Raw genomic sequence first — 72,089 nt, forward strand, 5'->3', positions numbered from 1 at the left:
ATGTTCTCGTGGAAAGAAGAGATGATGCCCAAGAGGTCAGGAGGGCAGCCTATGTTCCATCGCAGTTTGAAGCGGCCGTCTCTGCTGACAAGATCAAAGGCCTTAGTGATGTTAATAAAAATGTGTGAGGCTCTGTGGTGCAATGGATAGCGTGTTGGACTTCTAATTAATGATTAAAAAGATATTCAAAGTTTGTGGGTTTAAGTCCCACCAGAGTCAGATTTTGGACCAGAAACAGAGGAGCACAACGGAACAACAAATGAAGAAATGCGCCAAAAGCACAGACTCGGAGACAGAGCGAGAGAGAGAGGAGCAGAGCAGGGGAAAAAATCGAGGAGTGACATCACAATGGAGAGTGAGAGCAGGGAAACAGAGAGCCGCTGGGGTGAGGAGACAGGATTTGGTTCTTTCTTCGGTGCAGTGGAAGGAGCTGTTTGGTGAGGATCTGGTAAGCTGTGACATCACAGGCAAGCAGGTAGTTGATTGGTTTGGAAGAACCGACCGACTTGATGCGAATCTGGTAAGTGATTAAGGTCCATTTTAGTCCTAACGTTTAAAATAGTAAACAAACTAGTGGTAAGTTTAATAAAATATACAGTAAAATGAATAATTGAATAAAATATTTAAGTAGTTAATTGAAACACATTAAGGATGACAGGACAGGTGATGTGTCACAGCTGCAGCAAATGGGAGCTCCTGGATGCCAGTGTGATCCAGGGCAAACACGTCTGCAGTAAGTGTTTGCAGCTCAAAGAGGGAGAAAAAAGGAATGTAGTGGTAGTAGGGGACAGTATAGTAAGGTGGATTGACTCTGTTCTCTGCAGCAAAGAGCAAGAGTCCAGACGGCTGTGTTGCCTGCCGGTGCCAGGATTCAGGACATCTGCTCAGGGCTGGAGTGAAACATACAATGGGAGGGGGAGTATCCAGTCGTCGTGGTCCATGTCGGTACCAAGGACATAGGCAGGACAAGGATAGAGGTTCTGCAAAGTCAGTATGAGGAACTAGGCAGCAAATTAAGAAGCAGAACCTCAAAGTTAATCATCTCTGGATTATTACCTGAGCCATGTGCAAATTGGCATAGGACAAATAAGATTAGAGAAAGTAATGTGCGGCTGAAAGACTGGTGTGGTAGTAGTGGGTTCTGGTTCGTGGGGCATTGGCACCAGTACTGGGGAAAGTGGTGGCTGTACCGTTGGGACGGTCTACACCTGAACCATGCTGGTGCCGGTGTTCTAGCGAGCCAAATAACTAGAGAAGTAGAGACGGTTTTAAACTGAATAGTGGGGGCAAGGGATCAAATTTGGGAAGATATGGTGAATCAAGGAGGAGAGACAAGGCAAGAGAGAAAGGTATAAATATGGGAAATGATAAAGAGACCGAGACAGGAAGGGACAGAATGTACAAATCTAAGAGTAAATCGACAGATAAGGCTAGAGGTGACAAAAATAATAAAAGGACAAAACTAAATGCTCTGTATCTGAATGCATGGAGCATTCGAAACAAAACAGATGAACTGAGAGCACAAATAGAATAAATAAGTACGATCTGATAGTCATTACAGAGACATGGCTGCAGGGCGACATAGATTGGGATGTGAATATTGGAGGTGACATGGCATTTTGGAAGGACAGGAAGCTTGGAAAAGGTGGCGGGGTAGCTCTGTTAATTAATGATGTTATTAGCGTAATAGAGAGGGATGACCTAAGTTCAGGAGATCACGATGTAGAAGCAGTTTGGGTACAAATGAGAAATCATAAAGGCAAGAAGTCACTTGTGGGAGTGGTGTACAGGCCACCTAACATTACCCACACTGTCGGATGGGATATAAAGGAAGAAATAATGGCAGCTTGTCAGAAAGGTACTGTGATAATTATGGGGGATTTTAATCTACATATAGACTGGAAAATTCAGATGGGCAGAGGTAGCCTAGATGAGGAGTACATAGAATGTTTTGGGGATAATTTCTTGGAACAATACATTCTGGAGCCAACCAGAGAGCAGGCTCTACTAGACCTGGCATTGTGCAACGAGATAGGATTAATTAATGACCTCATAGTTAAGGTGCCCCTAGGTAGTAGCGATTATAATATGATTGAATTTTACATTCAGTTTGAGGGAGAGGAGAGTGGGTCCCAGACTAGTATTTTAAATTTAAATAAGGGCAATTATAAGGTCATGAAAGCAGATCTAGCTAAAGTGAACTGGCAAATTAGGTTAAGGGATAAGTCAATAGAGATGCAGTGGCAGACATTTAAGGGGATATTTCAGAATACACAGAATAGATACATTTCAACGAGAAAGAAAAGTTCCAAAGGTGGGACTCACCATCCATGGTTCACGAAAACAGTTAAAGATACTATCAAACTTAAAGAAAAAGCCTATAATTGTGCAAAGGTGGGAGGCAGGTCAGAAGATTGGACAGAATATAAAAAAACAGCAAAGAATTACTAAAAGATTGATAAGGAAGGTAAAATTAGAGTATGAGAGAAAGCTCGCAAGGAATTTCAAGTCAACTGGTAAGAATTTCGATCGATATTTTAAAAAGAAAAGAGTTAACAAAGCGACTGTTGGTCCTATAGAAAGTGTGTCTGGGGAATTAATAATGGATAATTAAGAGATGGCAGATGAATTGAACAGATACTTTGCATCGGTCTTCACTATTGAGGATACAAATAACATCCCAGTATTAGCCGTATATCAGGAAATTGAAGGGATGGTGGAACTCAAGAAAATTACAATCACCAGGGAAGTGGTACTAAACAAATTGTTGGAGCTGCGGGTTGACAAGTCGCCAGGTCCTGAATTGGCTAGTGAGAAAGTTGATGCGCTGGTTTTAATATTCCAAAATTCCCTAGATTCGGGAAGGTTCCGTTAGATTGGAAAAGAGTGAATGTAACTCATTTATTCAAAAAGGGAGGGAGACAGAAAGCAGGAAACGACAGGCCAGTTAGCTTAACATTTGTCTTAGGGAAAATGTTTGGAGCTATTACAGAGGATGTTATAGCAGGGCATTTAGAAAAAATTAAGGTAATCAGGCAGAGTCAACATGGTTTTTTGAAAGGGAAATCATGTTTAACCAATTTATTGGAGTTCTTTGAGGGAGTTACATGTGCTGTGGATAAAGGGGAACCAGTGGATGTATTGTATTTCGATTTCCAGAAGGATAAGGTGCCATATCAAAGGTTATTGCAGAAAATAAATGCTCATGGTGTCGGGGGTAACATATTGGCATGGATAGAAGATTGGCTAGCTGACAGGAAACAGAGAGTCAGCATAAATGGGTCATTTTCTGGTTGGCAAGAAGTAACGAGTGGGGTGCCACAGGGATCTGTGCTGGGGCCTCAACTTTTTACAATTTACATAAATGACTTAGATGAAGGGACCGAAGGTATTGTTGCTAAATTTGCTGATCACAAAGATAGGTAGGAAAGTAGGTTGTGAAGAGGACATAAGGGGGCTACAAAGGGATATAGATAGGTTAAGTGATTGGGCAAAGACCTGGCAAATGGAGTATAATGTGGGAAAGTCGGAAATTGTCCACTATGGCAGGAAGAATAAAAAAGCATATTATCTAAATGGTGAGAGATTGCAGAGATCTGAGATGCAGAGGGATCTGGGTGTCCGAGGGCATGAATTGCAAAAGGTTAGTATGCAGGTCCAGCATGTAATTAGGAAAGCTAATAGAATGTTATCATTTATCACCATGGGAATTGAATACAATAGTAGGGAGGTTATGCTTCAGCTATACAGGACATTGGTGAGACCTCTTCTGCAGTACTGAGTACTGTACTGGTCTCCTTATTTGCGGAAGGATGGAAATGCATTGGAGGTAGTACAGAGAAAGTTTACGAGACTAATACATGGAATGGGTGGGCTGTCTTACGAGGAAAGATTGGACAAGCTAGGCTAGTCTCCGCCAGAGTTTAGAAGAGAAAGAGGCGACATGATTTGTTATTTAATTTATTAATTAACAAATTAGCTATCCTCCAGTCTTCCGGTACCTCACCCGTGGCTAACGATGATACAAAAATCTCTGCCAGCGCCCCAGCAATCTCCTCCCTTGCTTCCCATAGCATCCCAGGATACATCTGATCAGGCCCTGGGGATTTATCCACCTTAATGCGCTTCAAAACCTCCAACACCTCCTCCTTTGTAATGTTGATATGCTGCAGGATATCGCTGTTCCCTCCCTTGAACTCACTAGCTTCCATGACCTTCTCCACGGTAAATACAGACGAGAAATATTCATTTAAGACCTCGCCCATTTCGCGTGGCTTCACACATAGATTGCCACACTGATCCTTAAGGGGACCTACTCTCTCCCCAGCTACCCTTTTACTCTTAATACACTTATAGAATCTTTTAGGATTCTCCTTTATCTTATCTGCCAGGGAAATCTCATGGCCCCTTTTCGCCCTCCTAATTTCCTTCTTAAGTATACTCCTATATCCCCTATACTTCTCGAGGGACTCGCTCGATCCCAGCTGCCTATACCTGACGTATGCCTCCTTCTTTGTCCTGACCAGACCCTCAATATCCCTCGTCAACCAAGGTTCCCTAAACTTGCCAGCCTTGCCCTTCCATCTAACAGGAACATGCTGGCCCTGAACTCTTCCTATCTCACTTTGAAAAGTCTCCCACTTGCCAGACGTCCCTTTACCTGTAAACAGCCTCTCCCATTCAACTTTTGAGAGTTCCTGTCTGATGCCATAGAAATTAGCCTTCCCCCAATTTAGGACTTCAACCTGAGGACCAGTCCTATTCTTTTTCATAACTATCTTGAAGCTAATAGAGTTATGGTCACTGGTCCCAAAGTGCTCCCCCACTGCCATATCAACCACCTGCCCATTCTCATTTCCTAAGAGGAGATCGAGTGCAGCCCCTTCTCTAGTCGGGCCATCCACGTACTGCTTCAGAAAACTATCCTGGACTCACTTAACAAATTCTTCCCCATCTGATCCCTTAGCACTAAGGCAGTCCCAGTCAATATTGGGAAAGTTAAAATCACCTACTATTACAACCCTATAATTCCTATACCTATCTGTGATTTCCCTACATATATGCTCCTCCACTTCCCTCTGACTATTGGGGGGCCGATAGTATAATCCCATCAAAGGGATCACCCTTTTATTATTTCTAAGTTCTACCAGTATGGCCTCACTGGACATTCACCCCGGGATATCCTCTCTAAGTACTGCCGTGATGTCCTCCCTAATCAATAGTGCAACTCCCCCTCCTCTCTTACCTCCACCTCTGTCACGCTGGAAGGATCGGTACCGCGGAACATTGAGCTGCCAGTCCTGCCCATCCCTCAACCACGTTTCCGTAATAGCTACAATACCACAATCCCATGTACCGATCCATGCTCTGAGTTCATCTGCCTTACCTGTAAGGATACTTGCATTAAAGTAAATGCAGTTTAGCCCACCAGACCTTCCACGCTCCCTGTCCTGCCCCTGCCTGGCCTGCCTACTGGACTGGCTTGCTTTAACCTCTCCATTTGCCTCAACTATCTCATCGGAGAGACTACTACTTTGGGTCCCACCCCCGCTGCAAGACTAGTTTAAACCCTCCAGTGTATTACTATAAAATCTCCCTACAAGGATATTGGTCCCCTTCCAGTTCAGATGCAACCCGTCCATCTTGTGCAGGTCACCTCTGCACCAGAAGAGATCCCAATGATCCAAGTACCTGAAGCCCTCCCGCCTTCGCCAGTCTTCAGCAACGCATTCATTTGCCTAATCCTCCTATTCATACCCGCACTAGCACGTGTCACAAGGAGTAATCCTGAGATTACAACCCTCGAGGTCCTGCTCTTTAACCTTCTGCCTAACTCCCTATATTCACTTTGCAGGACCTCATCTCTCTTCCTGCCTATGTCGTTCGTACCAACATGGACCACGATCTCTGGCTGCACACCCTCCCCTTTCAGAATTTCCGGCAGATGCTCCGAAACATCCTTGACCCTAGTATTAGGGAGGCAACATACCATCCTGGAGTCTCGTTTGCGGCCACAGAAACGCCTATCTGCACCCCTTATGATAGATTCCCCTATCACAATAGCTCTTCCACCCCTTTTCCTCCCCTGCTGTGCGGCAGAACCCTTTGTGGTGCCACGGACCGTGCTGTTGCTCTTTTCCCCTGGGAGGTCATCCCCCCAACAGTAACCAAAGCGGTGTATCTGTTTGAGAGGGGGATGGCCACAGGGGACTCATGCACTACCTGCCTGCTCCTACTATTCCATCTGGTGGTCACCCATCCCTTTTCTGCCTGTGCATCCATTACCTGCGGTGCGACCACCTCACTAAACATGCTATCCATGACGCCCTCAGCTTCGTGGACGCTCCACAGTGAAACCACCCGCAGTTCCAGCTCCATAATGCGAGTAGCCAGTAGCTGCAGCTGGATACACTTCCTGCACACATGGTCGTCATGGAGACTGGGAGGGTTCCTGAATCCCCACATAGCGCAGGAGGAGCATATCACGGGACTGAGTTCTCCTGCCATGACTTACCCTTAGATTAATTAGTTACTCCCTTAATTAAAAAAATGCTAATGACACTCGGGGCCTTGTTCTACCCACTACAATCTAAAGTCCTTCATAAGTTACATTGAATAAAAAAAACACTTTAGTAGTACTCATCTTATCAGCAGAGGTTTTGTTTTCAACTAAAAAACTTTGCCCTTTTCTTTATGATATTTAAATACACTAACAGCAGTGCCTCACCAACCAATCACCTTGCAGCTCTCCTCTGACATCACAGTTGGCTTCTTTTTTTTTCAAAACTCCAGCACACTGGAAGAGCTCCACTCCACTCCTGGAAGGTAAGAGACTGGGCCTCGATCCTCGGATTGGATTTATAGGCTCCGCTCTCAACGTTCTCCTCATATCGGTCCATATAGGTCTGCTCCGCTCCGCTCCTCTCCGCTCCCGGAAGGTAATTCACCAGCTTTTGCAGAAAAGTAGGTCTGAAGCTGTTGCAGTACCTGTTAGAAAGATAGTCTAAGCTATTCTGAAGTCATCTTCCAATGTCATCTACATGGAAGCAGGATTTTAAAGGATAAGATGTAGTTTTTAAAAGTCACTTCAATCTTGCTCAAGAGTCTTTACAAAGAAGCCAAGTAAATCTTGATAAAAAGTCATATACATTTAGAGATCTTTTAAAAGCACTTCAATCTTGTTAATAAAAAGTCAGATGTAAATTTAAGAACTCTGATCAGGCCATGCTAAAAAGTTACATACAATTAAGAAATAAAATACAACATTTAAAATCTCTGAACTCCTTTCTGAAAGTTGACCACTGCTGCTGCCGGTGTCTTCCTGGAAGAATGGAGCTGTTGTGTCAACAGAAAAGTCCTTCCCGAGCAGGCCCTGAGCCTGTTGGTACCGGCTCTCATCCAACCCAGGTAAAAATCAGGGTACATTGTGGGCAATGAGCCCAAATTGCTGAACTACAGGTCCCTGTCACTTTAAAGAGTTGGCTGGTGCGATTATGATCAGAGGCTCCTTCTAAGCACATTTCTCACCACCACAACTTCCAGATGCTGGTGTTAGTGTGTGCATGTACTGGCAGTTGGAGTGCTGTTCAGACCCTCAATAGCAGTGAAAGTCTCAGAGTTCACCGCTATTGGGGCTGTAAAATCCAGGCCAATATCTCACAGTCCTGTTAGATTTGCTCTCCCCCTGTACAAAATCAAACTCCACACATTGTCTTTCACTCACTCCTGTTTCCAGCCCTGATGGTGCAGAAATCCCCTCTCAAAGGTACACAATCCAGTTGATTTCTGATCAAATACCTCCTTCCTCATTCAATAGAGGAAACAGAGACATGACCAGGAGTCAGGTGCAAGAAAGTTTCACCAACAGAGCAAAGACAGGCACCAACAAAAGTCACACCTACTTTCCAAATCATTTCATTGGAATATTCTTTCACTTGTTTTGTCGGAAGACTGCAATAAATCTGAAAATGAGCACCATGAGGTTTGTGTTCACTCGTCACATTTTTGCAACACTTAAAATCCAACTTTTAGATGCAAACAAGTTTACATAAAATGTCAAAGGGAATTTATTTTGAAAAACATCCATTGCATCTTTGTCACTGGTCTGGAGTAACACAGAATTCTTTCCAATTATCTTCCGTTTGCTGATAAACATTGAACTCGTGGCCTGTTCTCGTTAATGGTCACGAGCAGCAAAAACAGACAGAGCAAGTCTGACCGCCCAGAGATGTGGAAAAGGCTTCAGTTTGGGACATATGCAGCAAATCAAATGTTCTCCCGGCCCCGAAAGATTCAAAAACTGGGGAAAAGGACACAAGGAGATAGAGAATAAGCTAAAGCTGACAATGTAAATATTTCCCATCCTTGATATCTCTCTATTCCAATCCAACCTTCAGAGTTGGGGAAATAATTTCAGTGTAAATTGTGCAGCTCAAGAGTCAAAACCAAAGGGCGATGCAGAATAAAGGAGAACTGCCAAAACCCCAGATTGAATCAGGGATCTTCAGTCTAACACACTCCCAACTGAGCTATTTCAGTCTCACAGGCTTGGGATGATAAGTGGCAAGTAACATTCGCACCACACAAGTGCCAGGCAATGACCATCTCCAACAAGAGAGAATCTAACTATCTCCCCTTGACATTCAATAGCATTACAATCACTGAATCCCCCACCATCAACATCATGGAGGTTACCATGGGTAGCCATACAAATAATGTGACTACAAGAGCAGGTCAGAGGCTTGGAATCCTGAGGTGAGTAATTACAGTGCAGCTGTTGGCTCCACCCCAGGGGCTGAATTTGTTCTGTAAACCATGAAGCAGCTTCCTCTCAAATCCCAGGTTTATCAATAAATCCTCTTACAAAAGCCCCAAAGTGTGATATATTCCTCTCACTCATCCATGACTCCTGACTCCCCAAAGCCTGTCCACCATCTGCAATTCACAAGTCAAGAGTGTGATGGAATACTCTCCACTTGCCTGGATGGGTGCAATTCCAACTCAAGAATCTCAACACCGTCCACGACAAAGCAGCCCACTTGACTGGGACCCCATCTACAAACATTCACTCCCTCCACCATCGGCACACAGTGGCAGCAGTGTGTACCGTCTGCAAGATGCACTGCAGCAATGCACCAAGGCTCATTCGACAGCACCTTCCAAACCCAGCGACCTTTACCACCGAGAAGGGCAAGGGCAGCAAATGCACGGGATACCACCACCTGCAAGTTCCCCTCCAAGCCACACACCATCCTGACTTGGAACTATATCGCCGTTCCTTCACTGTCGCTGGGTCAAAATCCTGGAACTCCCTTCCTCACAGCACTGTGGGTGTACCTACCCCACATGGACTGCAGCGGTTCAAGAAGGTAGTTCACCACCACCTTCTCATGGGCAATTAGGGATGGGCAATAAATGCTGGCCGAGCCAGCGATGCCCACATCGCATGAATGAATGAATAAAAAAGTGAAGTATCCCTTGTGTCATTGTTTTGGTAGAAAATATAACCCTGGTGGAATTGCCCCTCAAAATCACACCTCACTTCATAGAACATCGAAAATGGAGAAAATTTATGGCACAGAATGAGACCATTTAGCAATCGTGTCTGTGCCAGCTGAAAAAGAGTGATCCAGCCCAATCCCACTTTCCAGGTCTTGGGAATGGGATCTGAACAGATCTCAGAGCTCACATTATGTGAATGTTCTGTTGAAGTGTTGATGAGCTGATATACCAGGGGAGATTCACACTGTTAGACACAGTGTGAAATTCATTCAAGTATTTATAAAACATTACAACATGTGAGTAATATTCCCCATTGATTTCTCAGCACTGATGGATTGTGAAGTGGGAGACAGCCAGAAGTCCCAGTGATCCACACTGACCCTGAGCTGAGAATGAAATGAGACCAAATTCAATCTTCAGCAGTGAGATGCTGCAGAGAGGTAAGAGTCCTGAATCAAGGAGAGACTTTCTCATACTGCTGTTAAATCTCATTTCAAACACTCCTTGGACTCTTTGCCGAGGATTTCAGAGCTGGATAACGCCTATAAAATCGGCCTAAAAAGGAAATAGAAAACACCCACCGTGGGCTCAAACTCAAAAACTTGAGATTCAGAGTTTCATGCTTTCATCGACTGAGCTCACCAGGCCTGAGACAGTGTCCCCGTCCTGTCTGTTATTGGACGGTGCAGCTGTTGGCTCCACCCCAGGGGCTGAATTTGTTCTGTAAACCATGAACCAGCTTCCTCTCAAATCCCAGGTTTATCAGTAAATCCTCTTACAAAAGCGCCAAAGTGTGATGTATTCCTCTCACTCATCCAGAATAAAAGTTACATCTTTTGCTCTTTTTACCTTCCAAACATTGACTTCTATTTTACTCAGCATTTATTTCTCTCTCCTTTTTATGTTGTGCATTTCCTAATAAACATTTCATTTCAATTATTTATGAGGGATGAAATGAACAGAAAAGATTTTCTGCAATGGTACCGGGGTGCGGGACAGAGTGAGTGGTTCGGATCTGGAATACACTGCCTGAGAGTGTGCTGGAGGCAGATTCAATCGTGGCTTTCAAAAGGGAATTGGATAAACACCTGAATAGAGAAAATTTGCAGGGCTACAATGAAAGGGCAGAGGAGTGGAATTAGCTGATCTGCTCTTGCAAAGAGCTGTCATGGACATGATGGACTGAATGGTCTCCTTCTGTACTGTAACCATTTGATTCCTTGATTCTAACTCTGTCAAAGTTGTTCTGAACTTGCTCTGCTCCAAGGAGAACAACCCCAGCTTTTCCAGTGTCTGCACATAACTGAAGTTATGAGGAACCATGGGGAACCCACTGTAAACCTTCCTCCAGACAGAAATACAACTGTTCACCACCACACTGTGACCCAGCTGTTCACATGATTTGGATGTGGGGACCAAATGTAGTATTTCCAAGTTTGCAGATGACACAAAACTAGGTGGGAATGTGTGTTGTGAGGAAGATGCAAAGCGGCTTCAAGGGAATTTGGACAGACTTAGTGAGTGGACAAGAAAGTGGCACATGAAATATAATGTGTAAAAATGTGAGGTTATCCACTTTGGTAGGAGAAACAGATGTGCAGATTATTTGTTAAATGGTAAGAGTGTGAATGTACAAAGGGGCCTGGGTGTCCTTGTCAATAAGTGACTGAAAGCTAACATGCAGGTGCAGCAAGCAATTAGGAAGGCTAATGATATGTTAGCCTCTATCACAAGAGGATTTGAGTACAGGAGTAGTGAAGTCTTGCTTCATTTAACCTTGGTTGGTCTGCAGTTTGAAATACTGTGTGCAGTTTTGTTCCCCTTACCTTAGGAAGGATATCATTGCCATCGAGGGAGTGCAACGAAGGTTCACCAGACCTGTTCCCGGGATGGCGGGACTGTCAAATGAAGAGAGATTGGGGAAACTGGGCCTGTATTCTCTAGAGTTTTGAAGAATGAGAGGTGATCTCATTGAAACTTACAAAATATTTAAAGGGATAGACAGGTAGATGAAGCTAAGATGTTTCCCCCGGTTGAGGAGTCTCGAACCAGGGGACACAATTTCAACGTAAGGGGAAAGCCACTTAGGACAGCGATGAGGAGAAATTTCTTTACTCAGTGGGTTGTGAATCTTTGGAATTCTCTACCTCAGAGGGCTGTGGAAGCTCAGTCATTGAGTATGTTTAAAGCAGAGATTGACAGATTTCTAAATACAAATGACATAGGGGAGATGGAGATAGTGTGGGAAAAAGGCATTGAAGTGGATGATCAATCATCATCATATTGAATGGCAGGGTGGGCTCGACGGGCTGAATGGCCTACTCCTGCTCCTTTGTTCCGATCAGTCTGCAAACTTCATATGCATGCTGTCATTGTCCCTTTTATTCCATGGGCTTCAGTTTTACTGGCAGTCTAGTATGTGACATCATCAAGAAGGTTTTCAATAAGTTAAATAAGGAGAAATTGTTTCCAGTGGCAAAAGGGTCAGTAACCAGAGGATGTATTTATCAGGTGATTGAGAAAAGAACCAGAGGCGAAATGAGGAATGATTTTTTATACAGTGATGTGTTGTGATCTGGAATGCACTGTCTGATCAGGACTTGAAAGCAGATTCAGTCGTAACTTTGAAAAGCAATTGGGATAAATACTGGAAGGAAAAATGTACAGATTACAGGAGACAGCACTGACACAATGGACCAAATGGTCTCCTTCTTTGGGTATCATTCTATGGTTTTATGAACATAATGTTGATACAATTCGCTGAGCTGGAAGGGAAGTGAACCCAGATTCCGGGTATTCTAAACACCAGACCCAAACCAAATGAACAAGCCCGTTGTTTAATCTCTGTTTTTCACACCAGCTTCTCCTCGTTCTTTCTGTGTTTCCTGCCTGGTCTGTTCCTCTGACCTTCATTCCTGACACTCTATTGATAATGGCCAACTCACTGCGCCTCTCACTCACACCGTCACTCCACCCCTTCACCCACTTCCAAACCTCTCTGTTCAACAGTACCTCACATCGGCTCCTCTGCTCCATTAATATAACAGGAAAACATTTTCAAACAGACATTTCCAGACAGTGAACGTTCCAGTAAGACAAGGTAAAGAGCAGATTCATTCACTTTAAACACAGAGAGAGCAGCTCTCCCTCTTCAGTCTAAGGAGCAGATGTGGTTTCACTCCCATTAGTCTTAGAGACATGGGCCAGAATTTTAAGGGACCGTCGGAGACGGGAATGGAGGCTGGGGAGGGGGAGGGGGGTGTATAAAATAGGGATGGAAGACGTTGGACCGGATTTTTCTGTCAGCGGCTGACATGGAGGGCAGACTTCGCACATCCACTCGGCAAGAAGGCATTTCAAGTATTTATGAGGCCAATTGTCAGCAATTTTATTCACTGGATCCAATTGAACTAATAGCACACGGGAGCCACGGGGCTTCAGTGCCTCGCCTGGTTATAGGAGGTGACTGGGAGGTGGGAGCTGAGTGTTGGCTTCACTGGGAAGCTATCGGGTGAGGCAGCAAAACTTGGCAGCAAGGGTGGAGGGGGAAAGGGCATCAGGAAACACTGTCAGGAGTGGGGGCCAATGTGACAGCTCTGCAGCGGGAACAACACCAGAGTGCCATTGGGGCAGTGCCACTTCATTGAGGATGACAAGTGAGGTAAATGTGGCTGGGTGTTGTTTACTGTGAAGGCCTTGCACTCAAGGAGGGGCAACCTGTCATGGGCCTCATTCGAGGCTCTCATTGGATTCGAGGCTCCCATTGAGGAGGAGGAGGAGGAGTAGAGAGGAAGGGAGGGAGGCACAGGCACCAGCAGGGGCACCACAGCAGCATGGGGGCCCACAGGAATGCCAGCCTCGAACAGGAGGCTGGAGAAGGAGGCAGAGGAACACGTCAGCCGAGGTTCAACTACCTGCAGATGTCCGAGTGACAGTGTCTCCGCAGACTGCACCTCTCCACGGAGGTCGTCACTGATCTCTCTGCCATGATGCAGCTGTGCCCCCTGCGACTTGGTGGGCACTTGATGCCAGTGTCATTGAAGGTCACCGTGCCACTGAACTTCTTCACCACCAGATCATTGCGGGGATCCACTGGAGATATGTGTGGAATCTCACAGTCTGTAGTGAATCAGTGCATCAAGGAGGTCACCAATGTCCTGTTCAGGAGGGCCGGTGACTATGTGCACATTGATCCAAAATCAAGCTGAGAGAGCTATAGGATTCGGGGCCATCGCTGGATTCCACCAGGTGTAGGGTGTCATTGACTGCACCCATGTGACCATCAAGGCTCCTGCAGACCAGCCAGCAGCCTTCAACAGGAAGGGCTTCCACTTGCTCAGTGTGCAATTGGTCTGCGACCACTGCAAATGGATCCCATAGGTGTGTGCACAAATCCCGGGAAGCAGCCACAATGCCTGCATACCAAGGCACTCCCAGGTGCCAGAACCTTTCCGCGGTCCCATCCGCTTTCAGAGATGGATCCTTGGAGACAAGGGCTACCCACTGAGGACGTGACTACTGACGTCTGTGAGGAACCCACGCACGGATGCAGAGGAGAGGTACAACACCTGCTGCGGGTCAACACGAGCGACCATCAAGGAGGCCATTGGTCTCCTGAAGATGAGATTCAGGTGCCTAGATCGATCCAGTGGAGCCCTTCAGTATGTCCCGGCGAGGGTCTCGCATATCGTGGTGGTTTGCTGTGCACAGCACAATCTGGCATTACAGAGCAGCGAGGTGCTGACTAGTGAGGATATCGTGGAGTGTGATGTCTCCTCTGATGATGAGGATGTGGAGGAGGATGCTGCCCAAGCAGTGCCAGATGAAGAACCTCAGGCACATGTAGGAAAGGGGCCATGAGATACACTCAAGGGAGACATGAGACACCCTTATACATTCAAGTTTCCTTTGAGCCTTACCACCTTCTGGAACCACAGCAAAAAAGTCTTAGCTTTAAGCAGCCCTGTTGTCGCCTCCTTCCTTCTGCACTGCAGTGTCCAGGTACACATCGCACAGTGACAAGGCCGAAGCTTTGTGAACTCAGGGCTTGGTCCCTCACTTCCAGCCCCTTGGGAGGAAGGGTTTAAATGAAGTCCCAAAGGGCATCAACAATGGGAAGGAGACATAGTGAGAGAACATCATTTCTTTCTTCCGTGTGACACCAAACACAACCCTATCCATCTGGAATGTACATTCACCCGTAAACCCCTCAGTGAATCTAGTTGCTCTTCTTAAATCTTTTCCGGGTGCTCCTACGTGGTGCTCCCCCTGCTCTGTCAGCTGAGGTGGAGACAGGCTGCTGACCTTGCTGCCCCATGGCTTGGGATGACATTGGTGGCCGTCCTCTTGCTGCCTGAGGAACCTGGAGGGCCCCGGCACACTGAGGGCCTCCTGCACAGGTACAGGGACCCCCCTCTGTCATCGAGGATGATGGAGGCAGGCACTGGCATCACTTGTGTCACTGGCAGAGGGGCTTTGGAGCTACTGTCCACACCAGGAGCACCCTGAGAGGAGACCCCAGATGTAGCAGCCAGCTGCTCCTCCCCCTTATAAGACACACTTGTAACTCCCTGCTGACCTGAGAGGGAAGTGGACCTGGTGAAGAGTTCAGGTGCCTCGTCCCCCCTCTCGCCTTGTCACCGCTGGATGGAGCTCATGGACAAAGCGATGGAGTGCAGGTCTGCGGACATCTCCGGCAGCCACTGATTGGTCGGCTGGATCTGGCTCTCCATCAGAGTCACCAATCTCTCAAGGAAGGAAGCCAGACACACCCCCATCAGAGACAGTACAGCATGCAAGGCCTGGATGGACTCCTCCATCATCCGAACTTGGGTACACATAACCTCTGGCAACTCTGCCAGATGTTGCCTGACCTCTTGCTGCAGCTGCAGCATTTCCCGTGTTGCTGGTGACACCAGAGGCACGTCATCAGCCTGGGACTCAGCATGGGCCTGGCCTCCCACAGACTTCCAACTGCCAGTGGCCTCGGCTGTCACAGCCTCCGTCAGCTGCCCGGGCCTGTCTGTGACGTGCTCACCAGCTTGTGTGCCCAAATCTAACAGCAAGTGGATACCCACCGATTGAGGGTTTCTGTGCTGGTGGAGGGTGCAGGGGAATGAGGTGATGGTGCACCATCTGAGGCTCCCTCCTCCTCCTCAGAGGTGTCTGGCTGTCCCACAGTCTCTCCAGCTCTTCGCTCTTGTCGTTCATCCTAGCCTGCATGTGAAAACAGGGACATTGAAGGGTTAGGGTCTGCCCATCGTGACATTCCAACCACCCCTACTGTGCAGCTCCATTGATGCAGTGGTGAACAGATGAGCAGTGTGGCTCCTATGCAGCGGATGCTCCCTTGTGCCCCAGGAGATGTTCACTCACTCTCTTAGGTCGGTGTCCCTGTCTCTCCATCAGCTATGGAGCAGCTGCTTTGCTGCCCGGCCTGTTCCATGGCCTCCTCCTCCATCGGGATGAGGACATGGAGATAAGGCATCCACTGCCAGTCTTGACATGCTCTTTCCGATTGTGGGCTGTCTTCTCCTGCAGCCACTATGATCAACAAAGTTAGTCTCCCAGCGGGGACAAGCCCAATGTCTCTGATGGTGATAGTCCAGCAGTCCATGATGTGGACACACATATTCCTCCTGCATGTGGCCCCTCTCGAGGGACTGTGTGAGTTTATACAATGACTGACGTGCACCTCCCACCGAGATGCAGCCAAGCCTCAGGCAGCATGTCCTGCTGCCCTTCCCCAATACACATGACTGGGTGGTCACTCCCTTTCCACCAAACACTCCCTCTCACTCTGCCATGCGCAATGTCCAAAGAGTCCAAAGTGTTTTGAGTTTGCGTCTGAGCAGCCCGGATCCGGTCATTGACCCACTTCGTGCACTGGATCCATGTCTTGGGGATGACCCCACGGCTGCTGACTTCACCTTCTATCTCAAAGCAGCTTTGCTTGTTCAGGTGGACAGGTCTCCACCTCCCATCCCTGGGGAAGAGGATCTTCCACCTATCTGTTGTCACCTGGAGGCGAACCTGCAGGAAGGCATCACCAAACCATTGGACCATGGTCACTGCAGGCTCGCATTCAGCTCCTTACCTATCAGGCAGCAGAGACAGCAGAACGGGTCCTGGGGCATCAGTGACAGCAGAACGGGTCCTGGGCAGCAGATTCAGCAGAACTGGTCCTGGGGCAGCAGAGGCAGCAGAACAGGTCCTGGGGCAGCAGATGCAGCAGAACTGGTCCTGGGGCAGCAGATGCAGCAGAACAGGTCCTGGGGCAGCAGATGCAGCAGATCTGGTCCTGGGGCAGCAGAGGCAGCAGAACAGGTCCTGGGGCAGCAGAGGCAGCAGAACAGGTCCTGGGGCAGCAGATGCAGCAGAACAGGTCCTGGGGCAGCGGAGGCAGCTGAACAGGTCCTGGGGCAGCAGATGCAGCAGAACGGGTCCTGGAGCAGCAGATGCAGCAGAACGGGTCCTGGAGTAGCAGAGGCAGCAGAACGGATCCTGGGGCAGCAGAACGGGTCCTGGAGCAGCAGAGGCAGCAGAACGGGTCCTGGGGCAGCAGAACGGGTCCTGGGGCATCAGAGGCAGCAGAACGGGTCCTGGGGCAGCAGAGGCAGCAGAACGGATCCTGGGGCAGCAGAACGGGTCCTGGGGCAGCAGAGGCAACAGAACGGGTCCTGGGGCAGCAGAGGCAGCAGAACGGATCCTGGGGCAGCAGAGGCAGCAGAACGGGTCCTGGGGCAGCAGAACGGATCCTGGGGCAGCAGAGGCAGCAGAACGGATCCTGGGGCAGCAGAGGCAGCAGAACGGGTCTTGGGGCAGCAGAACGGGTCCTGGGACAGCAGAACGGGACCTGGGGCAGCAGAGGCAGCAGAACGGGTTCTGGGACAGCAGAGGCAGCAGAACGGGACCTGGGGCAGCAGAGGGCTCTCAGGAAGACACTCCTTTAAACCAGGCAGCAGTGAATGCAGGGCTGGCAGCCCTTTAAATATGGTGCCAGCACCTGCCGTTGTCTCAGCTGTCGGTGCCATCGGTGCCTCGTTCCCTACCTCTGGTCCTTGTTTACATGGGCCCCATGTCTCCCCTTCATTAATTGGTCGGCTGCTCCGTGATCGGGGTCGGTCGGCCACATTTCACTCGTGTGGTGACGACACCCATTTCCGGTGCCTCTGCCGAGAGCCGCACCGTTAGTTTAAAATTCAGCCCATGGGGTCAGGAGTGGAAAATCTCCCCTCTGATTCTCTCTACTTAAAATGAAGGAGACACCAAATTAAAACTGATGAAACCAGGGATTGTATCCTGGTTCTTCAATCTAGTGTTCTCCCAACTGAGCTATTCCATCCTCACTGTGAACTCATCTTCATTGGAGACAAATATAACTCCAGGCGGAATTTCCCCACCCGTTCATTCCTCACTTCAGGGGAATGGGACCCGACCAGATCGCGGAACTCAGATTATGTTAATGTTCTGCTCTTGATATCTTCATATTATCTTGCGTTTGAGCCACTTTTAATCAGGTTCACGGACAAATTCTTCCATCATCCCTTCTCCCACATTCTCTCTCTCTCATTCATTCTTCATTCCTCACAATCCAGAAAGGGTTAGGAATCAGAGCTCACCCCCAAACCCTCTGCACACAGACCTCTGTCTGTTACCCTGTTTGATCCAAGAGACCAGTCAATAAATTACACTCTTTATAAACACAGAAAGCTGCCTCAGACTTTTGGACAGAGATAAATACACTGAAGTCTTTTGAAAAAAGTTCATCTCACGGGTTGTTACTGAGCCCACAGAGCAGGGCGAGCCCAGGCTCCAGCCCGTGCCCCAGCCTGTGCTGTGTTAGCTGATGCCACCTGGTGTGATACTAAGCCACACGGAGCAGGAAATGGCCTGGTTGTATTCATGGCCTGTGTTGTGTTAACTGATCCCACTCAGTGTGGTAGGATCCACACAGAACAGAATGGGCCCAGGCTCCTTCCTCAGCCTGAGGGATGATAGTTCTTCTCACACGTTGTTGTCCAGAGCCCCACACAGAACAGGGAAATCTCAGGCTCCATCCCCGGCCTGTGGTATTTTACTTCATCGCACCTGGTATGGTACGGAGTCCCCAGAGCAGGAAAGATCCAGCTGCCATCTCCGGCCTGTGCTGAATTAGCTGATCTGACCTGGTTGGCACTGAACCGCAATCAGGGGAGGATGGGCAGAGGCTCCATGGCCTGTGGTGTGTTAGTTATTCTCATTTGGTGAGGTACTGAGCACCATATAGAGCAGGATGGGCCTGTGCTCAGTGAGCTGATCTCACCTTGTGTGGTCCTGAGACCCACACACAAAGCAGGACAGGCCTAGGCCTCATCCCCGGCCTGTGTTCAATTAGCAGATCTCAGCCAAAAGATTTTGATAAGGTTCCACACAAGAGGCTTCTCTATAAGATTAAAGTCAATGGTATCAGTGGTAATATGTTGATCTGGATTGGGAACTGACTGGCAGACGTAGGCAGAAAGTAGTTACAGATGGATCTGGATCTGTTTGGAGACCAGTTACCAGTGGTGTCCCACAGGAATCGGTGTTGGGACTGTTGCTCTTTACTATTTTTATTAATGATCTGGATGTAGGTGTAGGGGGCACCATCTGTAAATTTACAGATGATTTGAAGATCTGTGCGAGTGTTTAGACTGCAGACGATACTCGACTGTTTCAGGCTGATCTTAATGTGTTGGGAGATTGGGTTCATGACTGGTAAATGATGTTTAATTTGGGTAAGTGCAGTGTTATTCATGTGGACAGGGCGAATGCTCAACATTCATACACCCTTCAGGGAAAAACATTAAAGTAGGTGGAAAAAAGAAAATAATTTTGAGCAGAGATCTGGATGTTCTAGTGCACAGATCTCGAAAGGTACAGCAGCAATGCTGTGAAGTGATGGTTGGAGCAAATAGAGGGTTGGGCTGCATTCAGAGGACAATTGAGAAGAAAATGAGGCATATTCTTTCATGGGATGTGAGCGACACTGACAAGTCCAGAATTTGTTACCCATCCCTAATTGTCCTTGACAAGGTGGCGGTGAGCGCCCTTCTTGAATTGCTGCACTCCATGTGGTGTAGGTACACCCACAGTGCTGTTAGGAAGGGAGATCCAGAATTTTGACCCAGCATCAGTGAATGAACAGCGATATATTTGCAGATCAGATGGTGTGTGACTTGGAGGGGAGCTTGCACATGGTGGTGTTTGCATGTATCTGCAGCCCTCGTCCTTCAAGGTGGTGGAGGTCTTCGGTTTGGAAGGTGCTGTCTGCGGAGCCTTGGTGAGTTGCAGCAGTGCATCTGGTAGATGGTACACACTACTGCCACTGTGCGTCAGTGATGAAGGGAGTGAATGTTTAAGGTGGTGAATGGGGTGACAATCAAGGTGGCTGCTTTGTCCTGAACAGCGTCGAGTTTCTAGAGTATTGTTGGTGCTGCACTCATCCTGGTTTGTGCCTTGCAGATGGTTGTCAAGTTTTGGAGAGTCAAAAATCACAAAATTATTGCAGTGCAGAAGGAGGCCATTCGGCCCATTGTGTCTGCATAGAATCATAGAACATAGAAAGTTTACAGCACAGGCAGGCCAAAAAACGAGCCACCCAGCTGAATCCCATTGTCCAGCATTTGGACCGTAGCCCTGCAGGTTCAGGTACTTGAGGTGCACATCCAGACTCCTTTTAAATGAGTTGAGGGTTTCTGCCTCAGCTACCCTTACAGGCAGTGAGTTCCAGACTCCCACAGCCCTCTGGGTGAAAGAACCTTTCCTCATCTCCCCTCTAATTGTTCAACACATCACTTTAAATCTATGCCCCCTAGTCACTGACCTCCCTACTAAGGTAAATAGACCCTTCCCATCCATTCTATCCAGACCCCTCACAATTTTGTACATTTCAATCAAATCTCCCCTCAGCCTCTTCTATTCCAAGGAGAACAACCCCAGTCTATCCAATCTTTCCTCATAGCTGCATTTTTCCAGTCCTGGCAACATCCTCGTAAATCTCCTCTGTAACCTCTCTAGTGCAATTACATCCTTTCTGGAATGAGGTGACCAGAACTGCACACAGAACTCAAGTTGTGGCCTAACTAATGATTGATACAGTTCCAGCATAACCTCCCTGCTCTTATGTTCTATACATCGGCTAATAAAGGAAAGGATTCCATAAGCCTTCTCAACCAACTTATCAACCTGTCCTGCTACTTTCAGGGATTTGTGGACATTCACTTCAAGGTCCCTCACTCCCTCTACACCTCTCAGCATTCACCCATTAATTGTGTATTCCTTTGCTGTGTTTGACCTCACCAAAGGCATCACCTCACACTTCTCCAAGTTGAATTCCATTTGCCACTTTTCTGCCCACCTGACCAGTCCATTTCTCCAGCTCTCCTAATGAGCATTTCACCACGTGCCTTGAGCTGAGTTACTCATCACAGAATTCCCACTATCTGATTTACTCTTGTAGCCAGAGTATGTATATGAATGGTCCAGTTAAGCTTTTGTCAATGGTAACCCCCAGGATGTTGATGGTGGGGGGATTCAGCGATGGTAATGCTGTTGATCGTCAAAGGGAGATGGTTACATTCTCTCTTGTTGTAGATGGTCAATGCCTGGTACTTATGTGGTGTGAATGTTACTTGCCACTTAGCAGCCCAAGTCTGAATGTTGTCCAGGTCTTGCTGCTTCTGGACACGGACTCCTTCAGTATCTGAGATGTCCCGAATTTGTCCTTTTATGAAACCTTGGTCAGGACTCACTTGGAATATTGTATCCAGTCTTGGTCTCCTCACATGATGGGTGATATTGAGGCTTTGGAAAGTGTACAGAGGAGAGACATTCGACGAATTCCCAGTATAAGACATCTTGGTTATCAAGTTAGACTAAAAGAGTTGGGAAACACACCTTAGAGAAACCTTGACTGAGGGGTGATCCGATTGAGGTTCATAAATAATGAAAGGTCCAATTTAGCATGGGAGAGGAGTCATAACTTTATATTGTAAAAGGCCAGATGGCACCCGGATCACATTAAATTTCATTTTCAGTGGTGGGTTAATGTACTAGGATGGCCGAGTGGTTAAGGCGTTGGACTTAAGATCCAATAGACATGTATCTGCGTGGGTTGAAACCCCACTCCTGGTATCTGTGCTGACAAAATGTTACTTATTCTTTACCTGACTTTTGCCTTGCACCATCATCTCTTCTGTCATTTAATCACTCTTGCCTTCCAACTGATCACAGCTTCCTATTATTTGATCTGCCCCAGCACCGTTCCTTGGCTCTGCGCTTGCTTATAAACTGGTAAATCTTTAACTTAATCTCCTCTGTACCCTGACAATGACCTTCTCATCCTTCCTGTATTGTGGTTCCTCACAGGATCCGCTGCCTCTCCGACTCCCCTCCAGGTAACTGAAGGCCCTGAGCCTTGGTCTCGCTTTATACGCTAGCTGGTAGTTGATTCCTTGCAGGTCTGCCACCGCTCAGGAGAAGCTCAAGACCCAAATCAAGCAAAGTATCAAGAGGAATGTGAACAAAGGCTCCCTGGTGCAGAGCAAGGGACAGGGCGCCTCCGGCTCCTTCAAAATCAGCAAGAAGGAAAACCCAGGGAAAGGTGGGAAAGAAGGTGAAGAAACCAGTAGCCAAGAAATCTTTAGTGAAGAAACCAGCAGACAAGAAATCTTCAGTGAAGAAACCAGCAGACAAGAAATCTTTAGTGAAGAAACCAGCAGACAAGAAAGTGACAACAAAGAAAGTAACAGCCAAGAAAACGAGCAGCAAGGCGGCGGCAACGCCAAATAAGGCGGTGAAGAAAGCAGTGCTTCAGAAAAAGTCTCCTGCGAAGAAGGTCAAAAAAGGCAAGAGTGCGGCGGGCGGAAAGGCGCTGAAGAAAGTGCAGACATGGAAGAGCAAGGTCAAGCCGAAAGCAGCGAAGTCTCAGAAAGCAGGGTCTGGAAAGAAGTGAAAGCGCGGGAAACTTGTAAACATCTGAACACAAAGGCTCTTCTCAGAGCCACCCACATCTCTCAGGAAAGAGCTGATCCCCTGATCAAATGATCCCTGTCCCGGCCCCGCCTGCAGATTCCACATGGAAATGATTTGGAGTAAATCCAGGATCCCTGGTGACTCCCCTCCACCCAGCCCTTTCCCCATTCTCTGTAATAAAACAGAGGGATATCCGGCCCTCACTCTAACTGGGGATGTGTTCGGTGCAGTCTCAGTTCACAAATTCAGGGGGAGAGTCTGTAAGACAGGAACACTGGCGGAGAAACCCCACCTCACAACTCAAACCCCAACACATGAGTTTCTCCAATTCAGCTGGAGTCGGGTGACAACAGGAGCTGGGATAGGCTGTGATCGGGAATGTTAGGAATGGATTTGTTCAGGGAGGAATGTACCTGGAATCTCCGAAAATAATAGTTCCTTATTTCCCCAGATGACACATTCTGCAGTGAGAGTGAAAAGTCTCTTCACTGCTTCACATTTACTAATTGTTTGGTTCTAGATGAATAATGAGTCAGAGAGGATCTGAAGCTTCTCTCACACCAGCCCTTGAATGACTCAGTGTGAAGTGTCCAATGTGTGAAGCTACTGCCAGGGTTTGTCAATCTGAACAGTTTCAGCTCAGTTACTGGGGGCCTGGAATCCCCACAGTTTGACTCTGTCTCTGATTGGTCACCCGCTTCTCAATCCAATTCTTAACCAATAGGAGAATCACATATAAGTAAATAGAAGTTCTCATTGGCTTAGATTTTCCAATTGGAAAAAGCCCGGCAATTCCAGAGCAGGAAGGAATTGAAGTGATGGAAAATTTCAATTTTCAGGCAACAATTTTAAAACCTCTCATTTTATGTTCTGTTTTACTGTATTTACCGTCACAAAATCCTGACGCAATTTTAGGAATCGTTTTCATTTGTCAATCTGTTAACTGGAAGCGGCGGGAGGAAGGTCCAGTTCAGCAATTTAAAACGGGACAAATATCAGCTTCCTCTCTGTAAAAGGAACAAATTAGCGACTAACCGCTTCTCACAGGCTTCTCGGGGACTGACAGAAACGAGCGGTTTCTGATCTTTTCTCCTGAAAGAGGCGGATAATGCTGAAGGGAGCAATGAACTGCCCTTCACTTTCTGGCTGCTAATACACCCCTGATTTTAAACAGTTCAAACAGCGACTGATGCTTCTGCCGGAAAATGAGCAGTTTCACCAACATGATCCAGGTCCATCATGGCCAAAGACATCCAGCTGGCCCGCCGCATCCGCGGGGAACGCACCTAAAACCCAGTTTCAGTAACAAGTGTAACAAGGGCTCTTTTCAGAGCCACCAAATCAGCAAAGGAAAGAGCTGCCATCTCTGTTCATCATCAAACCCATTAGATTGGAGGGGCGGCCACATGGTTTCTGTTTTGTCACATCACTTTCCCGAAAGGCCTGTCGGACTGAGAGCTGATCTGGAATTTAGAAAGCAGCATTACCGGAGACTCATTGCTGCTCAGCACAATCTCAACCCCGCTCCTGCGATCCGTTAGCTGGCATTTGGGGAAAAGAAATGGATCCCAGTTTTATTTGGAAGGCATTAATGGAGCCGGGTCCGTTCACATGAGGGTTATTTACAAACATTACCCAATGAGTTCACTAATATTTGAATCCATTGGAGATTAGTACACAGGATATGTAAGGCAGCTCGGTCACTCTGACTGAAACCGCCAGTTCCCCGGGGTTGCAGACCCTGACACTGCGGGGAGAGAATCCCCGACTCTATCCCGCCACCGGGGGAAACAGACAGCTCTGTGTCAGGAGAATAGGGAGGGCCGGGGAGAAGGCACATATTAAAGCGCTGCAATGGACTCAGCTCCTGTGTGTGCACAACTCTCACTGATTCCGTCCTCTGGGAACAGTGCGGTCGAAACAGATCAGGTTAGGAGAGAAACACAGCCCGAGAATGGTCTCTTCCTTCCTGCATTTACTCTCTTCTGGGAGCAGATTCTCATTGAGAAGCGGCACTCAGATCACCAGAGAGAAAAAAAAACACACAATTCAAACTGTCCAAATAAAAAACAGAGAATTAACCCGGACACTTCCATTATTAAATTAATTCATCAGCTCCGAACCAGTTCCCGTTAATGTACCGGGATAATCTCGGGATTTATCAAATCGAAGGCAGCGGGATTTATTAAATTGTTGATTCTGACACCCTGCAGTTCAGTTCTTCACTTAACGAGAGGGGGAGATGTGTGAGCAGAGCAACAGAGCGAAATCCACAGAGGGAACTGAAAACACACCTGGACAGATGTGAAACAGGTCAATCCACTGTTACAATAACTCCATCTCTGACTCCCTCCTGACAGTAACCAGTCCTTTCACAGAGACTGTGGGTGGCTCTGAAAAGAGCCTTTGGTTTATTAGATGACATTTTGGCCGCTTTACTTTTTCTGGGAGCTCTTGAATGCTGGTTTTCTTGCGCAGCAGTACGGCCTGTATATTAGGCAGCACCCCGCCGTGAGCGATAATCACCCCTCCCAGCAGCTTGTTGAGCTCCTCGTCGTTGCGGACGGCCAGCTGCAGGCGTCTGGGAATGATGCGGGTCTTCTTGTTGTCCCGGGCCGCGTTACCGGCCAGCTCGAGGATTTCAGCGGTCAGATACTCGAGCACAGCAGCCAGATAGACCGGGGCTCCGGCACCCACACGCTCAGCATAGTTACCCTTTCTCAGGAGCCTGTGAATACGGCCCACCGGGAACTGCAGTCCAGCCCGGGAGGAGTGAGACTTGGCCTTGACCCGAGCTTTCCCGCTGGTCTTTCCTCTTCCAGACATTTCCACAATCTCACAAATACTTTCACAAAGAATGAATCATTTCCTTAGCATTGATAGCACATCGCAAGCAGTCAGGATGGCTGAGCGGTTTAAGGCGCTGCGTTCAAATCGCGGTCTCCAGTGGAGGCGTGGGTTCGAATCCCACTTCTGACAAGTTGTGTTTTGACTGAACTGGAGGCGTTTGGGAGCAGCGGTGAAGAGCAAATAGAAAGCAGTAAAGAACATGAACAAACAAAATAACAATGGCCCCAAAGATGTTGCATCAAATCATTCGAATCAGAGGCAACGAAGCAAACAGCAGGGCACATAAAAGATCAAAAATGTAACCTTTGTATCGGGGTGGAAGATGTTGCCAATATCCTTAATGAATACTATACTGTTTTCCCGAATGAGAGGGTGATGCAGATATTGTTATTAAGGAGGAGGAGTGTGAAGTATTGGACGTGATAACTTAAGGAGAGAGGAAGTCTTAATGGGATGAGCATCCTTGAATGTGGATAAATCACCAGGACCAGATGAAATGTACCCCAGGCTGTTGAAAGAAGCCAGGGAAGAAATAGTGGAACAAAAACAAGAAATACCGGATTCACTCAGCAGGTCTGGCAGCATCTGTGGAAAGAGAAGCAGAGTTAACGTTTCGGGTCAGTGACCCTTCTTCGGAACTTCTGCTCCACGGGAGGTTTCTGTCCTCCCTGAGCTCGCCTTAGGACACCTGCGTTACGGTGTGAAAGGTGTACCGCCCCAGTCAAACTCTCCACCTGCCACTGTCCCCGTTGCAATAAAAGCAAAATACGAGGCAGATCAAGCATGGCTGATCCTTTCGAGTCGAGAAACAGGGCTGAATTCCCTGAACCAGTGCTACAGCTTTCAGAATAGAAGGAGCCTATACACACCTGATGGGTTCCACTTAAACAAAAGAGCTGGAGGTGTTGACGGTCAGAACAGATAAAATGTGGAGGAGTGTTTGAAGCAGATTCTGTGTGGTTACTGTAGTTGTACTATGGAGTTATTGCAAGGAGGTGATTCTGAATGTAATGGATCAACGTGGACCCGTCCAAGGCAAAGGTTCCAAACTTCCCTGTGGTCCAGCCTGGTTGAATGGAACTGAAGCAAACAAATCATCCAGAAGAGGAAAAGATATGTAAGGCCATGAAAGCACAGAATTCAGATGGATGCAATACCAGATGGTCTGGCAAGAGTGTAAAACAGCAACAGACTGGTGAATAAAACTTTCCCATTGAATGAGACAAGAGAAAAGAAGGGTAATAATAGTGTCAGGTGAGTTGTGACACTATTCACATTCCACCTTGATCTGAATAGGACTGTTGAAGGGAGTGATTGAGAAGAATAGAGGAGAAATGAAAAGAAAGGAGAAATAAACAAAAGATCTTTTGATTTTAGAATGCTTGTTTTTGGAAATGACAGACTGTAAAGTGTGTGTGTCAGAAGATATAGAGCGAAGTTGGGTATGACAAGATCACAGGAAAGTTGTGCCCTGAGACAAGGTGTGTGTTGACAGGAAAGCTGCTTTCTTTTGCACAATATGTATTTTATTCGTATAATTTGTGCAATTACATTGCAAAGCAGTTCAAATTTAATATTACATAAGGTACAATACAGATCAGTTTCCTTCAATAATGTACATGATGTATCTCACTATCCCTGCCTGCACAGTTTATATTTACAGTATTTACATTACACATCAAACATTCTCTGGTGCAAACAGCCCGAGGGGTTTTACACGGGTTCCAGCCCCTCACTGTACTTTGGCCTACTAGGGCCTGAGACTGCAGCCTTTCCCCATTGAGTCTCCATGGTGGCTTCCCCAAGCTTTAATGCCGTCCCACAGCACATAGTCTTGGACGTTGCAATGTGCCAGTCTGCAACACTCGGTCATGGACAGCTCTTTGCACTGGAATACCTGTCCCACGGCCGGGCTCGTTCTCAATAGAGATCATTTCAAATGAACATTTCCTAAATCCGTGCTTTCTCTCTCACAATAAAGAGACCAGGATGTCTAGCAGATTCAGTGTGAGAAAATAACACTGCCGGGTAAAGGCCGCTTTCCAACTCCAATCTTAACACAGGAGATTCCCCAAGCAGCTGCAGTAAGGTGCTCTAAACTGCTGGAAGCGGATGTGTGTGGAAATGGTGATGTGACTGAGGAGGTTTCTTGTTACGGAATGGACTGTGTTTAGGTGGGAATATTACTGAGTGTTAATTGCATCGGGACCATATTTAAAAGCTCCGGCTTTCTGGAAAGCCTTGACTATGAAGACCGAGTCTGGAAGGGTTTGTGTGGAGAGCTGGGTTTCGGTTCTACTGTTAATAAAGGGTTTGAAATTGGCAGCCCGGAGGAAACTGGAGGTGGAGCTGAAAGATGAGGGGCCATTCTCTCTCTGTCTGTCACTCTGGGTGTCTCCTCCATCTAGCTCTCTGTTTAATCTTCACTGTTGTCTCCTCCCCTCCCTGCTCTCACTCTACCTTTCTCAGCCAGGTCCGGGTGGCCTGTATAAAAAGGAGCCTGACGGAATCAGTCTCTTTTATTGTGCACTGATTTGAGGCAAGAATCAACATGTCTGGCAGTAAACAAGAGTATGCTCCAGGCTGGCAGTATGTTAGAATCCATGAGGAAAGGCATCATCACCCTCATCGACAAGCGGAATGGGGAGAGGACAGAAATAAGAAATTGGTGGCCCATTTCACTGCTTAATGCTGACTACAAGATTCTGTCAAAAGTCATAGCCAGTCGATTCAAGTCTGCTCTGGAGTTGGTGATTCACCCTGATCAGACCTATACTATACCAGGCAGGACAATCTCTGATAGCATTGTGCTACTCAGGGATATGATCACCTATGTACGGGACAGGAGGGTGGACACCTGCCTCATCAGCCTGGACCAGGAGAAGGCTTTTGACAGGATATTGCACACTTACATGATGGATGTGCATTCCAAAATGGGGTTTGGGGAGGGAATCTGCAATTGGATCAAACTACTCTACACAAACATCAGTAGTGCAGTCTCAATCAATGGGTGGGAATCAGAAAGTTTCCCGATCCAATCTGGAGTCAGACAGGGCTGTCCTCTCTCCCCTGTCTTGTTTGTTTGCAGTATTGAACCCTTTGCTGAGTCTATTAGGAAGAATGCGAGCATCAGAGGGGTGACAATCCCAGGCAGCGGAGGCACTAAGGTGAAAACCTCCCTGTACATGGATGACATCGCCATTTTATGCTCGGATCCACTGTCTGTGCACAGACTGATGAGCATCTGCGACCAGCTCGAACTGGCCTTGGGAGCCAATGTTAAACACGGCAAGAGCGAGGCCATGTTCTTTGGGAACTCGGCTGACCGATCCTTTGTCCCCTTCACCGTTAGGTCAGACTACCTGAAGGTGCTGGGGATATGGTTTGGAAGGGCTGGGACGTGCACCAAAACCTGGAAGGAGCGAGTAGCCAGGGTACAACATAAGCTGAGCATGTGGGAGCAGCGATCTCTCTCCATTATAGGTAAGAACCTGGTCATCAAGGGCGAGGTGCTCACATTGCTGTACGTGGTGCTGGTCTGGCCCATACCGCATTCCTGCGCTGTGGCGATCACCTGAGCCATTTTCCGCTTCATCTGGGGATCCAAAATGGTCCGAGTCCGGAGGGACACGATGTTCAAACCTCTGGATAAGGGCGGGAAAAATGTACCCAACGTCGCCCTCATCCTTATGGCTACCTTTGTGTGCGGCTGCATCAAGCTGTGTGTAGATCCCCAGTTTGCAAACTTCAAGTGTCACGACGTGCTGAGGTTCTATCTGTCCCCGGTGTTGCAAAGGATGGGCCTGGTCATATTGCCGTGGAATGCTCCATCCAGTTGGACTGTGCCGTACTGCCTATCCTTCATGGAAAAGTTTCTGTGGAAAAACAACGTTGACCACCAATCCATCAGGCAGTGGTCTGCACGGAATATCCTCAAGGCCCTACGGGAAAAGGAGATGGTGGATCCTGTCGGATGGTCCCCTGAGCAGAAGTCCAAAGTCATTTGGCAGAATGCCTCATCACCAGAACTTTCAAACAAGCACCAAAATGTAGCCTGGCTGATGATGAAAAGAGCCCTCCCTGTCAGATCCTTCGTGCACACCCGAAGTCTCACCCCATCCACACGCGGCCCTCGAGGTGGCTGTGGTGGAAAAGAGACGTTGCCCACCTCTTTCTGGAATGTGTCTTTGCAAAGCAGGTGTGGAAGAGATGCAGTGGTTTTTGTCGAGGTTCATCCCAAGCAGCTCTGTAGCACAGGAGTCTGTGCTCTGTGGGCTGTTCCCAGGGACGCACACCAAGATAAACATCAACTGTTGCTGGAAGACTATCAATTCGGTGAAAGACGCCCTTTGGTCTGCCCGAAACTTGCTGGTCTTCCAGTGCAAAGAGTTGTCCACGACCGAATGTTGCAGACTGACACATTCCAAGGTCCAGGACTATGTGCTGAGGGACGCACTAAAACTTGGGGCAGCCGCAGCAAAGGCTCAATGTGGAAAGACCACTGTGTCAGGTCCCCTTACCAAGCTGAACTGAGGGGCTGGATCCATGGGAAACCACTCGAACTGTAGCCAGAAAATATTTGTTTGCTGTAAAATGTACATGGCATGACAACGAAATGGAAGGGCTGTGAGGCAACTCACTCCTGTATTGAAGGAAACTGATCTCCTTTGCACTCTTTGTATTGTTTGACTTGGTGCTTTTGGGAGCTGTTTTGTAATGTATTTTTTTTTTACAGATTTTAATGAATAAAGTATATTTTGGAAATTAGTATAAGAAAGTCTGGCAGAGGTAAAGGAGGGAAAGGACTGGGCAAAGGCGGAACAAAGCGGCACCGCAAAGTGCTTCGTGATAATATCCAGGGCATCACCAAACCAGCAATCCGCCGCCTGGCTCGCCGTGGTGGGGTCAAGCGGATCTCGGGTTTGATCTACGAGGAGACTCGCGGGGTGTTGAAGGTTTTCCTGGAGAATGTGATCAGGGATGCGGTCACCTACACTGAACACGCCAAGCGCAAGACGGTCACTGCCATGGATGTGGTGTGCGCTCTGAAACGGCAGGGCCGCACTCTCTACGAATTCAGCGGCTGAACAACTCGACCCTTTCCAGCAAACACAACAAAGGCTCTTCTAAGAGCCACCCACCGCCTCACAGAGAGAGCAGTGACCTAGAAACGGGAGCTGGGATAGGCTGTTTAGAACTGTCTGGAATAAATCTGTGCTGTGTTCGAGATACAAAAGTAGAATCCCCAAATTTGACATTTGATTTGCAGCAAGGATATGCAGTGGATTTGATTTTCTGAACGGGCTGTGTAAACAGTGCCTGAGGCTCTACAGTTAGTTATTTCTCCAGTCGAAACATGCCCTCAGTGAAAAGCCACATCACTCCTCCAGAATCACTCATTGTTTTCATAGAATTTCAAAATGATTTCGCTGCAATGAGGGAATCCGGGAGTTTTGCAGCAGCCGTTGAATCGGTCACTGGAACCGGACCCACTTGTGATGTTATTTCCCCCGAGACGGTGTTTCCTGCACTGAAACTGACAGGGTTTGTGAAACTGATCAGTTTCAGCTCAGTCATTCAGGGACCTGGAATTCCCGCAGTTTGAGCCCGCGCTATCCAGAGCCCACTTCTGATTGGTCACCCTCTTCCCATTCGCATGTTTTAACCAATTGCCGAGCCTCGAATTAGAAAATACAGCAAATCATTGGCTTAAATTGTCGTCCTGGCAGAAAGGTTGAATTCAAAAAAGCCGCCAATTTCAGTGTTGGGCAGAATCGAATTACTCAACGAATCTCAATAACGAAATTGGCGGCACATTTTATACTTTCCCCGATTTTCCTTTCCATCGATTGGGGTGCGAATTCACTCGGGTGCGTTTGCTAATACTAACTGTAATCCTCAGATCCATTTAACATTTCAGTAATCCTATTAAATACAAAAGGAATTTTATGATTGAATTTCCATTGGAAGATAGTGAATTAGCACCCCGATCGATGGAAAGGAAAATCGGGCAGAGGATAAAATGTGCTGCCAATTCGTTATTGTGATTTGTTTATATAACTGACCAGGACTGACTTCACCCGAACGCAGCTACTAGCTCCCACCTCACTGACCGCTCTCCCCCCTCTGCAACTCGCTTTCTCCCCCTCCTCCCTACTGGCGAAATTCCGCACTCTGGCTGTTCGCTCTCCGCACCCCCACCCCCCACCCTGTGCCAGCCCAGCCCACAGCTGCTAGCTCTGACCGTGACACTCGCTCCCACATTTCTTCACCAGGCGCCACCTGTAGAAGCAGGAGGGCCGCAAGGGGTGACAGGGCGACGGAGGAGTGAGTGGCTGAGAGGAGGGAAGCGGCGCGGCGTGGAGTGAGTGGCCAGAGAGTGGGGTAGTGCGAAGCGAGGAACAACTGGCCAGGGGAGTGGGGGGGTGGGGGAACAGCGAGGTCTGGAGCGAGCGGCTGAGGGGGGGAATCGTCGAGGCCTGGAGTGAGTTGCCGAGGGGGGAGAGCTACAGCTTCAAAATCTCCCATTCAGCCACTTCCTCCAGCCAAGTGGTGGGGGGATGGGGTGGCTAGACACCCAATGACGCATTATCACGCATGCACGAAGATGGATTTGTTGCGGAAATGTGATGATGTTGGCGCTGCAAAATGACATCATCCCGTGCACGCGCCACTCAATCCTGGCAAGATGTCAAAAACCTGGTGACTCTCTTCTGTACCCTCTCCAGTGCAATCACATCCTTCCTCTCGTGTGGTGCCCAGAACAGTACACAGTACTCCAGCTGTGGCCTAACTAGCATTTTATACAGCTCCGTCATAACCTCCCTGCTCTGATATTCTCTGCCTCGGACGATCTATATTGGCCTGTAATCTAAGGCTTTCCTCCTCACTATTTACGACACCACCAATTTTCGTGTCATGTGTGAGAAAGGGTTTGATTCTATCCCTATCAGTATCCGTTATATGCATGTGTTTTTAATCTGCACCCCCTCTATTTTATTCTCTGTACTTGTCAGCCTCTGGTAGGTGAGTCTGTGTTTTGCTCTTTATCTCTCAGTCTTCGAAATATGAGCCTGGGTTTGTACCTAATTTTCTTTGCACCTTGCAGGATGGATATTGAAGAGAGGTTTTAACACATTAACTGCCAAATCCTGATAAGTGATTTTTGGGTTTCACACAGTATCTGTCAGTTTCTTGTCTAGGACTGTTGGTTTTACTCTGTCCCTGGCATTTGCTGGTTTGTTAGTGTGGGGTTTACACGGTACCTGTCAGTTTCTCATATGTGAGTGTTGGTTTCACTTTGTATAGAATCATAGATCACAGAATACTTACAGCACAAAAGGAGGGATTCAGCTCATCGTGCTTGTGCTGCCTCTCTGCACAAGCAACTCAGCTCATGCCACATCCTCATGTATTCCATGAAAAGCTGATTTTTTTTCCCTTCAGATAATTATCATATATCCTTTTGAAAGCGATGGCTGAATCTTCCTCCGTCACACTCTCAGGCAGTACATATCAGATCTTAACCATTTGCTGCATAAAAAAGGTTTTTCCTCATGTTACCTTTGGTTCTTTTCCCATTCACCTTAAATCGGTGTCCTCTGCTTACTCAGCCATGAGTAATATTTCCCATTGCTTTCTCAGCACTGATGAATTGTGAGGTGGGAGACAGCCAGAAGTCCCACTGAGCCGCACTGACTCCCAGCTGAAAAAGAAATGAGATAAAGTTCAATCTTTCACAGCGAGATGCTGCAGAGAGTTAAGAGTCCCGAATGAAAGAGAGCGTTTCTCATACTGTTGTTGAATTTCATTTCAAACACTCCTTGTACTCTCTGCTAATGAAGCCTAAAAAGTGGAAAAACTAAATGGCGCTCAAACTCACAACGCTGAGATTAAAAGTCCCATGATCGACAGACTTAACTGAATATGTCACTTCTCCTTTACCTCTGTTTTGATGGATGCAACTGGATGCTCCAATGCAAGGGCAGCTTTCAAATCCTCCCATGGGTCCACACGTCAGGCTAAGTTCCATGTTGTAAACTCAAGCAAAGGAAATCTGCTCACTTCCAAAACTATCAGCAAATTGAAGCTGATTACGATCAACATCATCAGAGGTCAGAACTACCTGGTGAAAGAAGACACCCTGAAGAAGGATCCACAATTATTCAAAGGCATCGACAAAGTGAAAAACAAGCAAATCGATGAGTCAATCCAAGCTAAACAGAAACACTGAAGAATTCCATTCCAGACCAGAACACAATTAGAGGCATTTTTTGTATTCAAAGCTGGGCATTAGTATTTAATAGTTGATATATAATTTTGAATATATTTGAATTTCTTTATTCATTTGGCACTGCTGAACATGAAGCAGTCTTAAATCATTTAATTTTTTTTTGTAAAATCTGACTTACCAGATTAAAATATTAGATCAAGGGAGAAATTTCAAAGATTACTGGACCAGTAATCCAGAGGCCTGGACTCAAGATTCAGTGACAGCCAGGACGTCAAGGCGGGAAACACTCCGCACTAGTCTGCAGTGAGCGATTCCATCGAAGGTAGAGCACAATCTCTTTAATATAAGAATGTATATTTTATAATAATTAATCACTCAAGACCTTCCTGGTCTCTGCATCTCAGCTGCTCTCTGGATAAACTTGCAGAAAGTATTTCAACCTGGAAAGCAGGAGTCTACGGAATGTATAATGATATTTTCTCGCCTTCGGGCAATATTTTAATCAATACAGTGTGGGACAACCTGTCTGGGCACAACTCCATGAATTTCTCTTGAACTAGTGACCTCACAATCACTAACTTCTATGGTAACAATCTTCAGCTCATCACCTCCGGTACGTAGGTCTAATCTTAATGTACATTTAAACAACCTTTCAAGTCCAGTTGCAGTTTTTGTTGCTTACCTGCACAAGCTTAAAAAGTGAAAAACGGAAGCAAGTTTAACTGAACATTCTGGTGGTCAGTTCGGGTACGGGAAAAAAATGAAAGGACTCGGACCAGGTCGGATGCGGTGCTGTCAGGCTTGGGTCGGGTTTCATTTGCTGACCCGAGCAGGCCTTTAGTTACTGTTGCAACCTTATATTCCCGCTTGACAATCTGTATATTTTGTTCATTTCAATTTTGTCGACAAGCTCTTTGAATCCAGTTCCCCTGTCCTCAAGCAGGCTCAGTTTGGAAATCGATTCCGCTTTCTGGAAGGCTGAAAGCAATCGATGACCTTAAACTAAAAATGACAACAGAGAAGGACTCGTCTGGGAATTGAACCCAGGACCTCTCACATATTAATCACTTATATACCCAAAGCGAAAATCATACCCCTGGACCAACAAGCCACCATTGGCATGGTTTTTATTCGCTCCTGTGGAATTTCACTGGCACCCACAGCCGATCATGCATTTTTTTCAGATCAAAACAATATCCTACAAAGCTGAAATAAAAACAGAAAGTGCTGCAAATACTCAGCACCTCTGACAGCATCTGTGGAGAGAGAAACAGAGTTAACATTTCAGGGTTTTCACCTTTTGTTTGAGCCATCTTTTCAGACTGCTTCTGTCCATCCAATCTCACTTTTTACTCTATCCACATTCTAAGGGTGGTGCAGTGGTGAGCACTGTAGCTTCACAACTTCAATGACCCCGATTCAGTTCTGTATACTGCCTGTGTGGAGTTTGCAAGTTGTTTATGTGGGCTTCCACAAGGTACTCTGGTTTCCTCCCACAACGAAAGACTTGTGGGTTGATAGATAAATTGACTGTTGCAAATTGGCCCTAGGGTAGGTGATAGGAGAAATGTGGGGATGTGGTAGGGAATTCTGGGTTAACATAGGATTAGTATAAATGGGTGGTTGATGGTCAGTGCAGACCCAGTGGGCCAAAGGGCCTATATCAGTGCTGTATATCTCTATTACCATTCTCGAAGCAAATGCATTTTTCATGAATTCCTCATTTCTTTTATTAACGACAATTTTATATTTCCGGCCCTTGCTTCATACGATACCACAAGTGGAATCATGTTTCCATCAACCCGATCAAACCCCTTCACTATTTCCTCAGATTGCAATGTTTCTTTCACCCTGACAGACTGTGGAGTTTCTGCTGCTTGATTGCAGTTCTTGCTTCCCGCCAGTAGATGTCACCTCACTCCAATATCGTGAAGTTTACAAATGTGAGAGAGACACAACAGGAAATAATTGTTCACATTATAGTGAATGTGTGGGATTTAGAAATACTAGGAGTGGAGACGAGTTATTATTGAATTTGTCAAACCAAACATATGTTATAATGTTGTGTTAAATCTGTCACTCTGTTGTCTTGATTCTGAGAGTGACATAGACTCATCGAGTCATTGGGTCATTTGTGGTATAGAAGGAGGCCATTCGCCCCATCGAGTACAGGCCAGCTCTCCATGGAGCGATCCAGTCAGTCCCACTCGTCTGCTCGATCCCCCTAGCCCTGTAAATTTATTTCCTTCAAATGCCCAACGAGTGTCTCCACTTCCTCCGCCCTCGGGGGCAGCGAGTTACAGATCATTACCAATCACTGTGTAAAAAAGTTCTTCCGCCCATTCCCCCTGCGTCTCTTGTCCAAAACCTTCAATCTGAATCCCCTAGTCCTTGTACCAATAGTTAATGGGAACAATTTTTCCTTGCCAACTTATCTAAAATTGTCATAGCCTTCGACACCTCTGTCAATTCTCCCCTCAATCTCCTTTGATACAGGCAGAAAAAACCCTGTTTTTCTAACCTAACCTTGAAACTAAAACCCTCCATCCCTGGAACTATTCTGGTAAATCTCCTCTGCATCCTCTCAAGAATCCGCACATTCTTTCTAAAGATTGGTGAGCAGATCTGGATGCAACACTCCAATTGGGGCCTAACCAGAGTTCAGCAGAACAACCCTGCTTTTGTACTCAATGTCTCTATTGTTAAAGCCCAAGATCCCACATGCTTTGCTAACCACTCTCGCAATATGTCTGAACAGTTGAGGTGACTGAGCGGTTTCAGCTTCTCTGTTCAGATTGCATCTTTCACTGGAGGCATGTGTTTAAATCCCACTTCTGACAACTTGATTTTCAGTTACTTTGCAGAGCTTCCTTGAAGGTTTGAGGTCGAGTAAATACTGAGGAACTGTTTCTAACTGCTGAACCGTCAATAACCGAAGGTTACAGATTTAATGTGACTCACAAAACTGGAAAGAACTTGAGGAAAAATTCCTTTCTGCAACGTGTGATTAGGATTTCAGTTATGTGGATAGATTGGAGAAGCTGGGGTTGTTCTCCTTAGAGAGGAGATTTGATAGAGGTGTTCACAATCATGAGGGGTCGTGACAGACCCGATAGAGAGAAACTGTTGGTAGAAGGATTGAGACTCAGGGAAAAGCTGTGGCTCAGTTGGTCACACTCACCTCGAAATCACAAGCTTCTGGGTTCAGAGTTCACAGCTGACACTCCAGTACAGCACTGAGGGTGTTGAAGGTGCTGCCTTTCAGGTGTGATGTTAAACCAAGACCTGGTCTGCATGTTTGGGTGAATGTAATAGATCCCATGCTGCAATTTCAAACAAGTGAAGAGCAATTCTCCCTGGTGTTGTGATCAATATTTGCCCCTCAATCAGATCAGTTGGTCATTATCACATTGCTGCTTGTGGGTATTAGCTGCTGCATTTCTGACATTACATCAGTGATTACACTTCAAAAGTATTTCATTGTCTACAAAGTACTTTGATATATCCAGTGGTCTCGAAAGGTGCGATATAAATGCAAGTCTTTTCTTTCTTTATCACAACACATTACTGTGTAAAAAATGGTTCTTCATGTCACCTCTGGTTCTTCCGCCAATCACCTGATATCTGTGTCCTCTGCTTACTGACCCTTTTACCACTGGAAACAGTTTCTCCTTATTTAAACTATTGAAAACCTCCATGATTTTGAACAAATGTGTCAAATCCTTTCGGAACTTTCTCTGCTGCAAGGAGAACAACCCCAGCTTCTCCAATCTCTCCACATCACTGAAGTCCCTCACCCTGCTTCCGTTGTGGCAAATCTCTTTTTTATTCTTTCACGGAATGTGGGCATCGCTGGCAACGCCAGCATTTATTGCCCATTCCTAACTTCCCTTGAGAAGGTGGTGGTGAGCCGCCTTTTTGAGCTGTTGCAGTCCATGTGGTGTAGGTAAATCCACAGTGCTGTTTGGAAGGGAGTTCCAGGATTTTGATCCAGTGACAGTGAAGGAACGGTGATATAGTTCCCAGTCAGGATGGTGTGTAGCTTGGACGGGAACTAGCAGATGGTGGTGTTCCTACGCATCCAATGTCCTTCTCGGTGGTCGAGGTCATGGGTTTGGAAGGCGCTGTCGAAGGAGTCTTGGTGAGTTATTGCAGTGCATCTTGTAGATGGTACGCACTGCTACCACTGTTCACTGGTGGTGGAGGGAGTGAATATTTAAGGTGGTGGATGGGGTGCTGATCAAGCGAGCTGCTTTGTCATGGATGACGTTGAGCTTCTTGTGTGTTTTTGGAGCTGCACTCATCCAGGTAAATGGGGAGTATTCCATCACGCTCCTGACTTGTGCCTTGCAGATGGTGGACAGGAGGTGAGTGATTCACAGCAGAATTCCCAGCCTCTGACCTGGTCTTGTGGCTACGGTATTTATATGGCTGATCCAATTCAGATCCTGCTCAACGGTAACCCCCAGAATGTTGATAGTGAGGGATTCAGCAATGGTAATGCCATTGAATGTCAAGGGGAGATGGTTAGATTCTCTCTTGTTGGAGATGTTCATTGCCTGGCACTTTTGTGGGTTGAATGTTCCTTGTCACTTATCAGCCCAAGCCCAATGTTGTCCAGGTCTCTCTACATGTGGACACGGACCGCTTCAGTAGCTGAGGAGTTGCTAATGCTACTGAACATTTTGCAATCATCAGCGAACATCCCCACTTCTGACCTTATGAGAGAGGGAAGGTCATTGATGAAGCAACGGAATATGGTTGGGGCCTAGGACACTACCCTGAGGAACTCCTGAGTGCTGTTCTGGGACTGAGATGATTGGCCACCCACAACTATCACCATATTCCTTTGCGCTAGGTATGACTCCAACTAAAGAACAAAGAACAAGGAAAATTACAGCACAGGAACAGGCCCTTCGGCCCTCCAAGCCTGCGCCGATCCAGATCCTCTACCTAAACATGTCGCCTACTTTCTAAGGGTCTGTATCTCTTTGCTTCCTGCCCATTCATGTTTCTGTCTAGATACATCTTAAAAGGCGCTATCGTGCCCGCGTCTACCACCTCCGCTGGCAACGCGTTCCAGGCACCCACCACCCTCTGCGTAAAGAACTTTCCACGCATATCCCCCCTAAACATTTCCCCTCTCACTTTGAACTCGTCACCCCTCGTATTTGAATCCCCCACTCTGGGAAAAAGCTTCTTGCTATCCACCCTGTCTAAACCTCTCATGATTTTGTACACCTCAATCAGGTCCCCCCTCAACCGTCGGCTTTCTAATGAAAATAATCCTAATCTACTCAACCTCTCTTCATAGCTAGCACCCTCCATACCAGGCAACATCCTGGTGAACCTCCTCTGCACCCTCTCCAAAGCATCCACATCCTTTTGGTAATGTGGCGACCAGAACTGTATGCAGTATTCCAAATGTGGCCGAACCAAAGTCCCATACAACTGTAACATGACCTGCCAACTCTTGTACTCAATACCCCGTCCGATGAAGGAAAGCATGCCGTATGCCTTCTTGACCACTCTATTGACCTGCGTTGCCACCTTCAGGGAACAATGGACCTGAATACCCAAATCTCTCTGTACATCAATTTTCCCCAGGACTTTTCCATTTACTGTATAGTTCACTCTTGAATTGGATCTTCCAAAATGCATCACCTCGCATTTACCCTGTTTGAACTCCATCTGCCATTTCTCTGCCCAACTCTCCAATCTATTTATATTCTGCTGTATTCTCTGACAGTCCCCTTCACTATCTGCTACTCCACCAATCTTAGTGTCGTCTGCAAACTTGCTAATCAGACCACCTATACTTTCCTCCAAATCATTTATGTATATCACAAACAACAGTGGTCCCAGCACGGATCCCTGTGGAACACGTCTCCATTTTGAGAAACTCCCTTCCACTGCTACTCTCTGTCTCCTGTTGCCCAGCCAGTTCTTTATCCATCTAGCTAGTACACCCTGGACCCAATGCGACTTCACTTTCTCCATCAGCCTACCATGGGGAACCTTATCAAACGCCTTACTGAAGTCCATGTATGTGACATCTACAGCCCTTCCCTCATCAATCAACTTTGTCACTTCCTCAAAGAATTCTAGTGGAGAGTTTTCTCCCTGGTTGCCATTGACTTCAATTTTGCAAGGGCTCCTTGATGCCCTTGGCAAGAGCAGTCACTGTCTCCTCACCTCACCTCTTGAGTTCAGCTCTTTTGTCCAAATTTGGGTCAAGGCTGCAACGAGGTCAGGAACCAAGTGGCTCTGGCAGAACCCAAAATGAGCATTGATGAGCAGGTTATTGCTGTGTAAGTGCTGCTTGATAGCACTGTCAATGACACCTTCCATCACTTTACTGATGATCAAGAGGAGGCTGATGGGGCAGTAATTGACAGGGTTGGATTTGTCCTGCTTTTTGTTTGCAGGACATACCTGGGTAATTTTCCACGTTGCTGGGTAGATGCCAGTGTTGTAGCTGTACTGGAACAGCGTGGCTAGTGGCGCGGCTAGTTCTGGAGCATAAGTCATCAGCACTACAGCCGGGATGTTGTCAGTATCCAGTGCCTTCAGCCATTTCTTGATATCATGTGGAGTGAAGTGGATTTGCTGAAGATTGGCATCTGCGATGCTGGAGACATCAGGAGGAGGTCGAGATGCATCATTTAGTTGATATTTCTGGCTGAAGATGGTTGCAAATTATTCAACCTTGTATTTTGCACTGATATGCTGGTCTCCCCTATCATTAAGGATGGGGATATTTGTGGAACCTCCTGTTGATTGTTTAATTATCCACCACCATTCAGGACTGGATGTGGCAGGACTGCAGAGCTTTGATCTGATCTGTTTGTTGTGAGATCACTCAGCTCTGTCTATTGCATGCTGCTTCCACTGTTTGACATGCAAGTAATCCTGTGTTGTAGCTTCACTCATTTTTAGGTCTGCTTGGTGCTGCTCCTGACATGCCCTCCTGCACACTTCATTGAACCACTATTGCTCCCTTGGCTTGATGGTAATGGTAGAGTGAGGGAAATGTCAGGCTATGAGGTAACATATTGTGTTTAAATACAATTCTGCTGCTGCTGATGGCCCACAGTGCCTCATGGATGTCCAGTTTTGAGTTGCCAGATCTGTTCATTTCTTCCCTCAGATATAATTGGAAAAAAATTCCAAAGGAATGCATGTACTAAATAAAAAGGAGAGAGAAATAAATACTGACAAAATAGATGGCAGCATTTGCAAGGTAAAAAGATTTATAAGTTTTATTATCGATGAGTGAGAGGAATATATCACGCTTTGGGGCTTCTGTAAGTGGATTTACTGATAATTTTGGGAATTGATAGGAAGCTGCTTCATGGTTGGTGGAACAAACTCCCGCCCTCGGGGTGGAGCCAACAGCTGCATCCGTCCAATAATAGACAGAGTAGAAGTACTGTATCAGGCCTTGTTAACTCAGTTGGTAGAGCATGAGACTTTTAATCTCAGGGTCTTGGATTTGAGACCCATGTTGTGTGGTTGTTCTTACCTTTTTCAGACTTCATCGGCAGAGAGTTCAAGGGGTGTTTGAAATTAAATTCAACAACATCACCAGATTTCAACTCCCCCCCTCCCAGTGTAGTTGAATGGACCTTCAACCTCTCCCCTCCCCCTTCCCCTCCCTCCCAGAACTGCAACAGGGATCCGCTTGTCCTCACTTTCCACCCCACCTGCCTCCACAGCAGCACAGTGGCGCAGTGGTTAGCACTGCAGCCTCATAGTTCCAGCAACCCGGGTTCAATTCTGGGTACTGTCTGTGTGAAGTTTGCAAGTTCTCCCTGTGTCTGTGCGGGTTTCCTCCGGGTGCTCCAGTTTCCTCCCACAAGCCAAAAGACTTGCAGGTTGGTAGGTAAATTGGCCATTATAAATTGCCCCTAGCACAGGTAGGTCGTAGGGAAATATAGGGACAGGTGGGGATGTGGTAGGAGTATAGAATAAGTATAAATGGGTGGTTGATCGTCGGCACAGACTCGGTGGGCCGAAGGGCCTGTTTCAGTGCTGTATCTCTAAACATAAACACATCCAAAGGATCATCCTCCACCATTTCCGCCACCTCCAGCGTGATGCCACCACCAAACGCAACTTCCCCTCCCTTGTCAGCATTCCGAAGGGATTGTTCCTTCCACAACACCCTGGACCACTCCTCCATTACCCCAACACCTCTTCCCCTTCCCAAGGCACCTTCCCATGCAATCGCAGGAGATATAATACCTGCCCTTTTCCGTCCTCTCTGCTCATTATCTAAAGCCCCAAACACTCCTTTTAGGTGAAGCAGCGATTTACTTGTACTTATTTCAATTATGTATACTGTATTCACTACTCACAATGCGGGCTCCTCTAAACTGGGGAGACCAAAAGCAGATTAGGTGGAACACCTCTGCTCAGGCCGAAAGCATGATCCTGAGCTTCTGGTTGCTTGCCATTTCAACACTCCCCCCTGCTCTCATGTCAACATTTCTGTCTTTGGCCTGTTCCAGTGTTCCAGTTAAAATCAACCCAAGCTTGACGTGCAGCACCCGACCTTTTGATTCAGCACTCTACAGCCTTGTGGATTGAACATTGTGTTCAATAACATCAGAGCATGACTGGTGTCAGGCAACCACAAGCATTAACACACTTTGTCCCAGGACAGCTTTGTTATTTAATCTCTCCTGCCCTCTGCCCTTTCAAACACCTTCCCCTTTGTTCTCTCCCACATGCCCCTCCCCTTCACTTGTTTAAAACCTAATTCTTTTCTAACGTGTGTCAGTTCTGATGAAAGGTCACAGACCAGAAATGTTAACTCCGTTTCTCTCACCACAGATGCTGCCAGAGCTACTGAGTATTTCCAGCACTTTTTGTTTTTATTTCAGATTTCCAGCATCTGCAGTATTTTGCTTTTATTGTGTCAGCAAGTCTTTCCTTGATTCAGGACTCTTACCTCTCTCCAGAATCTCTCTGCTAAAGATTGAACTGTATCTCATTTCACTCACAGCTCATGGTGAGTGTGACACAGTGGGACTTCTGGCTGTCTCCCACTTCACAGTCCATCAGTACTGAGAAAACAATGGGGAATATTACTCACATGTTGTGTTCTGCAACTTTTTACAAACACTTTAATGTATATATTGTCTTCCAAAGCAGTGACAGAATGGTGGCTTTAGTGTGTTGTTGAAATAGCTTTGTTGAGTTCGTGCTGTACTAACAGTTAAACAGTTCTTGGTTCAATACCAAGTATTGGCACTTTCAACCTCTCCTGTGTCTTTTTCTTTGGCTCCAATTGTCAAGCTGCATGATTTACTCTGAAATTAGCACCCGAGAACCAAGGCACCAGCGAGCATGAGGAGCTGAAATTAGCACAGATCAAATCCACTTAATACTTCTGACTGAAGATGGTTGCAAATGCTTCAGTTTTGCCTTTTGCACTGACGTGCTCAGCACCACCATCATTGAGGATGTGAATGTTTTTGGAGCCTCCTCATCTTGTTAGTTATTTAATTATCCACCACCATTCACGACTGGATGTGGCAGGACTGTGGAGCTGTGATCTGATCCTGAGGGAGATATCCGTGCGTGGAGTGGCGGGATGTATGGAGAATGATCCTGAAGAGGGTGTCTGAGCCTGGAGTGGAAGCTTTCTGTGGAGGTACAGGAGTAGGTCATTCAGCCCCAGTGTTTTATAAAGGTTTAGCATAATTTATTTGCTTTTACTCTATGCCTCTATTAATAAAGCCAAGTGTCCTGTTTGCCATGAGCAACCTTTTCAAACCTTGATCAAAAAAGATTGGTGCACATTGTCTCATTCTTCCTCCCAAACTGTATCACTTCACAATTCTCTGTGTAAAATTTTATCTGTTGTGTGAAAGCCCATTTTACCAGTGTGTTTAAGTTCCTCTGAAGTGTGTTACTGTCACTGGCATAGGACGAAATTCACGAGCATTCTTTGATGCTATCTCCGTGGAAAGAGCAATCTTACACACTAGCTCAAATTGGGATTTTGTGTGTTTAGCATCTTTCCTCATCCACCAATATAAGCACAAATCTGTCTCATAATGTACGGTCTAAGAATGTGCCAATGTTGCAATGTAGTGATAAATTCTTCAGTGTCACATTGTACTCACCAACTGTTTCACTACTTTTCTGATTTCTGGATCCAAGTTTGTAGCTTTCCGCGATCTCTAGTGGCTTAGGGTTGAGCCTCACTTCAACGAAGAAACGGAAAATTATGATTTAAAGATTACACTGTCAATCATTCACATCTCTGTCTTCTCCTGAACTTCGAGTTCAAATTTGTTTGTGAAGTTGAGTCACACGTTAAGACAGCACAGTCTTTTTCTTTGTGAAGGAAGTGATTTGGGAATGGCTGTTTGAAATTGTCCCTTCTTGCACAGAAATTCAGTGCAAATACTTGATCACTCACAATTTCCTTGAGAGAAATTTGTTCACAATCGCATTCGACACGGAAACTGCCTCAGCATTAATCACACTGAAGCAGAATGTGACCCTGTTGTTTGTTTCAGAATGTTGGTGCCGTTATTTGTCGCTTTAAACCGAGACTGTGAGACAGGGCAAGTTTGATCCGAGGTTGGAATATATTATCATTCAGGAGCAAGAAAAATCAAAAGGAACAAAATAAGAAAACCCCGTCTCTGGATTTGAGAATCTGTCGATCCGCTTTGGGAAAGTGAATCAGAGCAAAATGAAGGGTGAACTGTCCAGAAGAGATGAAGACACAGCTCAGTCAACACGTTCCCCTGGTTTATGATGCTGGAACATTCATCACACAGAAATGATTCAACCCAATGACAAACATTCTTACAGCTGATAATTTATGCTACTGATTTAAGGACTGTCTCATGTGGTTACCGAGTGATGACGAGAAGATATTAAACTTTGTTCTATTCAATCTAGCTGTGATGAAGTTTGAATTTTTCTACCTTTTATAAACAGGATTTGAAGGGTCTCGGTAACAATGTTCAGTTTTGATGAGAGTGGGGTCTGGGTGAGAAGCTGCTGAGTGTGACAGGGTCAGGACTGGATGCAGGAAGTTCTCTGACAGTCTCCCTCTATCTCGCTAATGGGTTTGAGTTGATTTACGACTGGTAGCTTTTATTTTACTTTTCTTATTCAGAGATACAGCACTGAAACAGGCCCTTCGGCCCACCGAATCTGTGCCAACCAGCAACCACCCACTTATACTAATCCTGCATTAATGCCATATTCTCTACCACATCCCCACCATTCTCCTACTACGTACCTGCACTCGGGACAATGTACAATGGCCAATTTACCTACCAACCTGCAAGTCTTTTGGAGGTGGGAGGAAACCAGAGCACCCGGCGGAAACCCACACAGACACAGGGAGAACTTGCAAACTCCACACAGGCAGTACCCAGAACTGAATCCTGGTCGCTGGAGCTGTGAGGCTGCAGTGCTAACCATTGCGCCACTGTGCTGCTGTTGGTGTTTTGATAAATGAAGGAAGTTCCCTCCACCCATTTTTTTTGGACAGACAGTGTGGTATAAGGATGTAAAGGGTTAATGCTGAAGATAGTGGGATCAACCCATCCCACTGTCAGAGTGATGATGTAACAGTCACATGAGATGAAGTTTGGGAGAAGAGAGAGCAGCACCAAGGATGCTAGCTTAGCAGGCTTGATGAGTGTGTACAGAGTATTGAGTAAATTAGAAAAGAGTTCTTAGTTCTTTCAGCAGGAACTGTGTCCAGAAAATATCGACAAACTCACAATTTTATTATTCAGGAGTCGGAACACAGATATTAATTCCAAGTGACAGTTCTGGGACCAATTAACAAAAAAAGTAGAGAATAATATTGCTCACTGATTGAAATCCCCCAGTGAGGAGACAGTTAAACAGGTGATCTGTTGGGGCATCCTTCGATCCAAGGTTTCAGCAACATTTAATCTCCCTTTTTGGTGAAATTCTCTGTTATTTGCAACTTTTTTTATCAGCTTTGATGGGCGAGTGAAAAAACTGAAAAAATTGAACAGTTCCATCCTTTCTTTTCTCCCTTCTTCTCTTCTTTCCATCAGTTTCTCTTTTCTGTCCCAGATCAATATAATGATGAGAATCCCACTTTAATCTGTTGTTTCTGGTGTTTTATCCATTCCAATCAAAATGTCAACATTCCAATCAAATCTATTTGTTATTCCACAGTGTCTCTCCATGTGTTTTATTCTGTTGTATTCTCTCACAGTCTGTTTGGTGATCAATGTTACATCTCACTCTCTGTTCTGGTGAAGATCAGAAGCAGTGATATCTGTTTACACCACCCGACAAGTCGGCCTGAGGCTGTGCCTCGCTGATCACGTGGAGTTAAAGCAATTGTTCCAGTCAGTTAGTTCAGTTGTAATTTCATGAGAAATTCGGTCATCATTACTTCGTCAGTGACCTAATAGTTCAGGTGTCTGAGTGATGTTAATCATGATGTGATGAAATGATTGTATGTTCTAGTCTTTCCGTGGTGGGTTTTCACATTGACTAGAAACGTGTTGGACATGGTCAGGAAATGTTTCACACCACACCATTCCCAACTTCATTTACTTCCAGAAGGTCTTTTTCCATCATTGCACAGCTAGCTGCACAGCCAGAAACTGTGCTGAAGGTGACAGCCATGTCTACGCAACTGACAAGGTGGCGGAGAGGTTAAGGTGATGGGCTGCTAATCAATTGTGCTGTGCACACGTGGGTTCAAATCCCATCTTTGTTGCTAGTTTATGAACTTTTTAGTGTATTGTTTCTGTTGGGGGAGTTGATGTGCAAAGTCAGCCTCGAAACCTGTTCTTGTCCATGTCCAGACAGTGATTCCAGAATTGGTTATACTTTATTAAAATTGAGACAGACAATTGGAATTCTTCACCCAAACTGCACTGGAATGAAGATCAAATAGGGATCACGAAACGGAGCAGGGTTTTTCCTCCCCTCCTTCCTTCCATCTTTACTTTCTCTCGATTTGCACCAAGTGAAAGACAAATGGGAAAAGCAAATGGCGAGGGAGCAGATGCAGAAAATTATCCTTTGGCAAGAAATTTATTTTCAAATCTTCTTGATAGATTCAGTGAGTGAGCAATGCTTTGGCAGATGGAGTTTAAAATGAGGGGTCATTTAGTACCTACGATAGATCAGAGTGTTTTTTTGTAAGAGGTGAGATGTTAGAAACGGTTGAGGAGCAGAGACCCGAATACTGAATTAATAAAAGCTCGTGGACTGGTAGAAAATAATGTGAAAAGTGAACAGAATCTGAAGATTGGAACTCATGTTGCAGTGATATAAAGCTCTGTGCTCCTGAAGTAAATGTCCAAGCCCAGATTGTGGGGAATCTGTGGAGAGAGATTTGGTTTTTATTCATTCTTGGGTGTGAGTATCGCTGATAAGGCTAGCATTTATTATCCATTCCTATTGCCGTTGAGAAGGTGGTGGAGAGCTGCCTTCTTGAACTGATGCAGTCCATATGGTGCAGGAACACCCACAGTGCTATTGGGGAGGGAGTTCCAGGATTGTGACCCAACAACAGTGAAGAAATGGCGATGTCGTTCCAAGTCAGGATGGTGAGTGACTTGGAGGGGAACCTGCAGGTAGTGAGTTCCCATGCATCTGCTGCCCTTGTCCTTCGAGGTGGTAGTGGTCACGAGTTTGGAAGGTGCTGTTGAAGGATACTTGGCAAGTTGCTGCAGTGCATATGGAGATGGTACACACTGCAGCCACTGTGTACTGGTTGTGGAGGGATTGAATGTTTAAGGTGGCGGGTTAGGTGCCGATCAAGTGCGCTGCTTTGTCCTGGATGGTGTTGAGCTTCTTGAGTGTTGTGGAGTGGGATGTATTCCATCACACTCCTGACTTGTGCCTTGTAGATGGTGGACAGGATTTGGGGTGTCAGGAGGTGAGATACTTGCTGCAGAATTCGTAATCTCTGACCTGCGCTTATAGCCACAGCATAGATGTGACTGGTCCAGTTACGTTTCTGGTCAAGATGTTGATGGTGGGGGATTTAACGATGATAATGCTTCTGAATATCAAAAGGTAGATTTTTTTTCTCTCTCATTGGAGATGTTCACTGCTTGGCACTTGTGTGGCCAGAAGGTTGCTTGTCACTTATCAGCTCAAGCCTGAATGTTGTTCAGGTCTTGCTGCTTGCAGGCACAGACTGCTTCAGTATCTGAAGAGTTGTGAATCATCATCTAACATTCCCACTTCTGACTTATGTTGAAGAGAAAGTCGTCAATGAAACAGCTGGGATGTTTGTGTCTAGGACACTACCCTGAGAAACTCCTGAGGCAATGTCCTGGGCTGAGATGATTGGCCTCCACTAACCACAACCATCTTGCTTTGTGCGAGGTATGACTCCAGCAAGTGGAGAGTTTTCCCCCTGATTCCCATTGACTTCAATTTTGCTGGGGATCCTTGATGCCACACTCACTCAAGGGCAATCACACTCACCTCTCCTCTGGAATTCCACTCTTACGTCTCTGTTTGGACCAAGCTGCAATGAGATCATACGAACATAAGATCAGAAGAACTAGTAGCAGGAGTAGGCCATTTGGCCCCTCGAGCTTGCTCAGCCATTCAATAGGATCATGGCTGACCTGATCATGACCTCAACCCCACTTTCTTGCCTGCCCACATAACCCTTGGCTCTCTTGTAGATAAAAATCTTGAAGACATTCAATGACCCAGCCTCCAATGCTCTCTGCGGTAAAGAATTCCAAAGATTAATGACCCTCTGAGAGAAGAAATTCCTTCTTAAATGAAAAACCCCTGAATCTGAAACTATGTCCCCTCGTTCTAGATTCCACCACGAGAGGAAACATCCTCTCAGCATCTACCCTGTCAAGCCCCCTCAGAATCTTATATGTCTCAATACGTTCACCTTTCATTTTTCTCAACTCCAATGAGTATCGGTCCAACCTGCTCAACTTTCCTCATAAGACAACACCTTCATCACAGGAATCAATCCAATGAACCTTCTCTCAACTGCCTCCAATGCAAGTATATCCCTCCTTAAATAAGGAGACCAAAACTGTACACAGTACTCTAGGTGTGGTTTCACCAGCACCATGTACATTTGTAGCAAGACGTCTCTACTTTTATACTCCATCCCCCTTGCAATAAAGGGTAACATTCCATTTGCCTTCCTAATTATTTGCTGTACCTGCATGGCAACTTTTTGTGATTCATGCACGAGGACACCCAGATCCTTCTGCACCGCAGCATTCTGTAATCTCTCACAATTGAAATAATATTTTCCTTTTCTATTCTTCCTACCAAAGTGGATAACCTCATATTTTCCCACATTCTCCTCTATCTGCCAAATTATTTCCTGGAGCTGAGAGACCCTGGCAGAACCTAAATTGAGCATCGATGATCAGATTATTGCTAAGTGTGTGGTGCTTGATAGCACTGTTGGTGACACCTTCCATTGCTTTGCTGATGATTGATAGTAGACTGATGGGGCAGCAAGTAGATGCCTGTGTTGTCGCTCTACTGGAACAGCTTGGCTGAGGGCGCAGCGAGTTCTGGAGCACACGTCTTCAGTACTAGAGCCGGAATGATGTTCGGGCCCATAGTCTTTGCTGTATCGAGTGCCTGCAGCTGTTTCTTGCCATTATGTGGAGTGAAGCAAATTGGCTGAAAACTGGAAGCTGTGATGCTGGGGAACTCAAGAGGCCAAGTTGAATCATCCACTGAGCAATTTCTGACTGAAGATGGTTTCAAATGCTTCAGCTTTATCTTTTGCACTGACGTGCTCGGCTCCACCAACATTGAGGATAGGGATGTTTTTGGAGCCTCCTCATCTGGTTCGTTATTTAATTGTCGACCACCATTCATGACTGGATACTTAGTTTCTCAGGGCAGTGTCCTAGGCCCAAACATCCTCAGCTGTTTCATTGATGGCTTTCTCTTCAACATAAGTGAGAAGTGGGAATGTTCGCTGATGATTCACAACTCCTCAGATACTGAAGCAGTCTGTGCCTGCAAGCAGCAAGACCTGAACAACATTCAGGCTTGAGCTGATAAGTGACAAGCAACATTCTTTGATCTGATCCTGAGGGAGATATCCGTGCGTGGAGCGGCGGGATGTATGGAGAGTGATTCTGAAGAGGGTGTCTGAGCCTGGAGGGCAGAATCTGTGGAGAGTGGTCCTCAAAGGATGTCCGTGTCTGGAGATTTAGGATCTCTGAAGAGGGTCTCCAAGCCCGTAGCGCTGGGATCTTTGGAGAGTGATCCTGAAGTGGGTGTCCGAACCTGGAATGGCGGGATCTGTGGAGAGTGATCCTAAAGTGGGTGTCCGAGCCTGGAGTGGCGGGATATGTGGAGAGTGATCCTGAAGTGGGTGTCCGAGCCTGGAGTGGCAGGATCTGTGGAGAGTGATCCTGACGAGTGTGTGTAAACCTGGAATGGAAGCTTTCTGTGGAGGTACAGGAAGAGGCCATTCATTCCCAGTATTTTATAAAGGTTTAGCATAACTTATATGTTTTTACTCTATGCCTCTATTAATAAAGCCAAGTGTCCTGTTTGCTCGAAGCAACCTTTTCAATCCTTCTAACATTGGTGTACATTGTCTCTCTGCTCCTGCACCCAGTTTAGAATTGTAACCTTTCATTTATATGGCATTCTTCCTTCCAAATTGTATCACTTCACACTTCTCTGTGTAAAATTTCATCTGTTTTGTGAAAGCCCATTTTACCATTTTTTTTAAGTTCCCCTGAAGTGTGTTACGATCACTGGCAAAGGACAAAATTCCTGAGCATTCTTTGATGCTATCTCCATAGACAGAGCAATCTTTTACGCGAGCTCAAATGTAGGATTTTGTGTTTAGTATCTTATTTCACCCACCAATATAAGCACAAATATGTCACGTAAATCTTGTTCACTGCAGTCCCTGCTGCTGTTTGCTGCCTATATTTACCGACTTTAATCTCAACCTCGTCACCATGTTCTCTAATATATTCAGGGGGCATCAGCAGAGAAAATGTTCAACAAGCGTGGCAAGTGCAAGGAAATGTTTATTTATGTCATTATGTCATGAACTTAATATACAAATTTTTACATGTGTGAATCATCAAGATGTGTCTTCATAAATGGAACCCCGTCACAATAAACACTGTCACCTTTCAATGTTTAGCGGACAGGTTTGACGGCCTGATGTGTGTGATTCCCATATTAATGTGTTTGTACAAAGTTCGGGGAAAGATGGAGATATGAATAATTTACAGGGAAATCTTTTGAACATATTACCACATCTCTCACTCACAAAGAGCTGCAAACACATGGATTCCAAAAGAACCTGAGTACAAAATCACCTAAAATAAACACTGGCAGAGAGACTTGCAATAACCTGTAGCTCAGGGAAAGTACATGATGTTATGGAAGGGATTCTGTTTCTTTTGTTAAAATATTTTTTGAAGAAGTCATAATCAAACTGAATAAGTGTAGGACCAGTTCTTTTTCAAGAGAGCACCAAAAGAACCAATTTGGCAACTATGTTTACTGGTTGTCACATGATTCAAGTTAAGGATAGAACAGAAACCCTGGTAACAGGGAGAAATGTGGACAGAGAAGTCAGTCATGCCCCTTGATTGGACAAGCTTGGCAACAGCAGCGCAAACCTAAGACGGCAGAAAACTCACAACCTATGGTTGTAGCAGTCAGTGTGTTTTACCTGCTGGAGTGAGCAGCTGATAAAGTTAGCCTGAAGAATCGTCAAGGAAGGAGAGAAGACCACAACCCAGTTTGTTTTCCAGAAAATCTTTAAAAGACCCTGAGAAGTCCACTGAGTTAATTCATCTTGTCGCATGTCTTTGAAGAAGGCCTGCTAAAATTAATTCTCAATGCCTTCTGAAAAGAACTGTTCTAAAATACCCTAGTGACCTGACTACGTATACTCGGAAGTTAGACTGTATTCCAGTTTTGGAGCAACATATCTCATCTGATGATTTCTTCAAAAATGAGCAAATAAACAGCCCAAGAGGTTTTTTTTGTCTGTAACAGAGTGCTGAATTTTTTTTAAAATCCATTTTATTTTTATCAGCCATCCGGTGTGTGTGTGCATGTGGCTCGAAGATAAAAAAAAGGACTTTAAAAGTTGGTAAAGGTGAAAAAGGAACTTTTAAAATTTCCACCTGTGTGTTTATGCTTTACTTCATGACTAGTTAAAACTTGTTCGACAATAAATGGATAATTTTGTTGTTCATTAAAGAAACCTGGTCAGTGTCTTCTATTCTGGGAAAAATAGAGTACATGATTGACTGTATCAGTATGTGGGAAAAGTTCACATAGATGTTGTGACCTGTGGAGAAGTGGGATGAGAATAAAGAGTGCCCTCCTCTGCCCTTAGTTGTCACAGCACTTGTGATCTGGCTCAGTAGCTTAATTGGTTCGAGTGTTTGTCTTATAATCAGAAAATCTTGGATTCATATCCTTGCTTCAAAAGTTTAGCTATCAATCATTTACATCCATTTTCTTGTGAACTTTAACTTTTCTTATGAATTTCATTCACAAAAGAAAACAGCTCAGTGGTTGCCTTTGTGAAGGATGTGAGTTTGAAATGGCTGTTCCTGCTCGTACAGATGTCAAGTGCTAATATTACAACGGCAACTCAATCCCCTACAATTTCTTTGAGAGCAATGTGTTTGCAGTTGCATTTAACCTGGAAAACAGCTCAACATTAAACTCACTGAAGGAAAGTGTGACCGTGTTGTATGTTTCAGAGTGTTTGTGCCGTTTTGTGTCTCTTTTAACCAAGACTATAACACGACGCAAAGGGGAGGGTTGATCCGAGGTTTAGAATATATTATCATTCAGGAGCAAGAAAAATCAAAAGGAACAAAATAAGAAAACCCCGTCTCCAGATTTGAGAATCTGTAGATCCGCTTTGGGAAAGTGAATCAGAGCAGAATGAAGGGTGAACTGTCCGACTGCCCAGAAGAGATGACGACACAGCTCAGTCAGCACGTTCCCCCGGTTTATGATGCTGGAACATTCCTCACACAGAAATTATTCAATCAATATTCATCTGCCAAGTCGGTCTGAGGCTGTGCCTCTCTGATCACGTGGAGTTAAAGCAATTCTTCCAGTCAGTTAGTTCAGTTGTCATTTCATGAGAAATTCGAAGTCATCATGACTTCGTCAGTGACCTAATGGTTCAGGTGTCTGAGTGATGTTAATCATGATGTGATCAAATGATTGTATGTTCCAGTCTTTCCGTGGTGGGTTTTCACACTGAGTAGAAACGTGTTGGACATGGTCTGGAAATGTTTCACGCCACTCCATTCCCAACAGGCCATGACCTGATGTGATGGAAATGTCATTTACTAAAAGAAGCTACATTTCCATCATTGCACATCTGGATGCACAGTCAGGATCTGAGCTGAAGGTGACCATCCTGCCCAAATTTCCATAGAGGCAAAAAAGACATGTGATGGGTTGCTGGCACAAAGCTGGGTGATGAAGTGTTTGAGAGGTTAAGATGATGGATTGTTAATTCCTTCTGTTTTACATGTATGAGTTTGAATCCCATCTGCAACAACAGTTTATAAAATGCTCAATACATTGTTTCTTTGTAATTCACCAGCTTTTGCAGAAAGTAGGACTGAAGCTGTTGCAGTACCTGTTAGAAAGATAGTCTAAGTTATTCTGAAGCCATCTTCCAATGTCATCGACATGTAAGCAGGATTTTAAAGGATAAGATGTAGTTTTTAAAAGTCATTTCAATCTTACTCGAGACTTTACAAAGAAGCCAGATAAATCTCGATAAAAAGTCATATATATTTAGAGATCTTTGAAAAGCACTTCAATCTTGTTAATAAAAAGTCAGATGTAAATTTAAGAACTCTGATAAGGCGATGCTAAAAAGTTACATACAATTAAGAAACAAAATACAACATTTAAAATGTCTGAACTCCCTCTGAAAGTTGACCCCTGCTGCTGCCGGTGTCTTCCTGGAATAGTGGAGCTGTTGTGTCAACAGAAAAGTCCTTCCCAAGCAGCCCTGAGCCTGTTGGTACCGGCTCTAATCCAACCCAGGTAAAAATCAGGGTACGTTGTGGGCAATGAGCCCAAATTGCTGAACTACAGGTCCCTGTCACTTTAAAGAGTGGGCTGGTGCGATTATGATCAGAGGATCCTTCTAAGCACATTTCTCACCACCACAACTTCCAGATGCTGGTGTTAGTGTGTGCATGTACTGGCAGTTGCAGTGCTGTTCAGACACTCAATAGCAGTGAAAGTCTCAGAGTTCACCACTATTGGGCTGCAAAATCCAGGCCAATATCTCACAGTCCTGTTAGATTTGCTCTCCCTCTGTACAAAATCAAACTCCACACATTGTCTTTCACTCACTCCTGTTTCCAGCCCTGACGGTGCAGAAATCCCCTCTCAAAGGTACACAATCCAGTTGGTTTCTGATCAAATACCTCCTTCCTCATTCAATAGAGGAAACAGAGACATGAACAGGAGTCAGGTGCAAGAAAGTTTCACCAACAGAGCAAAGAAAGGCACCAACAAAAGTCACACCTACTTTCCAAATCATTTCACTGTAATATTCTTTCACTTGTTTTGTCGGATGACTGCAATAAATCTGAAAATGAGCACCATGAGGTTTGTGTTCACTAGTCACTTGTTCTCCTGTGTTTGTCTGTCAGGTTTGTAATTCAATTTGTATTGGATATTGAAGAGAATCTCTTTTCAAGATGATTGCACATCGTACTGTGTTTAAAGCAACCAACTTGTAAAATGGAAGATAATGAATGTTTCAATACCTGTGTGACCAGATTCTTCCAATGCTTTTCAACAGCTAGATTGATGATGCTTGCAATCTGTATCCTGTGGAGAATGGGAGAGGAGAATAAAAACATGGTGCATGAACAGGACAGACTGTGTAAAATGGGAGCACAGAAATACTGCCACCTCATTGAAAGTTAATGAGATTTATTCTAAGTCAGTCACCTGTCCACAATGAACAAGTGAATACATTAATTGTCCACTTTCAATCTAAATGGGACTGAGGTTCCAACAGAGAAGTTTTCTGGAAAATACCTGCTGCAGTTTTAAAATTGATGAACTGGAACATCTTATACTAACTTTCAAATAACTGTAGTGATTGTATAGTTCCCATAGTGGAGAGAAGGAGTTGTTTATAAATATAAGCAGAAAGACACATTTGTAGATTGGTGAATGAGCTTTAACTTTCTGAAATGTATTTGTCCATTGGTTGCAGGTCACTGGAAATTCTTTTTTTACATTTCAATTGTAGCAGCAGCAGTTAGCAGCAAAATGTCTGATTAATCAGAGTAGTGGGTCTGGGAAACACTTCAACAGCCGAGACCCTGTAAAACAGAACTCCAAGTAATAGTTTAAATAAGGCACTGAACTGACAGAGCGGTAAAGGCCTGCTCAGGTCAGGAAGAAATACCCGACCCGAACCCGACAGAACCACATTGGAACCAAGCCAGACCCGGCCAGAGTATCTCCATTTATTCCCATGCCCAAACCGACCCGAGCCTTACCTGACCACCGGAATGTTCACTTTACCTACCTCCCGATTTCGAATCTACAGGAAGCTGCAGCATGAGCGCAATGACATCATAGAGATGCTCACTTGCTCACTGAGCAGACTCAGTGTTTCCCTCCTTAATGACCCGGACTCCCAGCTTAGGTTGGCTTTTCAACTTTTGACACTTATTAAACTCAACTTCCCAGCAGAGTTAAATGTAATACTTACTGTGTGTGTCACACCCGGACTCAGTCCAACCTGGACCCAGCCTGACCTGAACCTGGCCTGACCCTACCCGAGTCCAAAAGCCAGACCCGGAAGAGCGACCCGACATGACCCGAACCCGACACAGGTCGTCGGGTCCCGTCGGATTCAGGTCGGGGAGTAGGCCTTTACAGAGTGGAGGTCAGATGAGGATTGAATTAATTTCAATCACTGAATCTAAACAAGAAGTAAATCTGCCAGGAATGGAAAACTTTGCTTTATAGGTGAGCTTGTGGCACAACGATAGCGTGTCTGACTCCAGATCGGAAGGTTGTGTGTTCAAATCACATCAGGCTCAGTTATGTTTTACAGCAGTTCAAGTTCCTGGATTTTATATCAGGAGAGAATTCGATCGCTTGGAATGTTCAGTGAATGGTTGAATTTCAAGATCAACTTTAATAGATTAAGGTCCTGATTTCTGGTTCCGCTCCATTTGCATGCTCAGTTCTTATTTCACACTGTTTTATATCAGAACAATGTTTCAGGGATGTGATGTGTCCATTGTTTGTACAATTGCTCTGTCACCCAGTGTGAGAAATAAAACACAAACCGCCCAGCGTGCGGCTCAAACCCATACCTGGCTCTGTCTATAGGCCACTTAGTTCAGTTGGTTAGGACGCAGTGTTGATAACAACAAGGCTGTGGATTTGATCCCCATGTGCGCTGTTACATGGTCAGTCAATAATTGGACACATTTTTGTTACACTTAAAATCCAACTTTTAGATACAAACAAGTTTACATAAAATGTCAGAGGAAACTTATTTTGAATAACATCCATTGCATCTTTGTCACTGGTCTGGGGTAACACAGAATTCTTTGCAATTATCTTCCGTTTGCTGATAAACATTGAACTCGTGGCCTGTTCTCGTTAATGGTCACGAGCAACAAAAACAGACAGAGCGAGTCTGACCACCCAGAGATGTGGAAAAGGCTTCAGTTTGGGACAAATGCAGCAAATCAAATGTTCACCCTGCCCCGAGAGAGTCAAAAACTGGGGAAAAGGACACAGGGAGATAGAGAATAAGCTACAGCAGACAATGTAAATATTTCCCATCCTTGATATCTCTCTATTCCAATCCAACCTTCAGAGTTGGGTAAATAATTTCAGTGTAAATTGTGCAGCTCAAGAGTCAAAACCAAATGGCGATGCAGAATAAAGGAGAACTGCCAAAACCCCAGATTGAACCAGAGATCTTCAGTCCAACACACTCCCAACTGAGCTATTTCAGTCACACAGACTTGGGATGATAAGTGGCAAGTAACATTCGCACCACACAAGTGCCAGGCAATGAATATCTCCAACAAGAGAGAATCTAACTATCTCCCCTTGACATTCAATAGCATTACAATCACTGCATCCAGCACGATCAACATTATGGGGGTTACCAAAGGGGAGCCATACAAATAACGTAGCTACAAGAGCAGGTCAGAGGCTTGGAATCCTGAGGCGAGTAATTACAGTGCAGCTGTTGGCTCCACCCCAGGGGCTGAATTTGTTCTGTAAACCATGAAGCAGCTTCCTCTCAAATCCCAGGTTTATCAATAAATCCTCTTACAAAAGCCCCAAAGTGTGATATATTCCTCTCACTCATCCATGACTCTTGACTCCCCAAAGCCTGTCCACCATCCACAAGGCACAAGTCAAGAGTGTGATGGAATACTCTCCACTTGCCTGGATGGGTGCAATTCCAACTCAAGAATCTCAACATCGCCAGGCCAAAGCAGCCCGCATGATTGGCACCCCATCTGCAAACATTCACTCCCTCCACCATCGACGCACAGTTGCAGAGTGTGTACCGTCTACAAGATGCACTGCAGCAATGCACCACGACTCCTTAGACAGCACCTTCCAAACCAGTGACCTTTACCACCTAGAAGGGCAAGGGCAGCAAATGCAGGGGATACCACCACATGCAAGTTCCCCTCCAAGCCACACACCATCCTGACTTGGAACTATATCGCCGTTCCTTCACTGTCGCTGGGTCAAAATCCTGGAACTCCCTTTCTCACAGCACTGTGGGTGTACCTATCCCACATGGACTGTAATGGTTCAAGAAGGCAGCTCACCACCACTTTCTCATGGGCAATAAATGCTGGCCAAGCCAGCGAAGCCCACATCGCATGAATGAATGAATGAAAACGTGAAGTAGCCCTTGTGTCATTGTTTTGGCAGAAAATATAACCCTGGTGGAATTGTCCCTCCCAATCACACCTCACTTCATAGAACATCGAAAATGGAGAACATTTATGGCACAGAATGAGACCATTTAGCAATCGTGTCTGTGCCAGCTGAAAAAGAGCGATCCAGCCCAATTCCACTTTCCAGGTCTTGGGAATGGGATCTGAACAGATCTCAGAGCTCACATTATGTGAATGTTCTGTTGAAGTATTGGTGAGCTGATATACCAGGGGAGATTCACACTGTTAGACACAGTGTGAAATACATTCAAGTATTTATAAAGCATTGTAACATGTGAGTAACATTCCCCATTGATTTCTCAGCACTGATGGATTGTGAAGTGGGAGACAGCCAGAAGTCTCACTGATTCACACTGACCATGAGCTGAAAATGAAATGAGATAAACTTCAATCTTCAGCAGTGAGTTGCTGCAGAGAGGTAAGAGTCCTGAATCAAGGAGAGACTTTCTCATACTGCTGTTGAATTTCATTTCAAAAACTCCTTGAACTCTCTGCCGAGGAATTCAGAGCTGGAGAATGCCTGTAAAATCAGCCTAAAAAGGAAATAAAAAACACGCATCGTGGGGCTCAAACTCAAAAACTTGAGATTCAGAGTTTCATGCATTCATCGACTGAGCTCACCAGGCCTGAGACAGTGTCCCCGTCCTGTCTGTTATTGGACGGTGCAGCTGTTGCCTCCACCCCAGGGACTGAATTTGTTCTGTAAACCATGAACCAGCTTCCTCTCAAATCCCAGGTTTATCAGTAAATCCGCTGAAAAAGCCCCAAAGTGTGATATATTCCTCTCACTCAACCAGAATAAAAGTTACATCTTTTGCTCTTTTTACCTTCCAAACATTGACTTCTATTTTTCTCAGCATTTATTTCTCTCTCTTTTTTATATTGTGCATTTCCTAATAAACATTTCATTTCAATTATTTATGAGGGATGAAATGAACAGAAGAGATTTTCTGCAATGGTACCAGGGGTGTGGGACAGAGTGAGTGGTTCGGATCTGGATTACACTGCCTGAGAGTGCTGGAGGCAGATTCAATCGTGGTTTTCAAAAGGGAATTGGATAAACACCTGAATAGAGAAAATTTGCAGGGCTGCAATGAAAGGGCAGAGGAGTGGAATTAGCTGATTTGCTCTTGCAAAGAGCTGTCATGGACATGATGGACTGAATGGTCTCCTTCTGTACTGTAACCATTTGATTCCTTGATTCTAACTCTGTCAAAGTTGTTCTGAACTTGCTCTGCTCCAAGGAGAACAACCACAGCTTTTCCAGTCTGAAGTTATGAGGAACCATGGGGAACCCACTGTAAACCTTCCTCCAGACAGAAATACAACTGTTCACCACGACACTGTGACCCAGCTGTTCACAAAATACATCAATGATTCGGATGTGGGGACCAAATGTAGTATTTCCAAGTTCGCAGATGACACAAAACTAGGTGGGAATGTGTGTTGTGAGGAAGATGCAAAGCGGCTTCAAGGGGATTTGGACAGACTTAGTGAGTGGACAAGAAAGTGGCACATGGAATATAATGTGTAAAAATGTGAGGTTATCCACTTTGGTAGGAGGAACAGATGTGCAGATTATCTCTTAAATGGTAAGAGATTAGAAAGTGTAGATGTACAATGGGGCCTGGGTGTCCTTGTCAATAAGTGACTGAAAGCTAACATGCAGGTGCAGCAAGCAATTAGGAAGGCGAATGATATGTTAGCCTCTATCGCAAGAGGATTTGAGTACAGGAGTAGTGAAGTCTCGCTTCAATTGTATATAACCTTGGTTGGTCTGCAGTTTGGAATACCGTGTGAAGTTTTGTTCCCCTTACCTTAGGAAGGATATCATTGCGATAGAGGGAGTGCAATGAAGGTTCACCAGACTTGTTCCCGGGATGGCAGGACTGTCCTATGAAGAGAGACTGGGGAAACTGGGCCTGTATTCTCTAGAGTTTCAAAGAATGAGAGGTGATCTCATTGAAACTTACAAAATATTTAAAGGGATAGACAGGGAAGATGAAGTTTTTCCTCCGGTTGAGGAATCTAGAACCAGGGGACACAATTTCAACAGAAGGGGAAAGCCACTTAGGACAGAGACCAGGAGAAATTTCTTTCCTCAGAGGGTTGTGAATCTTTGGAATTCTCTACCCCAGAGAACTGTGGAAGCTCAGTCATTGAGTATGTTTAAAGCAGAGATTGACAGATTTCTAAATACAAATGACATAGGGGATAGAACATAGAACATAGAACATAGAACATACAGCACAGAACAGGCCCTTCGGCCCACAATGTTGTGCCGATCCTTTGTCCTCTGTCAAGGACAATTTAATCTATACCCCATCATTCTCCTTTATCCATATACCTATCCAAAAGCCTTTTGAAAGTCCCTAAAGTTTCTGACTCAACAACTTCCCCGGGCAAGGCATTCCATGCCTCGACCACTCTCTGGGTAAAGAACCTTCCCCTGACATCCCCCTTATATCTCCCACCCTTCACCTTAAATTTATGACCCCTTGTAACGCTTTGCTCCACCCGGGGAAAAAGTTTCTGACTGTCTACCCTATCTATTCCCCTGATCATCTTATAAACCTCTATCATGTCACCCCTCATCCTTCTCCTTTCTAATGAGAAGAGGCCTAGAATGTTCAGCCTTTCCTCGTAAGACTTATTCTCCATTCCAGGCAACATCCTGGTAAATCTCCTCTGCACCCTCTCCAAGGCTTCCACATCCTTCCTAAAATGAGGCGACCAGAACTGCACACAGTACTCCAAATGAGGCCTTACCAAGGTCCTGTACAGCTGCATCATCACCTCACGGCTCTTAAATTCAATCCCTCTGCTAATGAACGCTAACACCCCATATGCCTTCTTCACAGCCCTATCCACTTGAGTTGCAACTTTCAATGATCTATGCACATAGACCCCAAGGTCTCTCTGCTCCTCCACATGCCCAAGAACCCTACCGTTAACCCAGTATTTTGCATTCATGTTTGTCCTTCCAAAATGGACGACCTCACACTTTTCAGGGTTAAACTCCATCTGCCACTTTTCAGCCCAGCACTGCAACCTATCCAAGTCCCTTTGCAGACGACAATAGCCCTCCTCGGTATCCACAACTCCACCAACCTTTGTATCATCTGCAAATTTACTGACCCACCCTTCGACTTCCTCATCCAAGTCGTTAATAAAAATCACAAACAGGAGAGGACCCAGAACTGATCCCTGCGGCACGCCACTGGTAACTGGGCTCCAGGCTGAGTATTTACCATCTAAGACCACTCTCTGCCTTCTATCAGTTAGCCAATTCTTAATCCAACTGGCCACATTCCCCACTATCCCATGCCTCCTGACTTTCTCCATAAGTCTACCATGGGGGACCTTATCAAATGCCTTACTAAAATCCATGTACACCACATCCACTGGTTTACCCTCATCCACTTGCTTGGTCACCTGCTCAAAGAATTCAATCAGGCTTGTGAGGCAAGACCTACCCCTCACAAAACCGTGCTGACTGTCCCGAATCAAGCAGTGTCTTTCCAGATGCTCAGAAATCCTATCCCTCAGCACCTTTTCCATCAACTTGCCTACCACCGAAGTAAGACTAACTGGCCTGTAATTCCCAGGGTTGTTCCTATTCCCTTTCTTGAACAGGGGCACAACATTTGCCACCCTCCAATCACCTGGTACCACCCCCGTCAGCAGAGAAGATGAAAAGATCATTGCCAGCGGCTCTGCAATTTCATCCCTTGCTTCCCATAACATCCTTGGATATACCCCGTCAGGCCCGGGAGACTTGTCTATCTTCAAGTTATTCAAAAACCCCAACACATCTTCCCTCCTAACGAGCACTTCCTCGAGCTTACCAGTCTGTTTCACACCGTCCTCTTCAGTAATACACCCCTTCTCATTCGTAAATACCGAAGAGAAGTACTCATTCAAAACCTCACTTATCTCTTCCGGCTCAACACACAGTCTCCCGCTATTGTCCTTGACCGGACCTATGGTCCCCCTAGTCATCCTCATATTTCTGACATACGCGTAAAAGGCCTTGGGGTTTTCTTTTATCCTACCCGCCAAGCATTTTTCATGCCCTCTCTTAGCTCTCCTAATCCCTTTCCTCAGATCCTTCCTGGCCATCTTGTATCCCTCCAGAGCTATGCCTGTGCCCTTTTTCCTCAACTTTATATACGCATCCTTCTTCTTCCTAACAAGACTCTCAACCTCTCTTGTCAACCACGGTTCCCTCACATGACCATCCCTTCCCTGTCTGACAGGGACATGCTTATCAATGGCCCCTACTATCTGCTCCTTGAAAAAGTTCCACATTTCGACCGTGCCCTTCCCTGCCAGCATATGCTCCCAACTTATGCTCCTCAGTTCCTGCCTGACAGCATCATATCTACCCTTCCCCCAATTGTAAACCTTGCCCTGTTGCACATACCTATCCCTCTCCATTACCACAGTGAATGCTACAGAATTGTGATCACTATCTCCAAAGTGCTCGCCCACCAACAGCTCTATCACTTGCCCTGGTTCATTACCTAGTACCAAATCCAATATTGCCTCCCCTCTGGTCGGGCAATCTACATACTGAGTCAGAAAAGCTTCCTGGACATACTGCACAAACACTACCCCATCCAAACTATTCGATCTAAAGAGTTGCCAATCAATATTTGGGAAGTTGAAATCCCCCATAATTACTACCCTGTGACTTCTGCTCCTTTCCAAAATCTGTTTCCCAATCTGCTCTTCCACCTCCCTGCTGCTATTGGGGGGCCTATAGAAAACTCCCATCAAGGTGACTGCTCCTTTCCTGTTCCTGACCTCAACCCACAGTGCCTCAGTCGGCAGATCCTCCTCGAAAATTCTTTCAGCAGTTGTTACACTATTTCTAACTAACAATGCCACCCCCCCACCTCTTTTACCACCATTCCTAATCTTATGAAAACATCTATAACCAGGTACCTCCAAAAACCATTCCTCCCCCTCACCTATCCACGTTTCAGTGATGGCCACAACATCGTAGTCCCAAGTGCCCATCCACGCCTTCAATTCACTCACCTTATTCCTGATGCTTCTTGCGTTGAAGTATACGCACTTTAACCCTTCTCCGTGCCCATCTGTCCTCTGTGACAGTGCTACCTTCCCCAATACCTCACTACACTCTTTGTCTTTCTGAGTGGACCCACTGGTCCCTGGATTACAAGTCCGGTTCCCATCCCCCTCCCAAACTAGTTTAAACCCTCCCGAACAGTACTAGCAAACCTCCCTCCCAGGATATTGGTGCCCCTCTGGTTCAGATGCAGCCCGTCCTGTTTGAACAGGTCCCATCTTCCCCAGAAGGCAGTCCAATTATCCAAGAACTGGAAGCCCTCCCTCCTACACCATTCCTGCAGCCACGTGTTCAGCTGTGCTCTCTCCCTATTCCTAGCCTCACTATCACGTGGCGCCGGCAACAAACCAGAGATAACAACTCTGTCCGTCCGAGCTTTCAGCTTCCAGCCTAACTCCCTAAACTCACTTCTAACATCTGTGCCACCCTTCCTTCCTACGTCGTTGGTGCCAATGTGCACCACGACCTCTGGCTGCTCCCCCTCCCCTTTAAGGATCCTGAAGACGCGATCACAAACATCACGGACCCTGGCACCAGGGAGGCAACAAACCATCCGTGCGTCTCGCTTGCGCCCACAGAACCGCCTGTCCGTACTCCTCACCATCGAGTCCCCGATGACTAGTGCTCTCCCATTCTCCCTCCTTCCCTTCTGAGCCACAGTGCAGGACCCCGTGCCAGAGGGATATGGAGATAGTGTGGGAAAAAGGCATTGAAGTGGATGATCAGTCATCATCATATTGAATGGCGGGGTGGTCTCAATGGGCTGAATGGCCTACTCCTGCTTCTATGTTCCTATCAGTCTGCTAACTTCACATGCATGCTGTCATTGTCCCTTTTATTGCATGGGCTTCAGTTTTACTGGCAGTCTAGTATGTGACATCATCAAGAAGGTTTTCAATAAGTTAAATAAGGAGAAATTGTTTCCAGTGGCAAAAGGGTCAGTAACCAAAGGATGTATTTATCAGGTGATTGAGAAAAGAACCAGAGGCGAAATGAGGAATGATTTTTTATACAGTGATGTGTTGTGATCTGGAATGCACTGTCTGATCAGGACTTGAAAGCAGATTCAGTAGTAACTTTGAAAAGCAATTGGGATAAATACTGGAAGGAAAAATGTACAGATTACAGGAAAAAGCTGAGCAGCAGGACTAATTGGATAGCACAACCAAAGAGACAGCACTGACACAATGGACCAAATGGTCTCCTTCTTTGGGTATCAGTCTGTGGTTTTATGAACATAATGTTGATACAATTCGCTGAGTTGGAAGGGAAGTGAACCCAGATTCCGGGTATTCTAAACACCAGACGCAAACCAACTGAACAAGCCTGTTGTTTAATCTCTGTTTTTCACACCAGCTTCTCCTCGCTCTTTCTGTGTTTCCAGCCTGGTCTGTTCCTCTGACCTTCATTCCTGACACTTTATTGAGAATGGCCAATTGGAATGGAAAACATTGGAATGGATTTTTCTGTTGGCGGCTGACATGGAGGGCAGACTTCACACATCCACACGGCAAGAAGGCATTTCAAGTATTTCTGAGTCCAATTGTCAGCAATTTCATTCACTGGATCCAATTGAACTAATAGCACACGGGAACCACGGGGCTTCAGAGCCTCGCCTGGTTAAAGGAGGTGACTGGGAGGTGGGAGCTGAGTGTTGGCTTCACTGGGAAGCTGTCGGGTGAGGTAGCGTAACTTGGCAGCAAGGGTGGAGTTTGGACCAATGTGCCAGCTCTGCAGGGGGAGCTACACCAGGGTGCCATTGAGGCAGTGCCACCTCAATGAGGGTAAATGTGAGTGGGTAAAGAGTGAGGTAAATGTGGCTGGGTGTTGTTTACTGTGAAGGCCTTGCAATCAGGGAAGGGCAACCTGTCATGGGCCTCATTCAGCCTGGATTCGAGGCTCCCATTGAGGAGGAGTAGAGAGGGAGGGAGGGAGGGAAGGGCAGGCACCAGCAGGGACACCACAGCAGCTTGGGTGCCCACAGGAAGGCCAGCCTCGAACAGGAGGCTGGAGAAGGAGGCAGAGGAACATGTCAGCCAAGGTTCAACTACCTACAGATGTCCGAGTGACAGTGTCTCCACAGACTGCACCTCTCCACGGAGGTTGTCACTGATCTCTCTGCCATGATGCAGCTGTGCCCCATGGGACTTGGTGGGCACCTGATGCCGGTGTCACTGAAGGTCACTGTGCCACTGAACTTCTGGATGACCAGATCATTGCGGGGATCCACTGGAGATATGTGTGGAATCTCACAGTCTGTGGTGAATCAGTGCATCAAGGAGGTCACCAATGTCCTCTTCAGGAGGGCCGGTGACTATGTGCACATCGATCCAATCAGTCACGCTAAGAGGGCTATAGGATTCAGGGCCATCGCTGGATTTCCCCAGGTGTAGGGTGTCATTGACTGCAACTATGTGACCATCAAGGCTCCTGCAGACCAGCCAGCAGCCTTCAACAGGGAGGGCTTCCATTTGCTCAGTGTGTAACTGGTCTGTGACCATCACAAATGGATCCAACAGGTGTGTGCACAAATCCCGGGAAGCAGCCACAACGCCTGCATACCAAGGCAGACGCAGGTGCCAGAACTTTTCCGTGGCCCCATGCGCTTTCTGAGATGGATCCTTGGAGACAACCCAGTGAGGACATGAGTACTGACGCCTGTGAGGAATCCACACAAGGATGCAGAGGAGAGGTACAAAACCTGCTGCGGGTCAACCCGAGTGACCATCAAGGAGGCCATTGGTCTCCTGAAGATGAGATTGAAGCGCCTGGATTGTTCCAGTGGAGTCCTTCAGTTTGTGCCGGCGAGGGTCTCGTATATCGCGGTGGTTTGCTGTGCACAGCACAATCTGGCATTACAGAGGGGTGAGGTGTTGACTCGTGAGGAGATCATGGAGTGTGATGTCTCCTCTGATGATGAGGATGTGGAGGAGGATGCTGCTCAGGCAGTGCCAGATGAAGGACCTGAGGCACAGCAGGAAAGCCACCATGAGATACACACAAGGGAGACACGAGACACCCTTATACATTCACGTTTCCTTTGAGCCTTACCACCTTCTGGAACCAAGTCAATAAAGTCTTAGCTTTGATCAGCCCTGTTGTCACCTCCTTCCTTCTGCACTACAGCGCCCAGGTACATATCGCACAGTGGCAAGGCCGAAGCTTTGTGAACTCAGGGCTTGGTCCCTCACTTCCAGCCCCTTGGGAGGAAGGGTTTAAATGAAGTCCCAAAGGGCATCGACAATTAGAAGGAGACAGAGTGAGAGAACATCATTTCTTTATTCTGTGTGACACCAAACACAACCCTATCCATCTGGAATGTACATTCACCCGTGAACCCCTCAGTGAATCTAGGTGCTCTTCTTAAATCTTTTCTGGGTGCTCCTACGTGGTGCTCCCCCTGCTCTGTCAGCTGAGGTGGAGACAGGCTGCTGACCTTGCTGCCCCATGGCTTGGGATGACATTGGTGGCCGTCCTCTGGCTGCCTGAGGCCTGGAGGGCCCCGGCACACTAAGGGCCTCCTGCACAGGTACAGGGACCCCCCTCTGTCATCGAGGATGATGGAGGCACTGGCATCACTGGTGTCACTGGCAGAGGGGCTTTGGAGCTACTGTCCACACCAGGAGCACCCTGAGAGGAGACCCCAGATGTAGCAGCCAGCTGCTCCTCCCCCTTATAAGACACACTTGTACCTCCCTGCTGACCTGAGAGGGACGTGGACCTGGTGGAGAATTCAGGTGCCTCGTCCCCCCTCTCAACTTGTCACCGCTGGATGGAGCTCATGGACAAAGTGATGGAGTGCAGGTCTGCGAACATCTCTGGCAGCCACTGATTGATCGGCTGGATCTGGCTCTCCATGAGAGTCACCAATCTCTCAATGGAGGAAGCCAGACACACCCCCATCAGAGACAGTGCAGCACCCAAGACCTGGATGGATTCCTCCACCATCCTTGTTTGGGTACACATAGCCTCTGGCAACTCTGCCAGATGTTACCTGACCTCTCGCTGCAGCTGCGGTATTTCCCGTGTTGCTGGTGACACCAGAGGCATGTCATCAGCCTGAGGCTCAGTGTGGGCCTGGCCTCCCACAGACCACCAACTGTCAGTGGCCTCGGCTGTCACAGCCTCCGTCAGCTGCCCGGGCCTGCCTGTGATGTGCTCATCAGTTTGCGTGAGCGTTTCTGTTCTGGTGGAGGGTGCAGGGGAATGATGTGATGGTGCACCATCTGAGGCTCCCTCCTCCTCCTCAGACGTGTCCGGCTGTCTCCCAGTCTCTCCAGCGCTTTGCTTTTGTCGTTCATCCGGGCCTTCATGAGAAAACAGGGACATTGAAGGGTTACGGTCTGTCCATCGTGACATTCCAACCATCCCTACTGTGCAGCTCCATTGATGCAGTGGTGAACAGATGAGCAGTCTGGCTCCTTTGCAGCGGATGCTCCCTTGTGCCCCAGGAGATGTTCACTCACTCTCTTGGGTAGATGCCCCTGTCTCTCCATCAGCTATGGAGCAGCTGCTTTGCTGCCCTGCCTGTTCCATGGCCTCCTCCTCCATCGGGATGAGGACATGGAGATAAGGCACTCCACCGCCAGTCTTGACACGCTCTTTCCAATTGTGGGATGTTTTCTCCTGCAGACACAATGATGAACAAAGTTAGTCTCCCAGCGGGGACAAGCCCAACATCTCTGATGGTGATAGTCCAGCAGTCCATGATGTGGATACACATATGCCTCCTGCATGCGGCCCCTGTCGAGGGACTGTGTGAGGTGATGTAATGACTGACGTGTGCCTCTCCTGCTGCCCTTCCCCAATACACATGACTGGGTGGTCACTCCCTTTCCACTAAACATTCCCTCTCACTCTGCCACATGTAATGTCCAAAGGGTCCAAAGTGTTTTGAGTTGTCGCCTGAGCAACCTGGATCAGGTCATTGACCCACTTCCTGCACTGGATCCATGTCCTGGGGGTGAACCCATGGCTGCTGACCTCACCTACTATCTACAGGCAGCTTTGCTTGGTCAGGTGGACAGGTCTCCACCTCCCATCCCTGGGGAAGAGGATCTTGCACCTTTCTCTTGCCACTTGGAGGAGAACCTGCAGGGAGGCATCGCTAAACCGTGGCACCATGGTCACTGCAGGCTCGCATTCAGCTCCTTACCCATCAGGCAACAGAGGCAGCAGAACGGGTCCTGGGGCATCAGAGGCAGCAGAACTGGTCCTGGGACAGCAGAGGGCTCTCAGGAAGACACTCCTTTAAACCAGGCAGCAGTGAATGCAGGGCTGGCAGCCCTTTAAATATGGTGCCAGCACCTGCCGTTGTGTCAGATGTCAGTGCCATCGGCACCTCGTTCCCTACCTCTGGTCCTTGTTTACTTGGGCCCCACGCCTCCCCTTCATTAATTTGTCGGCTGCTCCGTGATCGGAGTCGGTCGGCCACATTTCACTCGTGTGGTGACGACACCCGCTTCCGGTGCCTCTGCCGAGAGCCGCAACGTTAGTTTAAAATTCAGCCCATGGGGTCAAGAGTGGAAAATCTCCCCTCTGATTCTCTCTACTTAAACTGATGGAGACACCAAATTAAAACTGATGAAACCAGGGATTGTATCCTGGTTTTTCAATCTAGTGTTCTCCCAACTGAGCTATTCCATCCTCACTGTGAGCTCATCTTCATTGGAGACAAATATAACTCCAGGTGGAATTTCCCCACCCGTTCATTCCTCACTTCAGGGGAATGGGACCCGACCAGATCGCGGAACTCAGATTATGTTAATGTTCTGCTCTTGATATCTTCATATTATTTTGCGTTTGAGCCACTTTTAATCAGGTTCACGGACAAATTCTTCTATCATCCCTTCTCCCACATTCTCTCTCTCTCATTCATTCTTTATTCCTCACAATCCAGAAAGGGTTAGGAATCAGAGCTCACCCCCAAACCCTCTGCACACAGACCTCTGTCTGTCACCCTGTTTGCTCCAAGATCCAAGAGACCAGTCAATAAATTACACTCTTTATAAACACAGTGTTGGACACAGAGTTAAATACACTGAAGTCTTTTGAAAAAAGTTCATCTTACGGGCTGTGTTACTGAGCCCACAGAGCAGGACAGGCCCAGGCTCCAGCCCCAGCCTGTGCTGTGTTAGCTGATGTCACCTGGTGTGATACTGAGCCACACGGAGCAGGAAAGGGCCTGGTTGTATTCATGGCCTGTGTTGAGTTAACTGAACCCACCCAATGTTGTAGGAGCCACACAGAACAGAATGGGCCCAGGCTCCTTCCTCAGCCTGAGGGATGATAGTTCATCTCACACGGTGTTGTACAGAGCCCCACACAGAACAGGAAAATCCCAGGCTCCATCCCCGGCCTGTGGTATTTTACTTCATCGCACCTGGTATGGTACGGAGCCCCCAGAGCAGGAAAGATCCAGCTTCCATCTCCAGCCTGTGCTGAATTAGCTGATCTGACCTGGTTGGCACTGAACCGCAATCAAGGGAGGATGGGCCGAGGCTCCCTGGCCTGTGGTGTGTTAGTTATTCTCATTTGGTGAGGTACTGAGCACTATATAGAGCAGGAAGGGCCTGTGCTCAGTGAGCTGATCTCACCTTGTGCCTTCCTGAGACCCACACACAGAGCAGGACAGGCTTAGGCCTCATCCCCGGCCTGTGCTCAATTAGCGGATCTCAGCCAAAAGATTTTGATAAGGTTCCACACAAGAGGCTTCTCTATAAGATTAAAGACCCTGGTATCAGTGGTAATATATTGATCTGGATTGGGAACTGACTGGCACGACGTAGGCAGAAAGTAGTTACAGATGGATCTGGATCTGTTTGGAGACCAGTTACCAGTGGTGTCCCACAGGGATCGGTGTTGGGTCTGTTGCTCTTTATTATTTTTATTAATGATCTGGATGTAGGTGTAGGGGGCACCATCTGTAAATTTACAGATGATTTGAAGATCTGTGCGAGTGTTCAGACTGTAGACGATGCTCGACTGTTTCAGGGTGATCTTAATGTGTTGGGAGATTGGGTTCATGACTGGTAAATGATGTTTAATTTGGGTAAGTGCAGTGTTGTTCATGTGGACAGGGCGAATGCTCAACATTCATACACCCTTCAGGGAAAAACATTAAAGCAGGTGGAGAAAGGAAATAATTTTGAGCAGAGATCTGGATGTTCTAGTGCACAGATCTCGAAAGGTACAGCAGCAATGCTGTGAAGTGATAGCTGGAGCAAATAGGGGGTTGGGCTGCATTCAGAGGATAATTGCATATAAGATGGGGCATATTCTTTCATGGGATGTGAGCGACACTGGCAAGGCCAGAATTTGTTACCCATCCCTAATTGTCCTTGACAAGATGGCGGTGAGCTCCCTTCTTGAATTGCTGCACTCCATGTGGTGTAGGTACACCCACAGTGCTGTGAGGAAGGGAGATCCAGGATTTTGACCCAACATCAGTGAATGAACAGCGATATTGTTGCAGATCAGATGGTGTGTGACTTGAAGGGGAACTTGCAGATGGTGGTGTTTCCATGCATCCGCAGCCCTTGTCCTTCAAGGTGGTGGAGGTCTTCGGTTTGTAAGGTGTTTTTGAAGGAGCCTTGGTGAGTTGCAGCAGTGCATCTGGTAGATGGTACACACTACTGCCACTGTACGTCAGTGGTGAAGGGAGTGAATGTTTAAGGTGGTGAATGGGGTACAATCAAGGCAGCTGCTTTGTCCTGAACAGTGTCGAGTTTCTGGAGTATTGTTGGAGCTGCACTCATCCTGGCTTGTGCCTTATAGATGGTGGACAAGTTTTGGAGAGTCAAAAATCACAAAAATATTACAGTGCAGAAGGAGGCTATTCGGCCCATTGTCTCTGCATAGAATCATTGAACATAGAAAGTTTACAGCACAGGAAGGCCAAAAATCGGGCAACCCAGCGGAATCCCATTGTCCAGCATTTGGACCGTAGCCCTGCAGGTTCAGGTACTTGAGGTGCACATCCAGACTCCTCTTAAATGAGTTGAGGGTTTCTGCCTCAACTACCCTTATAGGCAGTGAGTTTCAGATCCCTCGCACCCTCTGGGTGAAAAAACGGCTCCTCATCTCCCCTCTAATCGTTCAACGAATCACTTTAAATCTATGCCCCTTAGTCACTGACCTCCCTGCTAAGGTAAATAGACCCTTCCCATCCACTCTATCCAGACCCCTCACAATTTTATACATTTCAATCAAATCTCCCCTCAGCCTCCTCTATTCAACCCCAGCCGATCCAATCTTTCCCCATCGTTGCATTTTTCCAGAGCTGGCAACATCCTCGTAAATCTCCTCTGTAACCTCTCTCGTGCAATTACATCCTTTCTGTAATGAGGTGACCAGAACTGCACACAGAACTGAAGTTGTGGCCTAACTAATGATTGATACAGTTCCAGCATAACCTCCCTGCTCTGATATTCTATACCTCTGCTAATAAAGGAAAGGATTCCATAAGCCTTCTCAACCAACTTATCAACCTGTCCTGCTACTTTCAGGGATCTGTGGACATTCACTTCAAGGTCCCTCACTTCCTCTAGACCTCTCAGTATTCACCCATTAATTGTGTATTCCTTTGCCGTGTTTGACCTCACCAAAGGCATCACCTCACACTTCTCCAAGTTGAATTCCATTTGTCACTTTTCTGCACACCTGACCAGTCCATTGTTCCAGCTCTCCTAATGAGCATTTCACCTCGTGCCTTGAGCTGAATTATTCATTGCAGAATTCTCACTGTCTGTTTTACCTTTGGTGCCACAGTATTTATATGAATGGTCCAGTTAAGCTTGTGTCTATGGTTACCCCCAGGATGTTGATGGTGGGGGGGATTCAGCGATGAACGTCAAAGGGAGATGGTTACATTCTCTCTTGTTGGAGATGGTCATTGCCTGGTACTTATGTGGTGTGAATGTTACTTGCCACTTAGCAGCCCAAGTCTGAATGTTGTCCAGGTCTTGCTGCTTCTGGACACGGACTCCTTCAGTATCTGAGATGTCCCGAATTTGTCCTTTTATGAAACCTTGGTCAGGCCTCACTTGGAATATTGTATCCAGTCTTGGTCTCCTCACATGATGGGTGCTATTGAGGCTTTTGACAGGGTACAGAGGAGAGACATTAAACTAATTCCCAGTGTAAGACATCTTAGTTATCAAGTTAGACTAAAAGAGTTGGAACCCTACACCTTAGAGAAACCTAGACTGAGGGGTGATCCAATTGAGGTTCATAAGTAATGAAGGGTCCAATTTAGCATGGGAGAGGAGTCATAATTGTATATTGTAAAAGGCCAGATGTCACCCGGATCACATTAAATTTCATTTTCAGCAACGGGTTAATGAACCAGGAGGGCTGAGTGGTTAAGGTGTTGGACTTAAAATCCAATGAATATATGTCTGTGTGTGTTCAAACCCCACTC

General features: G+C 46.4%; 1 protein-coding gene and 2 non-coding genes across 3 annotated transcripts; 2 read left to right on the top strand and 1 right to left on the bottom strand.

Annotated features, from left to right (window-relative positions):
- Positions 1 to 21,574: 21,574 nt before the first annotated feature.
- trnal-uaa (transfer RNA leucine (anticodon UAA)) lies at positions 21,575 to 21,657 on the top strand. Its single transcript has one exon. It is a non-coding gene; the product is annotated as a tRNA-Leu (tRNA).
- A 2,015-nt stretch (positions 21,658 to 23,672) lies between these two features.
- On the bottom strand, positions 23,673 to 25,323 carry LOC137362017 (histone H2A-like). Its single transcript, XM_068026601.1, has 2 exons — positions 24,937 to 25,323; positions 23,673 to 23,783 (listed from the first exon to the last, which is right to left on the bottom strand). Exons 1-2 carry the CDS (start codon positions 25,321 to 25,323, stop codon positions 23,673 to 23,675), a joined length of 498 nt encoding a protein of 165 aa, XP_067882702.1.
- Positions 25,324 to 25,393: 70 nt separating this feature from the next.
- trnal-caa (transfer RNA leucine (anticodon CAA)) lies at positions 25,394 to 25,476 on the top strand. Its single transcript has one exon. It is a non-coding gene; the product is annotated as a tRNA-Leu (tRNA).
- Positions 25,477 to 72,089: the final 46,613 nt, after the last annotated feature.

The sequence above is a fragment of the Heterodontus francisci genome, unplaced genomic scaffold (genome assembly GCF_036365525.1).
Source record: "Heterodontus francisci isolate sHetFra1 unplaced genomic scaffold, sHetFra1.hap1 HAP1_SCAFFOLD_86, whole genome shotgun sequence".
Taxonomy (NCBI): domain Eukaryota; kingdom Metazoa; phylum Chordata; class Chondrichthyes; order Heterodontiformes; family Heterodontidae; genus Heterodontus; species Heterodontus francisci.

What these genes read in the sequence shown, in the direction of transcription:
- LOC137362017 (XM_068026601.1), bottom strand. Translation starts at nt 25,323, where the DNA reads ATGTCTGGAAGAGGAAAGACCAGCGGGAAAGCTCGGGTCAAGGCCAAG. An exon ending in TTCAAGAGCTCCCAGAAAAA is followed by an intron (nt 23,784 to 24,936) that starts GTAAAGCGGCCA and finishes ACTGGGTTTTAG; the next exon opens with GTGCGTTCCCCGCGGATGCG.